The 70783-nt window shown below is 46.7% G+C and overlaps 4 protein-coding genes across 4 annotated transcripts in view; 1 reads left to right on the top strand and 3 right to left on the bottom strand.

Moving 5' to 3' along the window:
- Window positions 1–4927: 4927 nt before the first annotated feature.
- LOC122901067 (UL16-binding protein 1-like) lies at window positions 4928–7730 on the bottom strand. The gene is made up of 4 exons (XM_044240793.1): window positions 7589–7730; window positions 6227–6502; window positions 5722–5997; window positions 4928–5052 (listed from the first exon to the last, which is right to left on the bottom strand). The coding sequence occupies exons 1-4, from the start codon at window positions 7728–7730 to the stop codon at window positions 4928–4930; spliced, it is 819 nt and encodes a 272-aa protein (XP_044096728.1).
- Window positions 7731–16376: 8646 nt separating this feature from the next.
- LOC122900474 (low-density lipoprotein receptor-related protein 11-like) lies at window positions 16377–24837 on the bottom strand. Its single transcript, XM_044239550.1, has 6 exons — window positions 24814–24837; window positions 23166–23778; window positions 20208–20365; window positions 18588–18856; window positions 18079–18353; window positions 16377–17404 (listed from the first exon to the last, which is right to left on the bottom strand). The coding sequence occupies exons 1-4, from the start codon at window positions 24835–24837 to the stop codon at window positions 18788–18790; spliced, it is 864 nt and encodes a 287-aa protein (XP_044095485.1). The 3' UTR covers window positions 16377–17404; window positions 18079–18353; window positions 18588–18787.
- Window positions 24838–34253: 9416 nt separating this feature from the next.
- Window positions 34254–43275, bottom strand: RAET1E (retinoic acid early transcript 1E). The gene is given in 4 exon segments (XM_044238359.1): window positions 34254–34531; window positions 34711–34870; window positions 40069–40104; window positions 43237–43275. Coding segments are annotated over 4 exon segments (513 nt in total).
- Window positions 43276–68542: 25267 nt separating this feature from the next.
- The window catches only part of LOC122898230 (UL16-binding protein 3-like), a 5455-nt gene continuing 3214 nt past the window's right edge, over window positions 68543–70783 (top strand). Inside the window, exons 1-2 of the mRNA XM_044236235.1 lie at window positions 68543–68657; window positions 70649–70783. The exon at window positions 70649–70783 is cut by the window's right edge and continues 129 nt beyond it. Of these exons, the coding sequence (XP_044092170.1) occupies window positions 68543–68657; window positions 70649–70783 (250 nt within the window). The remainder of the gene's footprint in view (window positions 68658–70648) is intronic.

Raw genomic sequence — 70783 nt, 5'->3', positions numbered from 1 at the left:
CTGCTCAAGGCAGGGGCAGTTCAGCTGGCTGGGGCTCTGGGCTCTGCAGGAGGCTAGCTGCCAGGTGAGAGAACCAGGGCTGAGCCAGGTGTCCCAGGGACCCTGGAGCTCTGGCCTTCGAATTTTATCCTGGAGAGTCTCTCCCAGGGGCCCTCTGGTTAGCTGCCACCACCCAAGGAGAGCTGTGTGTTCTGCCTCCTCGAGGGAGAGCTGAGCGTGCTGCTGCCTGTGGGTGGTCCTGGGCTTTGCCCTGTCCCAGGAGCACATGGCTTTGACACCAGTGTTACTGGACCTAGCAATTCAGAGAAACTCGATGACTGTTCCATTTTTTTAATTTGAGAGAGAGAAGGAGAGAGAGAAAAATGGGGTAGAGGTGATGCAGGGTGGAAGGAGGGGGAGGGGTTGGACTCTGAGCACTGAGCCTGAGACAGGCAGAGGCCATGAGGGGGGCCTTGCCTCTCAGTATCCAGGGATCCTCACCTGAGCAGAAGGCAGATACTTATGGGACTGAGCCACCCAGGCGCCCCAATAATGGCTTCCAATAAAAAAAATCAGATTTTTGGGGCACCTGGGTAGCTCAGTGGGTTTAAGCCTCTGCCTCCAGCTCAGGTCGTGATCCCAGGGTACCAGGATCGAGCCCTGCATCAGGCTCTCTGCTCAAAAGGGTGCCTGCTTCCTCCTCTCTCTGCCTGCCTCTCTGCCTACTTGTGATCTCTGTCAGATAAATAAATAAAAATCTTTTAAAAAATCAGATTTTCTCATATCAGTCAGTAAACAAGATACCATATTTATTAAGCCACTGATTGACCGGAATGATGTAAATGTGAGAGGCAGGCGAGAATTCTACCACTGAACCACCAATGCTGTAAATGTGAGAGGAATTGGCCTCTAATTTTAGGCTAAATTTGATAAGTAAAAGTTTAATGAAAATTTTAAGCAACATGACATTAAAGATTTGTCGTAATACAAGATGGTGTGTTTTAGGAAATAGTTCTGGCAGGACTTAGTTAATCTTGGAATCATATGAATGTATAAAAAGTTTCCTCTTGAATTTTCTTGATAAGATTCAGTTTCCAATCAGTGGCTTTTTTTTCCCCTTTCATATGCTCTGGTTATATAATATAATATTTTAAGTTGGCTGGATAGAACTTGAATTTTTAATATATTAAACTAATAGATATTTGTGTTTCAAAAAAAGATAAAGAACAAATACCCATTTGGTAATATTAGCTATTGTCACTATGCTGCACATGAATCCCCAGAATTTAGGAGTCTCATACCTGCAAGTTTGTACCTTTTACCACTCTTTTCCATTCCCATTGTCCTTCAAAGTAGAGTTTTCTTGATTATTTGTGAGATTTTCAATCCTTTCATAGGCTTTTTGCCATGTACTGCAGCTTTGGAGAACCAGACTTGTTCCAATGTGTTTGTAGGAGCTCCTTATATATTCTGGATACAGATCCTTTGTCCATGATAAAATTTTTTTTTATTATTACTATTTTGTAGTTATGTTAGTCACCAAGTAGCACATCATTAGTTTTTGATGTAGTGCTCCATGATTCAGTGTATGCATTTAACACCCAGTACTCCATGTGATATGTGCCCTCCTTAATACCCACCAGCTCGCTCACCCAATTCCCCCACAAATTCCCCCTCTAAAACTCTTGTTTCTCAGAGTCCACAGTCTCCCATGGTTCATCTCCCCCTCCTATTCCCCCTCCACTTCATTTTCCCCTTCCTTCTCCTAATGTTCTTCATGTTATTCCTTATGCTCCACAAATAAGTGAAACCATATGATAATTGACTCTCTCTGCTTGACTTATTTCACTCAGCATCATCTCCTCCAGTCTCGTCCATGTTAGTGCAAAAGTTGGGCATTCATCCTTTCTGACAGCTGAGTAATATTCCCTTATATACATATATATGGACATCTTCTTTATCCATTCTTCGGTTGAAGGGCATCTCAACTTTTATTTTTTTTTAAAGATTTTATTTATTTGACAGACAGAGATCACAAGTAGGCAGAGAGGCAGGCAGAGAGAGAGAGAGAGGAAGGGAAGCAGGCTCCTGCTGAGCAGAGAGCCCGATGCGGGGCTCGATCCCAGGACCCTCAGACCATGACCTGAGCCGAAGGCAGAGGCTTAACCCACTGAGCCACCCAGGCACCCCGAGCATCTCAACTTTTAGTAGCAGATCTGTTTCCTTCTTGAAGACTCACTGTGCCTTGAAGGAGGTGAGTCAGAGGGGAAGAATCAAAGGAGAGTCACTATTGGAGATGTCTGGTCCAGGGAAATCCTAATCTCATTGCTTCATTTCCAGAATTTTTTCTGCATCCAGAGTGTCAGGATCATGTCTGACACTGACAGATGGCTACTTGAGAGGTGGTTTCAGAGAGACCGAATGCCATTTCTATCCACTGCGTCATACCGTAAACTTCTGAAATAATGTAACCTTTATTTATATTTTATTTAATACCTATTTAAAGAATAAATTACTAAAGGAAACATAAATGCAATCTTGTCCTATTCAATAGATCTGAGTGTCAAAGGAAAGAAGCCCTGAGATTCTCCACTTTCACACAGTATTCTTTTTTTAAAAAAAAATTTAATTTATTTGACGGAAAGAAATCACAAATAGGCAGAGAGGCAGGCAGAGAGAGAGAAAGGGAAGCAGGCCCCTGCTGAGCAGAGAGCCCGATGCAGGACTCGATCCCAGGACCCTGAGATCATGACCTGAGCCGAAGGGAGCAGCTTAACCCACTGAGCCACCCAGGCGCCCCTTCACACAGTATTCTTTCGGCAATGAGCAGCTCATGATATTGACGAGTGTCTGATTTCCAACACCAAAGGAGAACTTGGGAAATATTGTCTTTGTTCAGAATTATTGTTCAGGCACTTAGAGGGCCAAGTACAGGAATCCCAATAGTTAGCACCAGAGCATCCATGTTATGAAAAAGTGCAGAGCTGGATCATCCTGACTGAGAATGAAGGCAGGGAAATCTCCATCTCCACCATAATCACGATCTCCTGGAGGACTGAAGGATTCCGCCTTTGCCACATGGATCTTACGTCCCGTTGGTGGACATGGACAGCAGGTAGAAGCCACTCACCAGAAGGGAGAGCGAGTGCAGGAGAGCAGATCCTCAGGCCTTCTGTAGCAACTTCAGCCTCTAAAAGAGAAACAGGAGCTTGCTCCTGTGGCTGAGAAAATCTTGGGTCAGTCTTCTTGGGCTTCTCCCTCCCCAGTTACTGTCTGGTTCAAAGTCCAGCCCACACCGAGGGTCAAGTATCACCCGACACTAGCCGCACTCCCCAACCCTGGGACACCCAACCCCTGGGTCCAAGAGCCTGACCAAACTCTTCCCTCATTACCATAAAACAGTCATCCAGGCCCTACTACTGAACACCTAGGCTCAAGACTAAAGCCACCAACGATTCATCTGTTCCTATGACATAGATCCTGGTCACCCTCTGGCCATGTGAGAAGGCCTAAGAGAATGGCTGGGAGCCCTACCCAGAAAGGGACCTGGCTCCTGGCTCCTGTAGCCTTGGGAAGGTTACAAGCAAAGAACCATCTTCCCCTGTCTTCAACCTCTCCTCCCCTTGGTAGCTGAACACAAGGTCTGAGTATGACTGTTCTTGCCCTGCCACACCCTTTCCTGGTCCAGTCAGGTGACAGCATCTCATTCGAACAGCATCTCAGTGCCCCCTCCTGAGCCACTCTGAGGCACCTGTGCTCAAGGCAGGGGCAGATCAGCTGGCTGGGGCTCTGGGCTCTGCAGAAGGCTAGCTGCCAGGTGACAGCACCAGGCTGAGCCAGGTATCCCAGGGGACCCTGGAGCTCTGGCCTTCGAATCTCATCCTGGAGAGTCTCTCCCATGGGTCCTCTGTATAAGTTGCCACAACCCAAGCTGAGTTGTGTGGGAGCAAAGCCCTGCAAGCCAGTCTTTGGTTGGGTGGACAACGGCCTTCCCACCCCTCTTCTTTGGTTCAGACATGGGCCCCTCTCCTGGATGCAGCATGGAGAGGTCCCCCATCCCTAGGACACATCATGTGCAGCCACCTGCTGCTCTCCCGCAAACCAGAGTGTAGTCCATGTCCGGTGCTTCTACTGTCTGCACTCCACCCTCCCTCGGGCTCCTCCCCTGGTGAACAGCTGGTCTGAGCCAGGCCTGATTTTGTTCAGTCCCTTTTGCAAAAACAAGATGTAAAGTTTGGGGTCAGGGGAGCCCTGTGCTTTCCCACCAGCCTTAGCGAGGTGCGATCATAGCTCAAGGCTAAGCTTGCCCTGGTAACAGTTATCAAGCATGTGAGAACTTGGTCCCGGCTCCTTTTATGGGTCAACTTGATGGGCCAAGGTATGCCCCCCAATAGCTGGGAAAACATTCTTTGGGGGTCTGTCTAGAGAGTGTTTCTGGAAGACACGAGCATTTGAATCAGTAGACTGAGTAATGGAGACTGTCCTCATTGAATCCTCGAGGGCCTGAATGGAACAAACGGCGGAGGAAAGGTGACTTTGCTGTCAGTTTGGCTGGGCCATCCTTCTCCTGCCCTCAGCGTTGGTCATTAGCACTCTTGATGTTTGGTTCTTTGGACCAGGACCTAGACCTACACCACAGATGTCCTGATTCTAAGGCCTTTGGGTTTGCGCTGGAGGCCCACCACCAGCTTCCCTGTTTCTTCAGCTCACAGATCCCCTAGTCGTGAGCCAATCCCTTGTAATAATTATCTACCTCAACCTCTACACCAACAGCTCCTGATGAGTCTCTTTCTTGGGGGAAGCTAATATAGTCCAATGCGTCCGGTCTCATGTTCAGGTGAGAAGGTTCAGGTAAAAGGACGAGGGCTGGCCATTCGTATTTCTCTGTGCTCACCTCAGGCCATCTGCCTCTCACTTCTGACTCAGTTCTGCCCACAATACCTGTTACTCAAAGGACCATGCCTTGGACAACAAGGAGTATTGAGTGCGTGACGACCACATGGAGGATGGAAGTGAGCAGCCTGATGGCTGTGCCTTTGACCAGAGCTACAGGCGGGGCTGTGGCCGGTGCTCCTGAAATGGAAACACAGTAGTGAGAGCCCTGATTAGGGACCCCAAACTGGGGCCATGAGTCTTTAGGAGCTGCTGCCCCATGTAATCCTACAGCCCAGATGTCATCCTGCCACTATGTTTGTGGCAGCCGCTGTGACTGGTCCTGGGGATGGAAGTTTCATGGGGGGAGCAAGGCTTTCCGTATAAACAGTCACTCCTGCTGTGACAGAAGAAGAGGGGACACGTATGGATGGTGACAGAGACATCTTGTCAGGAGCTGACATTTCACCTGCATTGAAGGATTTCGAGAAAGAGACCAGGGGAGATGAAAAACACCAATGAGGCTCAGAAAAGGGAACAGTAAGAAGTAAATCTCGGGAAACAGAATGAGGCCTTCAGGTTGGGGCCAGGAAGAAATCCAGAGAGAGAACTAAAGGTGTGTGCAGTAGGGAGCGATGCCAGGAGGTGAGCAGGGAAAGGAAGGACACTAGGACATACTAGTGGGCCTTGTACTCCTAAGGACAACTCATCATGTATGCATCATTACACACACACACACACACACACACACACAACACACACACACACACACACACAAAATCACACACACACACTCTCACACACACACACTATGGCGGGGTCAGCCAATCTCTTCAAGAGAACCAGCGCTCCATCCCGTGTTCTAGTTACCTGTGGTCTCCTGCATCTCGTTGCTGTGCTCCCGCAGTTTCTGGAGCCATCTCTTACAGTCTCCGTTCGCGATCTTCATGAGGAGCTCGGTCAGCTCTCTGTCACTTTCCAACATGTCCTTAACCTGTTGGCCTCCAGGAGGAATCTCTATCCACTTTCTGTTCTCCGGGTCAAAGAGGTAGGTTAACTGCTCATTGAAGACAAACCGCCAGGATCCTCTGCTGTGTCCGTGGGCCCCACGCTCACACATGAGCCAGCCCTGCATGGTGAGAGAACCTGCCCCCACCCCCGCCAGGGGAAACACATCAGCCTCTGGTCTTGACCAATCAGCCTCTGGTGTTGACCAATCCTTTGCCCCACCTGCTGCACACTCTCCGCTCCCCTTCACCCTCCTGGTCCTGCTCTGGCCTCCTTGTCGGCCCTGGCTGCTGGGACCCACTTTGAAGTTTTACATGAACACCATAGCTCCCCAGCCCTGCCAAAGTGTTCTCCTTCTACCCTGGGCCTCTGGACTCACCGCTCTTAGTGAAAATCTCAGCTTTGATGTCCAGCAGTTTCTTTCTGAGCTCTTCCCCCAGGTCTTCCAGAGGTTCCATCTGTGTGTCCCAAAATGCTGTGTCCTTCAGCTTCATCCCCCAAGGACCAACGGGTATGACCCGCTTGCTTCCACAGGCATAGTAAAGATACTCATTTCCATTGACCTGGCCTTGAATCTCACACCACGGTTGTCCAGGCCTGGCCTGAGATGTGATGGAGAAATTGTAGGAAAGCAAGAGAGCATCTGGGAAGGAAAAACACAGGTGGAGTTTGGTGCTGGAAGAAAAAGAGCAGCAGGCACCCCGCTGCTATCTAGGTGACAGCAATAGAATGTGTGCAAGACAGAGCAAGGACTGTCCCTGCACGGAGGCTGACCCTAGTGTAGAGGCTGGCGCCCTTCCCCTTTTGGGATAGGATCAGGATACCTCTGCCTGGCAGGAAGCCACATATCCCCAGATGGGAATCTGCGCCTACCAGGCCAAACTCTGCATCAGTCACTCTACCCAGTGCAGGCACAGGCCAGCCTGGCCATAGCAGAGGCGGCCTGCATGTCACAGGACTGTCAGGACGCAGGCAAGAGTCCTGTAGGAAGATGAGGGGTGCGTGGGTGGGGGGTGGTGCTGCTGAGTATCTGGGGCAGGGTTGGGGGACAGTGAGGATAGAATCCAAAGTCAGAGAAGGGAGAGTTCAAGACCATGGGTCACAGGATTCCTTAGGACCCAGGAGATGGCCCTAATGGGCTCCAAGGATGAGTCCAGGTAAAGTGAAGAAAGGCCTGTCCCCTGTTGCACTAACTAAATCACTAAGAATTTCCTGAGCAGAGACTAGAGGAAGGGATCACAAGGCTCAGAGAAATGCACAAATCAGAATGATATAAATTAGAAGCAAAACAAACAAAAACTCCCCAAACAGGAAAACCCAAAAAGGTCCACAAAATATATCCAGGGGGAGCGCAGAAGGGCGGGGGTGGTGACTCCGTAGAGAAGTTGCTTCAGTGCCAAAGTCGGGGGGGTGTGCGGGGTCCAGGCCCTGTGCGATCGCCCTGTCCTGTACGCAGGCCGGGGCTCCAGGGCTGGGCTCCTGCTCTCCGAGGGGGCAGGCGGGAGCGGGGGCGACAGCGGACTCCCCGCCGCGGCCTCTCCCCCTCCGCCCCGCTCCATTGCCCAGAACCGGGCAGTCCGTGGTCGCCCAGGTCCCCTCTTTTCCGTCCCACAGGGCGACAAAGTCCCGGCGGACTCCGCGGAGCGGGAAAGGAGCCCGCGGCAGAGACCCGGCGGGAGGCGAGGGCGGCCTAAACCGGCGACAAGGGTCCCAAGATGCCGGGACTCACCTGTCCCTGCTCCGCGGCGTCTCGCGCCCACGAACCACGCGGCCGGCGCCGCCACGATCCCGCGCAGCAGCGGCAGGAGAAACAGCAGGAACAGGAGCCCCGAGCGCCCCGAGAGCGTGGTGGCGGCGGTCGTGAGCTCCATCGCGACCCCGAGCCGGGGGGTTCCAGGTGAGGCGCGGAGTGGCTTCGCCGGGAAGCAGAACGTGCTTGCTGCGGCCGGGCGGGCTGCGCGGGACGGCGCCTGTCTCCCGCCGAGGGGGACCGGACCTCTGTCCCGGAGAAGCTGCTCAGTGTCGCCCAACTTCCCCTTCTTATGCTTGCGGCAGAGGCGAGGGAACACGCGCCGACGGAGGCGGGAGAGGCAGAGGAAGCGGCCGGCCGAGGACTCAGCCAAAGGCGGAGCTGCCACCTGAGCGAACTCGCTGGGCGACGCTGCCAGGTGGAGGCAGCGACGGACTGAATCATCCCCCGCAACTGCAATCGCCTGGGTCTGGATCTCTGGGTGGGGGCGCGGATGGGCGGGGCCCGCGCCTGTGCCTATGGGTATGACAAGTTAACTGGTTTCTTTTTGGGCACTAGGTCATTTTTACCCCCTCTTTTCTAAGAATCAAGTTTGGTGAGATATAATTTATAGGCAATTCTCCCTTCTTTTTGAAAGCAGGTAGCTTCAAGTCCCTTATCTCTGCAAGTGTAGGAGAAGCATTTGGGCCTGTGGCCAACTTTTAACGCACATTCTCAGGCTCTGGAAGTAGAAGCAGAGGAATGCTGTTCTTCCAGCTGTGGAACCTCTTAGCAACCCGTAAATTCTACAGAGAATCCTATTTCCAAGCAGTGCTACCTTCAGGTTTGCAGAGGAGGAAAAAAAATGAGTGATTTTTTTTTTTTTTCAGTGACCACACTTCAACTCTGAGACAAAGTGAGTGTTGGAGCTCACTTTCTCTCACGATCATCTTCCTATTGTATAAATTGCATAAAATCATCCACATAATGCTAGACTTATTGTAAATACGATAGATAATAAAGTATCCCATCCCCTTCAGTCACTGAAAACACTTCTGTTAGTTCTGGGCTTTGAAAACTAAATAGCCACATTGTAAACAACAGCACGTGGAGGAACCGAACTCAGCTGACTGAATCAGGTGTGACCCCATGTGTGAGGGCTCTAACAGAAGCTGGATGAACTGCTCTAGCCTACATTTTATTTATTTATTCATGTAACATAGCTTTATCTACTTTTGCTTTCCTTTTACAGAGGAACTCAAGATATGTGGGTCTGTTGGTAAGCATGTCCTGTGTCAAACTGGAAAATGTACTATGAGAAGTCACGTGTTTCTAAAAATTGTGAAAAGAATTTAAAAATCTGCAAATCAGCTAGGAATGCTGGGATAAAAGTACACTACCATTTACGTCTCAATTTTCACTAGAAATTTAGTTTTTAAAGGGTTAACAATTCTAGTATAGAAGCTTAATGAATAATTTTAAATAGCTTAAAATACATTTAAGAATATACCTAAACTGTGTGAATTGTAGTAATACTTTGCTTGTTGAGGAGAAATCACTAATATTGTTTTCTTTTTCCTATTTTTTTAAAATTTAAATTCAATTAAGTGACATATAATGTATTCCTAGCCTCCAAGGTCGAGGCTAGTGGTTCACGTCTCACATAACACACAGTGCTGACTCCACCACGTGGCCTTCTTTCCCACAGTGTCCACCACCTAGTGTGTCCATCCCGTTGCCCCTCTCCCCTCCAGCAGCCCTCAGTTTGTTTTCTGTGATTAAGAGTCTCTTATGGTTTATCTCCCTCTCTGGTTTTGTCTTGTTTTATTTCTCCCTCCCTTCTACCATGATCCTCTGTTTTATTTCTTAAATTCCACATATGAGTAAGGCCATATGATACTTGTCTTCTCTGACTGACTTACTTCCCTTAGCAAAATAACCTCTAGTTCTGTGCTTGTTGTTGTAAAGGTCAAGATCCCATTTTTTGTTTTTAAAGATTTATTTATTTATTTATTTATTTGACAGACAGACATTACAAGTAGGCAGAGAAGCAGGCAGAGAGAGAGGAAGGGAAGCAGGCTCCCTGCTGAGCAGAGAGCCCAATGTGGGACTCGATCCCAGGACCCTGAGATCATGACCTGAGCTGAAGGCAGCGGCTTAACCCATTGAGCCACCCAGGCGCCCAAGATCCCATTTTTTTGATGGCTGAGTATATCATACCACATCTTCATTATCCATTCATCTGTCGATGGACATCTGCGCTCTTTCCATAATTTGGCTATTGTGGACATTGTTGCGACAAACACTGGGGTACAGTTGCTACAGTCTGTACAGACTGTACAGTTGTACAGTCACTACATTTGTATCTTTGGGGTAAATCCCCAGTAGTGCAACTGCTGGGTCATAGGGTAGCTCTATTTTCAACTTTTTGAGGAAACTCTATACTGTTTTCCCAAGAGGCTGTACCAGCTTGCATTCCCACCAACAATGTAAAAAAAACGGTTCCTCTTTCTCCACATTGTCACCAACATCTGTCCTTTCCTGACTTGTTAATTTTAGCCATTCTGACTGGTGTGAGGTGGTATCTCTAGGTAGTTTTGATTTGTATTTCCCTGAAGTTGAGTGATGTAAAGCATTTTTTCATGTGTCTGTTGGCCATTTGGATGTCTTCTTTGGAGACATGCCTGCTCATGTCTTCTGCTCATTTGTTGATTAGACTGTTTGTTCTTGGGTGTTGAGGTGGTAAGTTCTTTATAGATTTTGGATTCTGGACCTTTATCTGTCATTTACAATATCTTCTCCCATTCTGTAATGGTCTTTTGGTTTTGTTGACTGATCCTTTGCTATCCAAATGCTTTTTATGGGATGCCTGGGTGGCTTAGTTGGTTAAGTGTCTGCCTTCTGCTCAGATAATATTCTGAGGGTCCTGGGATCGAGGCCTATATGGGACTCCCTGCTCAACAGGGAGTATGTTATTCCCTCCCTCTCTGTCCCTCCCCCTACTTGTGCTCTCTCTCTGAAATAAATAAATACAATCTTTAAAACAACAATAACAACAAAACCTAGAACTTTTTTATTTGCCTTTGGTTCCCTTGCTTCTGGAGACATGTCTTATAAGATGTTGTTGCAGGCGAGCTCATAGAGCTTGCTGTCTGTGTTCTCCTCTAGGATTTTGATGGATTCCTGTCTTACATTTAGGTCTTTCATCCATTTTGAGGCTGTTTTGTGTAGGGTGTTAGAAAATGGTACAGTTTGGGGGCGCCTGGCTGGCTCAGTAGTTAAGCCTCTGCCTTCAGCTCAGGTCATGATCTCAGGGTCCTGGGATGGAGCCCTGCATCAGGCACTCTGCTCAATGGGAAGCCCGCTTCTTCCTTTCTTTTTGCCTGCCTCTCTGCCTACTTGTCATCTCTCTCTGTCAAATAAATAAAGAAAATCTTTAATAAAAAATAGAAAATGGTCCAGTTTCATTCTTCTGCATGTGGCTGTCCAATCCCAACACCATTTGTTGAAGAGATTGCCTTTTTTTTCCATTGGACATTCTATCCTGCTTTGTCAAGGATTAGTTGACCATAGAGTCAAGGGTTCATATCTGGGCTCTCTATGCTGTTCCATTGAACTATGTGTCTGTTTTTGTGCAGTACTATACTGTGTTGAGGATTACAGCTTTGTAATAGAGTCTGAAGTCCAGAATTGTGATGCCACCAGCTTTGATTTTCTTTGCCAACATTGCTTTGGCTATTTGGAGTCTTTCCTGGTTCCATACAAATTTTAGGATTACTTGTTCCATCTGTGTGAAAAAAGGTGATAGTATTGTCATAGGGACTGCACTGAATGTGTAGATTGCTCTGGGTAGCACAGACACTTAACAATATTTGTTCTTGCAACCCATGAGCATGGAACATTTTTCCAACTCTTTGAGTCTTCCTCAGTTTCTCTCATAAGTGTTCTGTAGTTTTGTATAGTTCTGTAGTTTACTTCTTTGATTAGATTTATTCCTACATATCTTAGGGTTTTGCGTGCAACTATAAATGGGATCACCTTTTTTATTTCTGCTTCTTTTGTCTCATTGTTAGTGTATAGAAATACAACTGATTTCTATGCCTTGATTTTATATCCTGCCAGTTTGCTGAATTTCTGTATGAGTGCTATCAATTTTCGGGTGGAATCTTTTGGGTTTTCCATATAGAGTATCATGTCATCTGTGAAGAGTAAGAGTTTGACTTTTTCTTTGTCAATTCAGATGGCACCTTATTTCTTTTCATTGTCAATTGCTGAGGCTACGAATTCTGGGACTATGTTGAACAACAGTGGTCAGAGTGGATATCCCTGCCTTGTTCCTGATCTTAGGGAAAAGTTCTCAGTTTTTGCACATTGAAAATGATATTCACTGTGAGCTTTCCATATATGTTTATGGTACTGAGGTATATTCCCTCTATCCCTACACTGTGATGAGTTTTCATCAAGAAAGGATGTTGTACCTTGTGAAATGCTTTTTCTGCATCTTTTGAGAGGATCGTATGGATCTTGTCCTTTATTTTATGAAGGTAGTGTGTCATGTTGCTTGGCGTGTGGACGTTGAACCACCCCTGTAGCCCAGGAATACCAACCACCTGGTCATGGTGAAAAATCCTTCTAATGTACTGCTGGATCCTATTGGCTGGTATCTCAGCTGTCATACTGATGTCCTCCAGTTTTGGTGATGTCCCCTGATGCTGACATTTTAGGATGTATTTCCCCCACACCAGGACATTCATTTGGGTCACCACAGGATCAACTCCTAGGAGGTCTCATGGTACCTGAGGGCCTCCTCATCCTTGGACTTTACTTTGTATTGTTCCAGGAATGTTCAATACGGCCAAAGAGATCGACATTTTCCATTTCCATTTCCTGGATGTGCTGAAGATGAGGGTTAGAGTGTTTTATTTGCCTTGTTAGGTATATTGGCTTAATCTGTAAATGTAGGTGAAGAGATTCAGGGGTAGGAGGCCACTGGGAGAGTATGTTGCCCATAAGTTCTTCTCTATATTTGAAAGCTTTGTTCATCTGGTATTTTGTCTTATATTTGTGTCATTAACTGACAAATGTTCAGATTATTTAGTCTTGAGTAGAGAGAAACAGAAATCTCCTAACACATTGCATATATTGTATCTCAGTTGGATATAATATGGCTAATTTTTTGCTATGACACATTGCACCACAGTAAACAATCCTACATCTCTATTGCTTTTTGGCCCCCATGTATTTCTGGCTTCAAATTAACACTGGCATTGCCATGCAGTGGGATGAACACACCAATTACTGTCTGGATAAGGTGAAGTATAGGGCAACAGAGTGATTCCATTTAAACTCCTACCAACACACAAGAGAATGCTTGTTATTCCATTTCCTGTCTACCATTTGCTATAGCTCTCTTTAAAATCTTGTCAGTTTGATGCATGTATAAAACAAGCCCATTGTTCTTCATGTTATTTTGATAACTTGGGATGTGTTCAGTGATTTCTGAGGCTGATTTATTGTCTGTGACTTGCTCTAAGCATTTGCACTGGTTTTAGGAGAGCCAGACATACACATATTTATTTGCAGGAGTTCTTTGTATATTCTGGATACCAATCCTTTGCCCATGAATGAATAAGTCAACTGTTAGAAGCAGATCTGTTTCTGCTGTGAAGACCACTGTGCTCTGAAGGAGGTGAGTCGGAAGGGAGGGATGACAAGAGAGACAGTGGTGGGGGATCCAGGAAACTCAGAAAGATTCTCAACTGCTTCATTTCCAGAACATTTGTTTGTATGTGGGCTGTCAGGATCATATCTGAGACTGACAGATGGCTGCTGGAAAGCGGATTTCTGAGTGATCCTTCAATTCTCTATCTCCACAACAGATCTAGCAGAATCACCACTTTTATTTACCCCATACAGTGGAGGAAGAACACAACTCCATGAGTTCTCTTGGGATATAAAAGAAATTCTGGGGCACTTGTGCAGCTCGGCCAGTTAAGTGTCTGCCTTCAGCTGAGGTCATGATCCCAGGGTCCTTGGATGGAGTCCCACAACAATTTCCTGCTCATTGGGGAGTCTGCTTTTCCTTCTCCCTCTGTCCCTCCCCCAGCTTGATATCCCTCTCCCTCTCTAATAAATAATATCTTTGAAAAAAAATAAAATTTCAAATTAAGTATATTGTATAATAAAGATAATATTTATTTAAATATACATATCTGGACATAATTTACTGGAGAAAACAGTCACAATATGTCATTCTCTTTAAAAGTCAATGAACCTGTTTCTCAGTACATAGAAAAAAAAATCACTGAGGTTCTAGAGCTTTAAAAAATATCTTTGTGGTGATACTGTCTGCAATGACATGGTCTTCTTAGAGAGAAGAATCTGATATTGCACAACCAAAGGACAAGAAGGAAAGTGTTCTCTTTGTAGAGATTCCACGTTCAAGTATTTAAACACTTTGGTGCAAGAATTCCATCACTTAGCACTGGGAGAAAACAGCATAGAATATGCCAGTGGAAAGTGCTGAACAGGAAAGGCACGAAATGCAAGAAGGGACATGGGAGGTTCCCTGTCCTGAGCCTGGTGGCTGGACTGAGGATCTGGATTTGTAAACTTGGAAGTGCTGCTGGTCTAATGATGAACAACAGCTCATCCAAAAGCAGCGGGCCTAGAGGCAGAGTTGCTGTGCTGGTCCCCACGCTGAGGGGCTTCTTGGTGGACTTGGCAGCCTAAGAACAGAACAGGTGTTTGTTTCTGTGGCTGAAGAAATCCTGGGTCCCCTGTCTTGGGGCTGCCCTTCACCAGCACTCCCCACCCCAGAGCCCAGCCCTCGCCCAGGGACACGCATTTCCCCCAGCCATGTCCCCAGCCCTGGGCCCAGACATGTTTACAAACCTCCTCCCTCCTGAACCAAATCACGGAGTCAGCCCCAGGCCCTGTTACCAGGGGTCTGGGCTCAGGACCAACGTGAGTAAAACCAATGTGCTCATGTGACTTGGGTTCCCAGGCTCCCTCTCATGGAAGATCCTAAAGGGACTGCTGGGGGATCTGACAGAAGACAGGGGCCTGCACTTGACTCTAACCTTGGGGACCCTGTGGCAAAAGTTCTTTTCCCTTCCCTCCTAGCCTCCTGCAGTCAGCACACAGAGCTCTTTTTTTTTTTTTTTTCAATTTATTTATTTTCAGAAAAACAGTATTCATTATTTTTTCACCACACCTAGTGCTCCATGCAAGCCGTGCCCTCTATAATACCCACCACCTGGTACCCCAACCTCCCACTCCCCCGCCACTTCAAACCCCTCAGATTGTTTTTCAGAGTCCATAGTCTCTCATGGTTCACCTCCCCTTCCAATTTACCCAAATTCCCTACTCCTCTCTAACACCCCTTGTCCTCCTGCTATTTGTTATGCTCCACAAATAAGTGAAGCCATATGATAATTGACTCTCTCTGCTTGACTTATTTCACTCAGCATAATCTCTTCCAGTCCCGTCCATGTTGCTACAAAAGTTGGGTATTCATCCTTTCTGATGGAGGCATAATACTCCATAGTGTATATGGACCACATCTTCCTTATCCATTCATCCGTTGAAGGGCATCTTGGTTCTTTCCATAGTTTGGCGACTGTGGCCATTGCTGCTATAAACATTGGGGTACAGATGGCCCTTCTTTTCATGACATCTGTGTCTTTGGGGTAAATACCCAGGAGTGCAATTGCAGGGTCATAGGGAAGCTCTATTTTTAATTTCTTGAGGAATCTCCACACTGTTCTCCAAAGCAGCTGCACCAACTTGCATTCCCACCAACAGTGTAAGAGGGTTCCCCTTTCTCCACATCCTCTCCAACACATGTTGTTTCCTGTTTTGTTAATTTTGGCCATTCTAACTGGTGTAAGGTGATATCTCAATGTGGTTTTAATTTGAATCTCCCAGAGGGCTAATGAAGATGAGCATTTTTTCATGTGTCTGATAGCCATTTGTATGTCTTGATTGGAGAAGTGTCTGTTCATATCTTCTGCCCATTTTTTGATGTGTTTGTCTGGAAGACCATTCCATGCTCTTGGATCGGAAGAATAAACATTATTAAAATGTCTATACTGCCTAGAGCAATCTATACTTTTAATGCCATTCCGATCAAAATTCCACCGGCATTCTTCAAAGAGCTGGAGCAAATAATCCTAAAATTTGTATGGAATCAGAAGAGACTCCGAATCGCTAAGGAAATGTTGAAAAACAAAAATAAAGCTGGCGGCGTCACCTTACCTGATTTCAAGCTTTATTACAAAGCTGTGATCACCAAGACAGCATGGTACTGGCATAAAAACAGACACATAGACCAGTGGAACAGAGTAGAGAGCCCAGATATGGACCCTCAACTCTATGGTCAATTAATCTTCGACAAAACAGGAAAAAATATATACAGTGGAAAAAAGACAGTCTCTTCAATAAATGGTGCTGGGAAAACTGGACAGCTATATGTAGAAGAATGAAACTCGACCATTCTCTTACACCGTACACAAAGATCAACTCAAAATGGATAAAAGACCTCAACGTGAGACAGAAATCCATCAGAATCTTAGAGGAGAACATAGGCAGAAATCTCTTCGATATCAGCCACAGCAACTTCTTTCAAGATACGTCTCCAAAGGCAAAGGAAACAAAAGCGAAAATAAACTTCTGGGACTTCATCAAAATCAAAAGCTTCTGCACAGCAAAGGAAACAGTCAAAAAAACAAAGAGGCAACCCACGGAATGGGAGAAGATATTTGCAAATGACAGTACAGACAAAAGGTTGATATTCAGGATCTATAATGAACTCCTCAAACTCAACCCACACGAAACAGACAAGCACACAGAGCTCTTAGTCTGATGATCCTTCCCCCATCCCATCCGTTCCTGGTCCGGCTCAGCTGGGAGCTCACCGGGGAGCTCAGTTAGCCCATCCCCCAGGTCGGCTCTGCTCAAAGCAGGGGCTGCTCAGGGGCTCAGGATCTGAGGTGTGCAGGAAGCTGGCTGCCAGGGACGGCACCAGCCTCAGCCAGGGTCCCCACTGTTGCACGGAGAACTGGTCTCCTTCTAGTCCCATCATGCACGGTCTCTACTGCCCACATGCTGCCTCACATGCGAAGACCCAAGCCATGACTGGGGGAACACGGCACTACTGTCCAGCCCTTTGAGTTGGTTTGCAGAGGCTTTCCCCTCCCTCTTCCTGGGATGAGACCCTGGCCCCCTGTCCTTGTAACTGCCTGTATGGAGTCCCCTTCTCCTTGAGCTGTCCCATGGAGCTGCCATGCTGCTCTGTCTCAAAGAGGAGTACGGCCCATGCTGTGTGTCCCTGCTGTCCCCACACCACCCACCCTGGACCCAAATTGACTTTCTCCAATAGAGAACCCGGTCAGGGCCAGGCCTGACTTCCCCCAATCCCTTTAGCACCAACAGGCCTTAAGCAGTGGTCTGGGCCCCTCCCTTTTCCCAGTGGGTTTATCAGTGACTGAGGCCATATCAGAGCTCAGGGTTGAGCTTGTCCCAGCTGTTCTCAACACGTGATATGAGATCTCATTCATCTAGTCCCACTGCCCTCTGTGAAGCTTCAGGCAGTGGGCAGGGGTGAGCCTGGGAATCCACAGTGCCCTGTGCTCACACCAGGCCATCTGCCACTCCCTTCCCTCTCAATCTGCTCTCACTACCTGTGGATCTAATGGTCTCCGACAAGGATGCCCATTATGACTGCACAGCTGAGCAGCAGGGGAAAGATCCAGGTGCAGGGTCCGATGGCCGTGGCCTTGCCTGGGGCTGTATCTTGTCATGTGGCTGGTGGCACTGAAATGAAAATGCAAGGATAAGAGCCTCAGTTGGGACCACAAACCAGGGGAAGCTTCCTCAGCTCCTGCAGGTGCAACCTACCAGGCAGACGGTGTCTATCACTGTCCTTGAGGGAGCTGCTGTGACCAGTCCTGACGTTGGGAAGGGAGAAGGGGATGCGCCCTGTCCCCTAGGGGGCTCCTCCCGCCAAAAGGGGAAGCAGGGTCTGCAATGTAAGCAGTCGCTCCTGCTGTGACAGACAGGAGGTGATGCAGGATAAGGATGGTGACAGCGACCACCTCTGAGGAGCTGACAGTCCAAGTGGCACTGAAGGATCTCTGACAATACACCAGGTCAAATGAAAAAGACAGTAATTCTCAGATAAAGGAACATAAGACCATCTCTGGAAACAGACTGATGCTCCCCTGTTTGGGGCCAGCAAAAAATCTAAGAAAAACCCGAACACAAAGGTGTATGCAGCGAAGAAGTGATTCCAGTAGGTAGAAGGGAAAGGAAGAATTCTAGAACATTCCTATAGCCATTATTTTGCCAAGAAGAATTTCCCATGGATGGATCAACTTCTCTCTCTTCTCAGACACACACACACACACACACACACACACACACACACACACACACTTTGGGGTAGGTAGTCATTTCAGGAGAATCAGCAACTCAGTCTTCTGAGTTACCTCTGGTCTCATGCGTTTCATCGCAGTGCTCCCATACTTGCTGGAGCCAGCTCTAACAGTCTCCGTTTGACGTCTGCACAAATGGCTTGGTCAGCTCTCCGTCATTGTCCAACGTGCCCTTGAACTGTTGGCCTCCAGGAGGAGCCACTGTCCACTTTCTGTCCTCCAGGTCAAAGAGGTGGATTAACTGCCCATTGAAGGCAAACCACCAGGATCCTCTGGTGTGTCCATCGGCCCTGCCGGGGACATCAGGCTGCCCTGCATGGTGAGAGAATCTGCCCCCACCCCAACAGCGGAAACAGGTCAGCCTCTGGTCTTGACCAATCCTTTGCCCCACCCACTGTGCACTCCTCGTCTCCCCTTCCGCCCTCCTGGTCCTGCTCTTGCCTCCTTGTCTGGCCTGTCTTCTGGGCCGCATGTGTGGGACCCAGTCTGAAGTTTTACAAGAACACAATAATTCCCCAGTCCTGCCAACGTGTTCTCCTTCTGCCCTGGGCCTTGAGACTTACCACTCTTCATCAAAATCTCTGCTTTGATGTCCAGTACTTTCTTTCTGAGCTCTTCCCCCAGGTCTTTCAGAGGTTCCCTCTGTGTCCCCCAAAATGCTGTGTTCTTCAGCTTCATCCCCAGAGGACCAACAGTTTTGATTTTTTTCTTGCTCCCACAATCATACAAAAGAAACTTGTTTCCAGTGATCTGGCTTTGAATCTCACACCATGATGGTCCAGGCCTGGGCTGAGATGTGATGGAGAAATTGTAGGAAAGCGAGAGAGCAGCTCTGAAAGGAAAACAGTAGAAGCAGAGGTTGGGCTAGAAGAAAAAAAACAGCAGGCACCCCTCTGCCATCGAGGTGACAGCAGTGTAATCCCTATAGGACTGAGCTGGCAGAATAAGGACCATCCTTGCACAGCCCCTCCCCGCAGCAGTAGAGGCTGGAACTCTTCCCTTGCTGGGATAGGATCAGGATGTCTCTGCCTGGCAGGAGGCCCCATAGCCATTGAAATGTCCCCTGTGTCTAGCAGGCTGATACCCAGCATCTCAGTCTTTCACAGAACAGACATAGCAGGAAATGCCAAATACGAAACTAAACAGACATCCTCCAACTGTGCTCATGGACAGGTCTGGAGAACTATTTATATCAAAGATCTTGAGCTCATATACACAGAGAATAGATGGGCAGTTGGAGGAGGCAGGGTGTGAGGCGTGGGTGAAACTGGTGAAGTGGGTCAAAGGTACAAACTCCCAGTCATAAAATAAATATGTCATGGGATGTACTGTACAGCACGGTGACTATTGTTAATAACACTGTACTGTATAATTGAAGGTCACTGAGAGTAAATCTTCACAAAAAAGTTTTCAAAGCCTTCCTCAAATGAAAAAGAAAAATGTTCTGATCCCAAGAAACATGTTACTCTGTGAGGTAACAGATGTTAACGAGGCTTATTGTAGTGATCATCTCACAACATGTATAGATAGATATCCAGTCATTATGTTGTTCCTCTGGAACGAATAGAATGTGTTTTATATCTCAACTAAAAACAAAAAAATCAATCCAGCAAGACTCCTGGAGATAGGCCGCCAAGGGGAGAGTGACTCTTTCCCCTCTGTAGAAACTCCAGATCAGCCCACATAAGCCTGAGGACAATCAGTGGGGAGCGCCTAAACAGGCACACTTCCCCTCACTTGCTGACTCAGTTACCTCACGCAGGCCTCATTGCTGGGTGAGGTGGTTGCTTTCTGAAGCGAGTGAAGAGTTTGTTGATTCTATTGTTATTTTCCTTTTTCTATTCTTTCATATTTTTAACATTTTCTACCTGCACCTTGAGCTAAGAAAAGAAATAAAAAATTTAAAAAGTAATCTGAGTCATTAAAACAAAGCCCGAGTCTTTTCCCCTGAGGTGTTTTGCCACAAAAAGCAGCAAGAACAAGAGTAAGCTTCAAAAGAAAGGATCAGAATCACAGTTTACTCGGTCGGAAAGTAAATTCATATAACAAACCATCACTCTTGTGCGTTCTTCTTACACCTCCTCCGCCAGCTTATAGATATTTTGGGAAAAGGAGTAGAAAAACATTCTGAGAGATCTCCTCATGGAAATATTTGCGGTCGTTACAATGACATCATGAAGTACCTTCATGTCCACTGACGGGTAACCCTGCAGCAGTGTCCACTCATACTGGACGATGGCGTGGTCATCCGTGCTCTCGCCGTCATCCAAAACCGCTCCGTCTGTAGGTGGTGACAAGATCGCATCCTGCCCGGCCTTGCTAAGTGGGGGGTTATCCTTTTCTGTGAAAGAAAATCAATAGTTCACAAGAAAGATGATCCCCTATTTTTTTAATAATTTATTTAAAGAAGTATCTTCTTGGCTAGAATAGATGCAGTCCAGTGAACAACTACTAAGAGAATGGATAACAACTAAAAGTCATTTTCTTTCTCGTTTCCATTAGATTCTCTTTACATAATGAACAATAAAATAGCGACACAGTAGGAATATGGACTTTAACTATAACAGGTGGAGAAGAGGCAGTGTAAAGTATCAGTTGGTGGCAGTAGCTAGAACAAGGTGGTGGGTACAAGACCCAGTACTAGGCTATCCAATCTGGAGTACTTTTATTCTCCAACTTAGAAATTTTCCAGAATATAATTTTTCATCTTGGAACATAGAAAACATTCACAGATTCTAACAACTAACTGTTATTTATTTTTTGATTCCTTTTTAAAAATATCTATGTATTTACTTGACATAGAGAAAGAGAGAGAGAGAGAGCGAGCAAAAGCAGGGGAAGCGGCAGGCAGAGGGAGAGGGAGAAGCAGGCTCCCCGGGAGCAGGCACCCTGGACAACTGATTTTTATAACAGAAACTGGCACAGAGTTTCTGTATGGCAGCAAAAGAAGTATGTATTTACCTTCGATCTGGAATGGTACTAAATAATTCAAGGCTAACTTGAAGTAGTGTCCGCTAACCACTAATCTTTAACTGATCGCTGCTTTAGTGCTGATGGATAGGAGAAGCTGCATACAGAAAACATATCTAAGAGCAGAGTTGTGAATATTTTATTGATTTAGGCTTATTAGTAAACTTTCCCAAATGTGCTTATATCTTAAAGAAATTTAGTAACAGAACCGGGGGAAAAATCTATAGGTTCTTGTAATATAGCCTATTTTGCATCCACTATTTCCTCTCTCCTCCAGCACTGAAGCTCTGCACAGATTCTGGCCGGGATTTGTTCTTCCAAAATTTCTCTGAATGACGTTGCTGAGACACTGCTCTCTTCCTCCAGAGCCCCAGCTGCTTCCCAAGCAAACATCTAAGGGCCAACCCAGATATCCCAGCACCTGAGGCCGGCAGCAATCCTATTTGTTTCTCCCTAGGCAACAAATGTGTCACTGTGGACACACTACAGCTAAAATGACTTCTCTGAGATTCTAATCTGATTGGGTCATTTCCTGCTTAAGAAAGACCCTTCAACAAATCACCATGACCATTCAGATGTTTAGATACTTGCTTGTGCAGCCCTATCTTCTCATCCACTGATCCTCCCAAAACCCAGACACAGAGTTTTTCTCTAAGGGGCCAGCAGCTCTTAGAGTTGTGGCTTTTCTGAGTCAGAATGCTGTTGGTAGCCTCAAAAAGAGATGGCTTTTTTATGAGCCCATTTACAGGGAATAAGCACACTTGCTACTGCCCACGGTGACATTTGTCTACTGAGAAGATGAGTCCCATTCGTTGCTGGTGTTGTCTTTGTTTTCCTTTTTGTTTTTTAATATTTTATTTATTTATTTATTTGATAGAGACGGACACAGTGAGAGAGGGAACACAAGCAGGGGGAGTAAGAGAGGGAGAAGCAGGCTTCCCACTGAGCAGGGTGCCTAAGCAGGGATCATGCCCTGAGCTAAAGACAGACACTTACTGACTAAGCCACCCAGGCTCCTTGGTGTTGTTGTGTGTGTGTGTGTGTGTGTGTGTGTGTGTTTAAGATTTCTTTATATGAGAGAGAGAGAGAGAGAGAGGAGAGATTGGTTGGGGGAGGGGCAGAGGGAGAGGAAAGAGAGTCTTCAAGCAGACAGGGCACTGAGAGCAGAGCTGGATGGCGCTGGACATAGGTCATGACCCTGAGATCACCACCGGAGCTGAAATTAAGTCAGATGCCTAACTGACTACACCACCAAGGCACTCCAAGACAAGTCCCATCTTTAGAGTCATTTATTTAAAACAATGAGGACTCATAACTCAGATTTAAATATGCCACAGAAGCAAACTTTTTTTTTTTTTTTAAGGAAACGTGCCTTCAACTTCCTCTTTTCAATTTAAGTCAAATCTCTTCCTATCCCTTTTTACAAAAAGGACCATAGCTCATGGGAATCAGTTGGAACCACTTCAAAATTTCTGACACCAAATTTCCCTTCTCATTTTTGTACGATGAAAGCCACTGCACATGGAATCATGAGTCTTGAGAGCCAAGCTAAGAATGGGGTGTGCCATGAGCAGTCTGGCATCTAAATTTAGCTCCTGCCAGTACTCGACAGAAACCACGACTTATAAAAATCCGAGCCTAGGGGCGCCTTAGATGGCTCAGAGGTTGAGCCTCTGCCTTTGGCTCAAGTCATGATCTCAGGGTCCTAGGATGGAGCCCCGCATTGGGGCTCAGCGGGGAGACGGCTTCCCCTTCTCTCTCTCTGCCTGCCTCTCTGCCTACTTGTGATCTCTTCTTGTCAAATAAATAAATACAATCTTTAACTTAAAAAAATCTGAGCCTAAAGTAAACTTATTTTTTTCATAGAGCTTTTCTCCTCTTTTAAATCGAATTTCTGTGAATCCTCTCAGATTAGCCTCAGGCTAGAAAATCCAGAAGCAGGTCATGAAGCCCTCTCTGCCCACCCTTCTGGGTTTCTCAGAAGCCATCTATAAAACCGGAGTCAAAGCCACTCCTCTGGATGGCCCCGAACTAAAATCCCTTGGAACGAGGATGCTTCATCTCTCACTTGGCTCTACTGCCCAAGTGGTCTCCCAGGGGCCGCCACCCAGCAGGTGCCAGGGCAGCAGGACCCGGAGGTCTGGCCCGGCCTCCTCCCGCGGAGTGCTCACCCGTGAGCGGCGAGACTCCCCAGTCTCCCCGCCGCCGGTAAGGACGCGGCAGAGGCTGCAGCTGCTGTAGCCGCGGGGCAGCTCGAACTTGCAGACGCGGCGGCCGGGGGCGGTTCAGTTGAAGAGGCAGCAGCCAAGCGCGGCGTGGGGCGCGGACCGCAGGGCAGCTCCGCCACCGCCACCGAGCAGCGCGGCTCGGAGCAGCAGCCGCCGCGCACGGCCGCCAGTCCCGCACGGTTGTCGGCGCGCTCAGGAAGCTGGCGCCGGCTGCCGGGGAGTCCTTGGTGCGGCTGATGGCCTGTAGCCGCCTCCGCCCCGGCCCGGGCAGCCCTCCTCCGGGAGCCAGTTGCCCGCGCTCAGCTCCCGCTCCCGCTCCTCCTGCGGCCGCCCCTGCTGCAGCAGCCGGCGGAACTCCTGCAGCAGCGGCTCCACTCCCGAGAGCTGCGCCTGCAGCTCGGACGGCGGCGCGGACGGCGGGACGGCCCCACGGCCGCTCAGCAGCCGCGGGCAGAGCAGCTGCAGCCCGCGCAGCGCAGGGTTCCTCGGTGGCCGCCCGCGCCCGCGCTTTCCCGAGCGGCGAGGGCCATGGCGGCCGGCAGCTGAGGCAGCGGGCCTAGGAGGAGCCGCAGAGCGCGAGGAAGGCGGGCGAGCGCGGGACCCTGTGCCGCTCCGGTGTGGCCGCCGCGGCCGCTACGCCCCGGGGCCTCACAGCGCGGCCACCTCGAGCCCCGGTTGCGCCCCCGGAGCCGCGGGCGCGCGGTCGCGGGCGGGAACCGCAGCCACGAGAGGCACAACCGGCCCCGCCTGGCACCGCCGTTCGTGCTTAGGGAGGCTTCCGGGAAGGCCCGCGCCTCTCCGCCGGGACCCGGGCGCCCTAAGACGCGGCCACACTGCCTCTGCGAAGATCAGCACCTAGACTGGGACTAGTGTCCGTGGCAGGGGCTGAGGCGCGGGAAGCCGCCTAGCCCAGGAAGCCCCTCCGCCCGCATTCGGCCCCGCCTCCCGCCGGCCCCGCCTCCCGCCGGCCCCGCCTCCCGCCGGCCCCGCCTCCCGCCGGCCCCGCCTCCCGCCGGCCCCGCCCCTCTCGCGTGCTTTCTGCTCCCCGCTGGCATTGACCACTTGAGCGCACCGCCCTCTGCAGATTCCTTCAAGGGGGGAGCGCGCAGGAGGGATACCTGCTGTGTGGGATTCTAGGGGTGTTGTGTGTACTGAGCGTGCATGGGCGACCGCGGCTCTCCGAGTCTGGACGGGGGATTGTGCCTAAACCCACTCGGCTTTATTGACACGCGAGATCTGCTTGGGGGAGTTCAGATCTTTGTGACCTCAGGGTCTGCTTTAGAAAAGGGACTTGAGTGGCGGAACCAGTTCAGACCGTCTTTGGCCCTTCACTTCCAACGTCCCCGTCACGTTCGGGTCCCCAGATGCATTTGGGTAGCACAAGGCGGGCAACGCTGCTGAGAAATATAAAAATCAAGTAGTCACGTGCAGTCGTATTTCCACAGACATAACCGGAAATCCGAACACATCCAGTTATGAGGACCTGATGATCTCTATATGGCGTGTAGAGAGGCCTTCAGCTTGGATCATGTAAGATCTAGTGAAGATGCATTTTATTTAATTAAATTTAGCAGATAACCTTTTCCTTTACGGAGATACGCTTGACATATAACATGTTAGCTTCAGGTGTACATAGTGATTCAACACTTGTATATATCGTTCACGGATCCCCACACATCTGTCACCATACACGGTTACAAAACTGAGCACAGTGTTCTGTTCTATTTTTAAAGATTTATTTATTTGAGAGAGAGAGAGAGCACCAGCGGGAGGGGCAAAGGAAGATGGAGGGAGAATCTCAAGCTGACTGAGTCTAGCTTGGACAAAAATCTCAGCGCCCACGCAGGTGGATCCCATGACCTGGAGATCTCACCTCAGCGCAAAGATAGAGTGAGTGGCTAAACCCACTGCGCAACCTGGGGGCCCCAGAGCACTAGTGTTTTAACTGGCATAATAAGGTTTATCAAAATCCCATCCCATGAAGACCACACCTGAGTTGTAACTGACTGTCAGCGGCTTCTACATCTGTTTTTCAGAGTTTCTATCCATTCGTTTTTCTCCTGATTATGGATCACAATTTCTTGCTTTTTTGGCATGTCCAGAAGTTTTTTTGATTGGATGCATGAACATTGTGATTTCCACATGGTTCAGTGTCCTTTTTAGAGAGAAAGAGAAAATAATTGGATAGAAAAATAGTTTCTGAATATACATATGGTTTTAGAGCTTATATTTAGGAACCCATTGCTTTCAGATCTAGAGCAGAGAAGGAGATAGAACTAAAAGGTGAAGATACAAAAGAAGAAAAAAGAAAAAAATCGATTATTTCTTGCTATTCCATGAAAAGGAAAATTGATAGAGTTCATGAAGTTGTGTACATGCATGAGTCTGAAGCTGAACTATTAACCTCTTAATCCTACAGGGAGTGGTCCACTTTGGGTTACAGGTTCTTCCACCTCAGAGTTATTCACCCCATGCAACTGAAACCACTTAACGATGTCCTTGACAGCATAAGGATTCCTTTCACCTTAGACCTCAGAGAGCTCCAGTAGGCTTATGATAAGGAGAAACTGTCATGGTGATAAAAATGGACACTGAAGGTATAAAAATGGACCCTGAAGGTAGCATTCAAATCTTCTAAATATGAGCTGTGATAAAATAATTATTCATATGAAAAATAGACATATATGATAATAGGCTATAGCATTAATTAACAACTGTAATGATTTCAAAGTTTGCCAAGCACTTTTAGGTACATGATTTCATATGGTCTTCACAGAGATCTTAAGATGAACACAGGACGCTTGCTCGTCCTATTGGGACAGTGGAAGAGAGGTCAGTACAGAATGAGACTCAGCTCATGTGCTCCACGGGGGAGATAATGAGGACAGTGGGAGGGACAGCGTTCCTCAGGAGCATTCATTTCCAATCCTGCAAGCACTGCTAAAGATGCCCCCTCTCTCACTTCACTACAGGGTCCTTTGGGGAAAAGTGGAAATGACTTAATGTGCTTACCATTAACAGTGGTTATTTCTGGGGTGTGAGATGGAGCAGTGGAGGGGGATAGGCACTTTTTTACTTTATAAGACTTCATATCAGTTGAAGTTTTTTAAATGAGGTTGTCATAAAGCATTTTACATTAAAAAAAAAGCGGTCCCTTTCTTCTTCTGCAGTCATAATAGAACAAAGGATATGGATTTAGCCTATGAAGTCAGATGAAAAATCCAGAAAAAGGGACGCCTGGGTGACTCAGTCGGTTAAGCCATGACCTTAGGCTTGGGTCATGATCCCAGAGTCCTGGGATCAAGTCCCACATCAGGCTCCTTGCTCAGAGGGGAGCCTGATTCTCTCTCTGCCTCTGCCTGCCACTTTGCCTGCTTGTGCTCTCTCTCTCTGACAAATAAATAAAGAAAAGAAAAAAAAAAAAGAAATATCCAGAAAAGAAAGATAAAAAGTAACAATGTGCTTTGGTCATCAGATAATAGGCAGCAGAGCACCCAGGAAGGGATACTAAGGAAGGGATCCTTCCGACTGTCCTGGCTTCCTGTCCAGGGAGGGATTCCAAATTGCAGGGCTGGGAGGGGAACCCAAAGGGAGCCTGGCAGTCTCTCTGAGCAGAGAAAATGGAATTGAGAATTTGGAGAGGGTGGCCAGGTGGCTAGAATCCACAGAGCAGAGTACCAGAGGGGAGAGAATCACACAGAAAGAATTCTGGAGATGTGCAGGGGCCCCCTCCCCCACCCCAAGCCTTCCCCAGAGTACTGGTCAGGTACATGCATATGATGAAACCATCCAAAGCCAAAGAAAGAACCACTGGAAAGAAGCAGACAGAACAATTTCCCAGCTGCACAGGCCTGGGAATAGCCGATGTTCTGGGCAGCCTGAGTGGAGAAACCTGTAATTCCAGGGTGTGGGGGTAGGGGCGTGGATGTCAGGGGGAAGGATTACAAAGAAGTTCAAGGACACTTGAGCTAGCAGGGGATAGACAGATGTTCATGCCTTGACTGTGGTGATGGTCTCACTGGAGCGTATGTGAAGCCCCATCAGACCGTATACTTGAAGTACATATAGCTTATGGTCTTCAATCACACTTTAATAAAACTCTGAGAAAACAGGTGTCTTTCCATGGTGTATTAGGAGGGAGGTTTGGGCTGATTATGGTTTGTGATAGAGCAAATAAATCATGTATCTCCAACTTCTGGTTTTTCTCCTTTCATTTTTATCTGAAGCAAAGTATCATTGCTTTGAAAACGTAAACATCAACACCTTATCGATGAATGAAGCATTTGTATGTGAGGACACATATGTCGAAAACTACAAAAACTAGGGCTTACAGAAATGAAGGAGGTTCCCCAGGATTAGAAGGCGTGTGACCCTTCTGAAGCCTGACTCTCATACAGCCTATCAGCCGGACAGTCATTATACTGCGATTCCTCCTTGCCCACCACTTTCGGAGTCTACTCTGCCCACCTCCCTGGAAGGGGCAGCCCCAGCTTCCGGAAGCCCTGCGCATGTTGGCTCAGGGAACCAGTAAGGAGCACCAGGGCCAAGCGGAGTCCCTCAGATACTCTCTCCCAGGAACATCCAGTACACAATCGAGAAACATGGAGTCAGTGAGAACAGCATAGCTGGAAAGCCAGGTGAGCTCCAGGGCTCCGTGGAAGGGGAGGATAGAGCCGAGAAACGGGTCAGCAGAGGAGGACAAAGGGAGCAGTTGGGAGGGGCAAGGGAACAGTAAGCACACAGCCCCAGACAGGAACAGAGTGAAGGCAGGAGCTGCCTGACAACTTTAAAGGCCCCAATGGCTTCCCTGAGAGCCTCCTTGCTTGGCCTTAAACTTAAACGTGCTTTTCTCTCCTGCAGGCTGAAAGGTCCCCCAATAGTGGGTCCGTGATCAAAGGAGCGAGACTGATACAAAGTGAAGGTCAAGCAAAGCTTTATTTCACGCTAAGCATCCAGAATCAAACCGACCGTCAAACCAACTGGTCGGGGCCACCTCTTACAGAGAGGGGACCCCTCCCAGCCTCACAGACTAACTTTTATAGAGCAGAGGCCATGCGGTTGAGCCTGGCCACGCACAGATGGCCAATGAGATTGCAACACACAGAGAATGCTGCACAGTCATGCTAGGTCACACGCGGGTGGCCAATTGAATTACAGTTCACCCCATAGTAGCTATTTGAACTAGCCAATCAGCTTGGTCAGAATTGGCCCCCAAAAGGCACCCAAAGGCAGGGCCCACACTCCTTGGTAGCTAGGGAGACAGTATGCATGCCCCACTGATTGGATGTTTCCACCTGGCCTGACCCGCCCTTGTATTTGGGCTTTGATACCTGGGACTGGTTTCCCAGACTTGCTTTTAAGAAAGTTCCCCTGGGGGGAGGGGGTAGTGTCAGTTTAAGTTTTACTGCATAAACTACAAAATTACTGTTTAACCAGATGGAGCTGCTCTGGCTAAATAGGCCCTTACATAGGCAAGTGATCCAGGTCTGGCCTGATTAAATCTCTGGGAGGTTCCATGTAAAAGAGCCATTGTGCATAAACCTGCGAGATGACTCAGAGGTGGGGCAGATGAGCTGCTGGGCCTGAAGGAAGGCCTAAACCCAAAGTCCAAGAGCTTGGAGCACCCCGGCAGCTGGTCTCCCAGGGAATACTTCTCCCTTCTAGGACCAAGCAGTCTTGGATGTCCACCTCTGCACCCATGACTCCTGCTTCGCTCAGTCTGGCCTTTTCTGCCCTCTTTGTGCAAAGCCCGAGTTTACCTCACCTCAATTCCAGGAAGGCACAGAAACTGAGTCAGCGACAGTTGGTCCCGGGAGGGAGGTTCTGTTAAGTCTGGTTTGGCCCTTTGTCCCCCCTCCCCCCTCTCCCCCCCCCGTCCCCACAGGGACCATGACTGAGATGCAGAGAACATGAAGGCGAAACATGGCTTCTGGCCCTGCCAACCCTCCCCCACCGAGGACGGAGTGAGACAAAGGCAGTGGTAAGGAGCTGAGGAAATTCCTGGAAAGTTGTCTAATCACTGAGTAAGTGAATGCCCAGTGTTTGCTTGGACACTTCTTTTGATTTTTATTTTAAACTTGAGAGACACTTATAAGAAGTGTTGTGTTAGGGACTGCCAAGAACTGTTTTGAGTTCTGTGCAAATGCTGACTTCTTGACTTACAGCAACCTTACGCCGCATATGCCGGGACTGTCCCCAAGTTATAGTGGGTGGGAATATCCTACTTCACATAGCAAAGCCAGTCCATTTCTGGGCAACTCTATTATTGTCATTAGAAATATTTTTCCTGGGGCACCTGGGTGGCTCAGTGGCTTAAAGCATCTGCCTTCAGCTCAGGTCATGATCTCAGGGTCCTGGGATCAAACCCCACATTGGGCTTTCTGCTCAGCGGGGAACCTGCTTCCCCCGCTCCCTCTGCCTGCCTCTCTGCCTATTTGCGATCTCTGTCTGTCAAATTAAAAAAAAAAAAAGAAAAAAGAAATGTTTTTCCTTATATTCAGTTCTAATCCCTTTGTACTTGTCCTAGTTCATTCTCTGGGGTCTCTCAGAGCAATCTCTACCTTCTGCCAAGTGGCAGTCCTTCAGATATTTAAAAACCGGCTCATCTCTCATGCAACTTAACCTGCTTAATATAGCACAGTCTCAAGTTCTAGGACAGCAACACCTAGGCCAATACTTGCTGGTTGTGTGGCGTTGGGGCAAGCACCTACTCTCTTTAAAGTCCAGGCTGTTTACCTAGAATACAGAAACAATTACCTAACCTTACCTCCCACACTGTGGTGAAGTGGGTAGGTAGGCCATTGGCCTCAAGGAATGGTGGGCAGGGTGTTGGGGTGGGAGGGTCTGAGGGGTGTGATGGGGAAGGGACAGGGACAGTGGGTGGGAACTGCCTGGCTCCCAGAGGGAAACCACCAGCAAAGCCCTCTATTGCTCACTCCCTCACCCTCCCTTTTGCACAAGTTCACTTGCCTGTCAGCTCCACCCTTGTCTCTGGTTTACCAAGACTTCCCAGGCTGTTATTTGCAATCATCTTTTGAGAACTTAGGGATGCCTGTGCCTTTAGTTTTTGTATGTCCTGTGTGTCTATTTGCTAGACAAAGTTCCACTAAAAAGGTTTTGCATTCAATTCCACTGATGGAGGAAAAAAGGGCGTCCCGGCCCCAACAAGCAATTCTCCAGACAGTAGCCAGGTAGCTTACAATTTAATTCCATTCTGACACGGATTATGTGGAAATGGCATTAGATCCCACAGTGCAAGGGGTCAATCCTACAAGGCTTCCTGCGTCAACATCCTTCAGATGCCAACTGCGAGTCCAGATTGTCACCCGTGCTCCTGACGGACCAATGATCCCTCAGATTAAGTGGGTTAAGCCTCTGGCTTCAGCTCAGGTGGCCTGCATCAGGCTCTCTGCTCATCAGGGAGCCTGCTCCTGCCCCACTCTCTGCCTGTTTGTGATCTCTGTCTGTCAAATAAATAAATAAAATCTTCTTTTTTTTTTTTTTTTAAAGTTCTTTTTGGGGGCCCTGAGCCCTGTGTGGCTCAGTTGGTTGGGTGACTGTCTTTGGCTCAGGTCATGATCCCGCGGTCCCTGGATCAGGTCCCGCATCTGGCTTCCAGCTCCACGGGGGTTTGCTTCCTCCTCTGACCTTCTCCCCTCTCATGCTCTCTTTTACTTGCTCTCTCACTCAAATAAATAAATAAAATCTTTTAAAAGTATAAAAAATAAAAAATTTTTTTTAAAAAAAGAGAAGACTGAATATTAGTGTTCTTTTGAACAGCTCATAGAGCTGAATCATCTCTTACAGCAGTAACATTGCTCCTTGTTGAACCATAGATGGAGTGGGTTATTTTTGTCATCAAAATCGTATCTTTGGAAGGGCCTGGGTGGCTCTGTCGGTCAAGCGTCTGCCTTTGGCTTGGGTCATGATCTCAGGGCTTGGGATTGAGCCCCATGTCAGGCTCCCTGCTTCAGTGCAGAGTTTGTTTCTCTGTCTGCCCCTCCCTCTGCTCCCGTGCCCGTCTCTGTCTCTGTCTCTCTCTCTCTCTCTCTCTCACACACACACACACACACTCTCAAATAAACAAATACAATCTTAAAAAAAAAAAAGAAAGAATCTTAACTTTGGACTCCACAGAGAGCCCCAGGAACTTTGACTTTAACCCCAGAGCTGCCAACTTTTCTAAATTGCTACACTTCGGTTTGTGAGGTCTGGGTGAACCTGGGGAGGACATTATGAGGATGATGACACCGATGGCAAGAAGAAATAAATTTGGAAGGTTAGATCAGTGATATAGGTAGAGGACTAGTTAGTGGGCTCTGATGCTGTCTGGCATGTTATCACATTCTCTCTGTCCATCTGAGTCTCTGTTTTTCACTGTGTATATATCTGATTCTATTCAGAAAAAAATGTATAATGTATTTATAATTTAATTCACCATTTAGGATATTCATGACAAGAAAACTACCAGCCTGTCAAGACATTAACGAAAACTGAAATATCTACTTAAAATTTAAAAAAAATTTTTTTTTGTTGAAATGTAATATTCTTATATGGTAAAGTGTATAAATTTTTTAATTGTCAGCTTGATGTTTTATTAAAAACTGTGTCTGCATAATCACCTGTCAGATAAGCTTATAGATCATTTCCCGATCAGGGTCCACTATTCTGACTTCTATTATCGAGGATCAGTTTTGTTGATTTTGAAATTTACATAAATAGAAAGACAGAGTATATATTCTTCTGTGTCTGACATTTTCCTCTGAATTTCCTATCTGTGGGAATCATTCATGTTTTGTGTAGCAGTTCCCTCCTTTTTGATTTCTCCATAGTGCTTCATTTGTAAATATGTCACATTATTATTTATCCTTGCAACTAAGCCAAGTGCTATAGGGCACATTAATATGTAAACAGATAAGTTAATTCCCACATGTCACTTTGCCATGTGACCTTGTACCATTGTGTTATGACATTTAGTCAGTTGGCAGGGCAGACCTGTGGTTTCCGCACAGCAATAATTTATCTGCACAAGAAAGTGTATGTGAACACATAAACATTTCTCATTAAGCCAAAATTAATATATCCCTAGCTCATTTTCTTCTCAACTGAATTAAAAAAAAAAAATGCCAGCAACCTCTCCAGGTCCACCTGACATGGGCAACATCTGATGGAAAGAGCTTCAGAGTAAAGCGAACAGGCCTAAATGATCATGAGCAAATAGCTTCCTTTTGCCAATTCTTCAAAATGATCAAGTCAACGCATTGCAGGGTCCCTTCAAGGGCCATGGGAGAAGGAGGCTGAGTAAAAGAAGGGTTCTTTTTTTGTCATTTTTTTGTTTTTGTTTTTGTTTTCAGATTTTGTGTACTTATTTGGCAGAGAGGGAGACAGGGAACACAAGCGGGGGGGTAGAGTGGGAGAGGAAGCAGCAGGCTCACTGAGCAGGGAGCCCCATGCGGGGCTCGGTCCCAGGGCCCTGGGATCATGACCACATTGGAAAGCAAACTCTTAAAGAGTGAGCCACACGGACGCCCCTAAAGGAAGGATTCTGAAGCTGAAGACTTATCAGCTTCTCAGTAACCCCACCCATGGTAAAAGATCATGTATTGGATTGGCAGTCAGATCAGTGTCAGTTTTTGCCAGCTAGGGTTGGTCTAACGCTGTAACTATTTCCTAGTCCAGAGAAGAGACCCCTGATTATAGAACAATTATTGCGACATTACAAAGATTGTTGAGGACATCATACTATCCTCACAGAGCAAACAATTTTTTCATCAAAAAACTGGGGGAATCCTAGGATAGAGTGCAACAAGACAATACACTATCCAGGAAGTGGATCTGAAACCCCGCCCCACTGTAGGACTAGACACAGTTTCGCCCCTCCCCTCACTGCACTATTGTGCCACCTGGAGCAGCCTCCATCTGCCCCCATGTCAGAGTAACCCCAGCTCTAGCATGGGGTGTGGGGCTCAACTCTAAGAAAGGGCATCATTTCTGCGTGGAGATGGATCAGTGGACAAGAGCTTGGGTGAGACCCATGGTGCACCTCTCCCAAGTCTTTACTAGACTTCGTCCTCTCCCACAGCCAGAGACAGCCTGCTGCACACTTACTTCATTTCATAAAGATGCCAAAGAAGATCTAGACTGAGCTGATGAAGATTGCTAAAACAATCCTTGGAGTTTCCAGGATGGACGAAGACTTGGGTTCTGAGACATTTACTGATGGTGCTAAAACGAACAAAAAGTGAAAGTCCTGTTCAACCTAAGAAAACACCATCCTGATGATCGCCAGAGGGGATCCTTGCAGGTTAAGGGGCTTAAGAATCCACTTATCCTAATGAGAACTGCATAATGTATAAAATTGGTGAATCATTATATTATATATGTGAAATTAATATATTCTGGATGTTAATTATGATTCAATAAAAATAATAAAATACCTTCCTGAGCACCTACTTGCCCCAGGCAGCCCATGTCACCTCCAAATTTATTGATTCATGATGTGGCAGCTGCTCTCTCCGATCCTGGGGTCTATGGAGGAATGTGGGGCTCTTCCCTGTCCTCATGGAGCTCATATTTCTACTGAGGGGACATTGATGTCCATCTGATTATCGCAGAGTGTGAGATATACACTGTGGACAGAGCTTTCTGAGGATGACAGAACTGGGGGTGCTTCATTCTGTCTGGGGGAGGTGGGGAGGGCTTCCTCAGATGTGGCTTTTGTGCTGCTTAAAGGAGAAGTAAAACAGAGGAAGAAGAGAAGGCTGTAAGCACCATGTAGCTGGTAGACTCGGGGACCACCTAGAAGTTCCGGGTGACTGGATCATTGGTTATAGGGGAAGGGGGCCCCTGCTTGGAGGGAGGGGAATGGAAAGGAGTGTGATAGGAGGGCCTATGGCGGTCACTGCCTCTCCAGTCCACCAAGAGCTCAGTTAGTTGACTAATCCATCAAATCAATTGCACACTCGTACTCCTATCCACACAGAGAAGGAAGGCATTTGACCTTTAAAGAGAGCAACCACCTCACCCTGCTCATTAACCTGGGGGTTCCAGCACTTTCTCCCAGTGTTCTAAGAATGCCCCGAGCCAGTGATTGCAGTCTCCCATGGAGATCCTCCTGAAATAGTCAGACAGTCCCTTGTCCTCCCACTTCTCCTTGATGCCTCTGGCTCCAGGGTTTACGACTGTCCAGGTCACGCTCATCACATCAAAGAGGAGGGCCGCCTGTCCATTGATGTTGAAGCGCCAAGATGCAGCGGGGCACCGTTCTGTTTCATGTTGACAACACAGCTGGTTGTCCAGGGAGGGAGGACCTGATATCCACACACAAAGTCATCTGCTTGGACTCTTAACACCAGGATCTCCTATGAGGTCCAGAGTGTCTCTGAGGTAGACCCAGTGTTGAGTTCTTGTACAGGAGCCCCTTCCCTTCACATGCTCCTTGTCTCTCTTGCTGACTGTCTCCCTCGCCCCAGCCCCTTCCCCTACTCACCCCTGGCCATGCTGTTCTCCAGTTTTATGTCAGGCAGGATCATCCTGAGCTCTTATCCCACCTCTTCCAGTGTCTCTGTCAGTTCTGTCCATGCTTTGGTGGCATTCGCCTTCTGCCCCAGGAGACCCAAAGGTCTGAAATGGTTGCTGTCACTGTCATACTGAAGGAAGGGCTTTTTGTCCACTGAGCCCTGCACTTCATAGCAGTGGTGTCCAGGTCTGGATTGAGATGTGACAGTGAGGTCAAGGCAGAGAGAGTGAGAATCTGTGAAAGAAAAAGCCTGCTGGGGCCCCAAGACTCCCTCTGAAAGGCTTACTGCAGAGGGAGAGGAAAGGTGTCTCCATCCCAGCCCCATCCACTTCTGGATCCTTAGTCCCCACCTTTTACTGTCTGAGCTTAAGGAAAATACTTTGGTGTTACCTACCATAGACCCCTCAGGGATGCATACTATTACCAGGAGGATACATCTGACAAATACTTTTAGTGACATCTGTCAAGTTCTTAGGTAGAAAAACTACAAAACAGTCTGTCCTCCTGGGACTTAAAATCTAGCTCACCTGACAGGACTTTCGATAGAAAGGAAAAAAAAAATAAAAAGACAGTATAGGACACATGCCAAACTCCTGATGGCTCCTGGAGGTAACCAGGAGAGGCTTCCTGGAATAGAAGGTGGGAACTGGCAGGAGAGGGGGAGCTTCCCCATGGAGCACCGTACAAGGAGAGTGCCTTAGCATGGGGTTCTGGTCCTTCAGAGCACATGGACAGGTTGGCACTTGCCTGAAATGTGGGGAAGCCCTTTTCTCCTGTCAACCCAGCTAGGTCCCCAGGTCCCAGGACACTCACGGCTCACTGTCTTCCGGGCTTGTACCAGCAGCGGCAATAACAAAAGAAAAGCTGCAGTGTAAGATACCGGCAACATTCCTGAGGAGCGGCACCCTTGCACAGCACGCTACAGGACGTGGGTGTGGGGCCCTTTTCACTGTTGTCATACAAGATGGCTGACAGTCCTGCAGGAATCTGACAGAAGCAAGTGGTGCTGAGGGAGAGTTTTGTACCTGTTCAAGATAAGATTACTCATTTAAGACAAGACAGAGAGAAGACATCACAAAGCAAATTTCACTTGAAAAAAATCCCTCTCCACTCTCCTCAAAACCACTTCCAGTCTAAGTGGGACTGTTGGCAGTGAAGTGAGTTCTTTTCCCCTCCCCCACTCCTCCATGCTGCCACCAACTTCCTATCTTCCCACACTGGCTCTTCTTCCCTCCCTGATCTTCCCATTTCCTCCTCCATCTTCCCACATTTTCTCCACTCTCCCCTTTCCCACCCCCTTCTATGTCTACTGGATCTCTTCCCTCATATCTGATTGAGATTCACACTCACCAAGTGCACACAGGTTAATCAAAGGACCTGGGGACACAGGGCACCAGGTCTGTCATCAAAGACAGGTTGACAATCGTGAGTCCAGCAATGCTGTTGGAGCCAACACTTGTGGACCCAAGAAAAGCCAAGTATTTTATCATTAGAGAAAGTCTTGGGGTTCTGGTGTTTGAGTTGTGCAAATTAGACTAAGAACAAAGAAAGCTTTGGTGTCACTGTGACATTTCTCATGTCATTTTTTTCTCTTGAAAGTGCCTCTAAAGACTTAATGCTTTTCAGCGCATTCCCCCCCCCTCACTTTTACAGCTACCCCCCAGCCCCATTCCATCCAACCATCTTAGCAAGCTCAGGCTGCTATAACAGGATAGCACATGTCAGGCAGCTGAGAAAGCAAGTGTCTATTTCTTACAGTTCCTGAGGCTGGGGAGTTCAAGATCAAAACATTAGCAGATCCTCTGTCCAGTGAGGACCCCTTCCTAGCTTGAAGAAGGCAGTTTTCTCCTTGTGTCTTCAACCTGGTGGATTGTAGCAGGAAACAACAAGCACTTCCTTTTCTTTTTATAGCCAGCAGTGAGGGGCAGCTTCCTATCCTAATTACTTCGAATGACTCACCTAATACCTTTATGTTAAGGATTTCAACAAGAATTTGAATTTCGGAGGATAAAAATGTCAAAATGTCAAATACTACCTGTCCCTCCCACAGTTAGGTTTTTCACTGTATGCCTGGTATTCTGCTGGTTATTTAAAATGCAAGTCACACCCATTTGGTGATATCTTCTGAGTCTGGCTCGAGGGCTCTCCTGATGCCCAGTAAGTGGGCTGCATCACTGACCTTCCTTTAACTAGATCAAATGTTTTAGAATCAGCCATCAGTTTTCAACTACCTACCTGGAGGCTACTAATCAGGAAGTCAGGGGCAGCTCTCAGGAGCTATCAGGAATGTCAGGGACCTGCCTGGTTGCACTCCACAAGGACCCAGATCAAACCAGTCAGACCCAAGATGGCGGGTGCCAGGACAAGGAACCCCTGACCAAACAAGAAGAAAAAGCAGGAAAGCCTGTATCACCATACCAAGTAATAAATATTCCACCCCTAGTTAACAACTGTCAATAATGAGAGAAACCCAACCCCTGTGCATTCTCTCTCTCTTACTCTCTCTCCCGCTCTCACATTTTGAGAGAATCTCTTTAATAAACTTTTCTGCTTGTGTCATTCATCCACTGTGTTGAATGTCTGTCCTTGAATTATTCTCAAGACAAGACCAAGAACCTTCAGTGACTCCTTGGGATGGTCTGGGTCGAGGTCCCTGAGGCACAGGGTCTCCCCAAGTCACCTGACAACAAACAAACTTGAAAGAAAGTAACCATTGACTATGTGCAGGGCTTTCTCTCTGGGAAAGGGGGCTTATTTGCCCAGACGACTCAGGGTCAGTGTGTCTGAAGGGGTCTGGAATTACATCTAACATTCCCGACTAGTAAAATTGGATAAACTCTGTCTGAGAACACGTTTCCACCCCGGCCTGGCAGAAGGACCACAGATTCCTGTTGGAGCATGTTCCGTGTATGGTATGCTACTTGTGGGCAGGAAGGGTGACTCACGCAGCTGCTAGAACACCCAGAGGGTTGGGCTCATGGACAGGCTATGTGTGACTTTGTCCATCTTAGCTTATAAAGGGGCCGGCATTTTCCACAGTCACTGAGTGAGTCTGAAGTCCCAAAACTAAGCCTAAGCTCTAGCCAGTACCTTAAATCCATACGAAGACAGAAAATAGCAATGATCAAAGTAGCTACATAGTAAACATGACAGACACTACACATTTACTCATATTTGTAATTAATTGGTTTTTTTTTAAGATTTTATTTATTTGTCATAGAGAGAGAGCACAAGAAGGGGGAGCAGCAGGCAGAGGGAGAAGAAGACTCCACATTGAGCAGTGAGCCTGATGCAGGGCTCAATCCCAGGACCCTGGGATCATGATCTGAGCTAAAGGAGACACTTAACCAACTGAGCCACCCAGACATTCCTGCAATTGTTTATTTCCTGTTGATTTTCAGAAAAATTGAGTCATAATTGATGTATAACACTGTATCAATTTCAGGCTTACAACATAATGATTTGATGTCTGTATATTTGCTGTCTGATTTAAAAGACAATTGCATAAGCACCAGTGATAATCCCCTTTGGCTTAAGAGGTATGTGTATTTAAACTGTATAAAGAGGACATCAGTATAACAATGATGGCACAAAGAGGGAGAGGAAATCAAAGGATAATGGAGCAAGGCTGGTGTTACTCTGAACTAGACTGGTTTAGGTAGACCTATTAACTCTAATCCCCAGGGCAACTACGTAAGAAAAAAAAATTGTAGATGAATATAGGAAATGAAACAGTAAATGAATGAAAATGGTTAAGAGGCAAGTGGTTTATTGGATGTAGACCCTGAGGAATATGAAGGATGAGGGAATTAAACCATCCAAGGAAACACCATTGAGGGCTATGCAGGTTTGGATACCACGTTCAGAAGAGAAACTCTAAAAGAGAAGAGAAGCAGGAGGAGCAGATCCCCACCCGTGGCTGTCCAGCAACATTCCCTACCTGCTCCTCATCCATACTAGTATCCACATGTCACCCTTGAACCTCCGCAGTCCCAGACACACGGGTTGACCCTGCACCCATGGACCCCTTGCCTCACACCGTCACCCATGCTGACTCCATCGGCCTCATCTGCTGCCAGGGTTCTGGTTTCTCCACATCCTCTCCAGCATTTGTCAGTGTCTTGTCTCGATGCCAGCCATGCTACGAGATGTGAAGTGGTATCTCTCTGTGGTTTGGGTTTGTATTTCCTTGGTGGCTAAGCATAGTAAGGAATTTTCATGTCCCTATTGTCCATTTATACACTTCTTTGGAGAAATGCATACTCCAATCCAGTGTTACCAGATAGACGATTTGCAATTACTTTCTCTCCTTCTGTAGGTTGTCTTTTATACTTTCTTGATGGTCTCTTTGAAGCACACGTGTTTTAAATTTTGAGGAAGTTGATTTCATCTTTTGCTGCTGTTGTTACTTTTGCTATTGGTGCATTTATATATATATTTTTTATAGATTTTTATTTATTTATTGGACAGAGAGAAAGATCACAAGTAGGCAGAGAGGCAGGCAGAGAGAGAGGAGGAAGCAGGCTCCTCGCTGAGCAGAGAGCCCGATGCGGGGCTCGATCCCAGCACCCTGGGATCATGACCTGAGCCGAAGGCAGAGGCTTAACCCACTGAGCCACCCAGGCACCCTGCTATTGGTGCATTTAAGAAGATCTTTCCAAAAAAGCTCACAAAGATTTATTCCTATGTTTTCTTCTAATGCATTCATAGGTTTATCCCTTATACATATATCCAATTTGGGTTATTTTTTTGTGTATGGTGTGAAGGGTGGTAGAATATAGCACCCTCACATTTCCTGCTTTGACATATTGTTTATTTTGAGAAACAGCTAATGCAGAGGGAAGCTGTCTCTGAATTCCCTTCCCAACCCCCACCCCCATTTGTCTGAAGACAGATACTTGGAAAGGAACTCACATGTCCACAGTCTCCTGGTAACCAGGATTTACTCATCACAGGAGTGGAGACTAGAAGTCCACAACACACCCAGACAGCTTTGTCACAAACTATTATACCTCTTATTTATTCTTCTGAGGGTTCATTCATCTTTTCTAAAAAATCAGCTACTCTCTCCTAAAAGGACCATATCCCTGCTCCCCATTTCTCTTTTAAATATGCCACTTAATCCTTGCTTTTTAGCCCCTTCCAGGAGTCACTAATTTTTCCCTGACTATCTCCCCTGTGTACATTCGGTATATATTTTAATAATAATATATATTTTATATAAATTGTATATATTATATATGTATATGTGTATTTTTTTAAATAAACTTCAGTTTGTTGAGGGGCTGAGGGAGAGAATCTTAAGCAGGGTACCCACATCCCTGAGACCATGACCTGAGCCAAAATCAAGAGAAGGAAGCTCAACTGACAGATTCACCCAGGTGTCTCACCTTGATTCTTAATCTCTGTAGCATCTCCTGAATCTGGAAAGAAATGAAAAGGATGTAATCTCCAACAGGCAGGGAGCCACCTTCTTGTCTACCGCCTTCTTGTCTTAACAGTATCTGGTGTTCTCCTAATGATTCTTTCATAATTATATTTGGCAAGTGATGATTGCTGAGATTACTCAATTCACAGACCTAAGGCAGATGATGGAGGTGTGGATGGGAGTGTTGAAAAGGCAAACAGAAGATGAAAATCCTTTTCTAGACTTGAGTACTACAACGAAGTTGCTCCCAGATCCTTCTGTTTTCAGTTTAATGAAAACACTTTGTTCTTTCCAAATTTACTGATCCTCTGTCATGAATAGTCACTAACCATTTTCTGAGACACACAAGTGGACAAGGGATGGACCCCTTAGGAAGGAGCTCACGAATCAACAAAGGAGACAGACACATAGCCCAATTAGGACACAATGGGACACTTTCTGGGCTCAGAGCTTTCAAAGCTCGGAAAGGGGGTGATGCATTCTGTCTAGAAGAGGTGGAACGTCTTCATAGGAGGTGATTTTTGAGTGAGTCTTCAAGGATTATTAGAACTTGACCACGTAGTGCATATGGAGAAAGAGAATTCTAGGCAGGGGATGAGCATGAACAAAAGACCAGAGGCGTAACTGTGCCGGTTGATTTCAGGAATTCCAGGTGACCTATCTGTCAGTTATTGGGGTAGGGGATCTGCCTGCAGTGGGGGTATTGGATGGTGGGGCCTTGGGGAAGTGACTAGGCCAGGAGGACAGGCCATGAACAGGCCCCGAGTTCCCTGGATCCTTCTACAATGTGAAGGCACAGTGAGAAGACAGCTGTCTACCAACCAAGCAGCAGACCCTCACCAGACACCTGCCAGAGCCTTGATCCTGACTGCCCAGATGTCAGAACTGTGGGAAAACATTTTCTGTTGTTTATAAGCCACCCAGTCTCTGGCAGTTCATCACAGCAGCCCCATGGGACCAAGATAAGGAAGAAGGGAGTTAGAATCCTAGTGTCTGTGATACTAGGTACCATGCTTCTGGAAGGCAGGACTGGTGCAGAGGAGAAAGGCATCTTTTCCCAAGATGTTCACACAGTGTATATACTGATGCACACTAGATCTAACAACATGTGGGGAAGGCACAGGCTATGTTGGGAGAATAGGGTCAATGCAGGGAAGGTCCCCACAGTACCTGCTCCTGTCTAGTAACCTAGTCGAAAAAATTAAGCCCGAACCAGAAAGTACACACATATTTTTCCATAAATACCCTGGAGTTGACTGGTTTCTGGCCAGGAAGAGCCTTTCAGGAGAGCTGGGAGGCCAGCCCTGAAGTGCCTGGAGGATGAATGGGTGTGGGTGGGGTGTGTGGGCTGTTTTGCCTCTGATTTTCCCAGAGCTTGTCTGTGGGCAGATGTCTGGACTTAGTGTGAATAAACCTCCACAGGGTGCAGCTAGCTGGGAAAGTCATCCACCAGCGCTGGCCCAGGGCCTAGAATCCTCTCCCTGGCCCACCCACCGCTATTGCTGCTCCAGGAGGGTGCTCAGGGATAAACATGACCTTTAGTGTCTAAGGGTGGGGCCTGGCAGTCAGCCAGCCCCCTTCCCCAGAACCCTGTCACCCTTTCTCCCACAGGCAGTGCTGAGGACTAACAGGAGGCAGGAGACCTGAGCAATCCTGGGGAGGAGGAGTAAAGTGGAAAGGGAGAAGGGTTGGGGAGCAGGGCGGGGGCATAGGAAGGAGATGGGGACTGAAACAGGAAGTCTCCCCAAGAAAGTGGGCAAACAGCAACGGGTTGGGTGGGCGTGGAGAGGGGCGAAGGCCGGAGGGCTGAGTCCCCACTGTGGTTCAGCCTGGCACCTGTCAGCTGTCCTGCCTCACTTCCAGCAGCCATTTTCCGTCTTCCTTCCCCTGCCTCCTTGCATTCCCTTCCTCACTTCTAATTTTAGACCCCAACCCTACATTTTACACTTCAGAAAGAGAGAAAGAGAGAGAGAGAGCAAGGGAGAGCACGTGTGTGTGTGTGGGGGGGGGTCAGAGGCAGAGGGAGAAGGAGGGTCCGCCTGGAGCTCCAGGTGGGACTGAACCCAGGACCCTGGGATCGTGACCTGCTGAGCCACCCAGGTGCCCCAGCCCCCCTCTACTTTCTTGTAGGGCAGGAGATGGACCCCCCTTCTGCCCTTTGGAGGGTAAGAGGATTGAAGAGACTATCACTGCTCAGGCAACAGGCAGACTCTCTGAGGAGCAGACACTAGCAGGGCAGACAAACCAGTTCAGTCACCGGGCATGGGTGGGACCAACTCTGTGGGGTGAGCGCTGCCGAACTCCCGGGCACCACGTGGCAACGGCTCCCTCAGCCTTTGTTGGGTAGAGTTTTTTGGAAATCAAGGCAAATCACTCTCCCCCTCCTCCTCCCTCCCAACACACACCCACAAAGAAACCAGAAAAAAATCAAAGGAAAGGGACACCCAGTTTCTCCGCCATCCTTCCCCTTTATTGGCTCCATTATAATTTCACTGTGAAGCTATCCCACTTTGTTGATGATCAAGGGCAGGGTGAGTCAGAGGGAGACCACCCAACACCCCATGCCTCTTTAGTAGACTTCTTTATACACTAATTGTCGTCTGTAATGACCCTGCCCTTTGCACATCCGAGTTCCCTTTCCACACTTAGACCTCCGCTATCGACACGCATGCACCCCTACCTCCTGCATTTCACACTATCACCACCCTCCACCCTGACTGTGTGGCCCCACACAGCCTGCACCCCAAAGCCCCACAAATAAACATGTCCCCCTACATAGCCTTCCTGTTTCTTACTCACCCTCCTTCGGCACACACACAAATCACCCCTCACAATGCCTTCGGTACAGAAGGTCTTCTCATGCCCCCTCTACCACGTACCCTTTCTCCCCTACTCTCCAGCCTGCTTGCCTCACACACCCAGTCCACACCCCCTACAAACACACACTTGTTCCCCCCTCCCCACATACCTTTGCTTCCTCACACTCGGTACACATATACACACTCCTTCTACACAAAGTCCTGCCCTGCCTGCTGCAAAATTCTTCCACACAAAAGATTCCAACTTACTTCCACTGCCGTCTCCAGGAACTGTTCTCTCACAGGCATTCCTCTGACACACACTTCCTGGTACACACACGGTCCTGCCCAAGTCCTTCCCACTCCCCACGTGGCGGACATCTACCACACCTTCCCCTTCCATCCCATGCTGGACCTGTCCAGAGATGCAGAGACAGTTTTTCAAGACACTCTGGGAAACACTACAGGCACATACACACGCACCCACACATGCACACACAAAACTTGACAAAGTTTTCTCACATAAATTGGTAGTTGTCTCTCACACTCACTCACATGAACCTTAAAAGTCAAAAACCAGTTATTTTATTAGCAAAACAAGTTTATTCAGGAATAGCAGAGGAATTGCAATTTGAGACAATCAAACTGTGGCAAACCATAGGCAAGTCTGAAGAGAGAAAGGAAAGGTCAGCTTTGATGAGGGTTTAGGAGTATTGGGGGGAGGGTTGTTTTCAACAAAGTTCATTGGAGAAGAGCAAGAGTTTGGGGTTGTGGAGATTTCTTTTTGGTGCCAAGTGGAGGTAAGTGTGTTGTTGCTAGGGTAGGGGGAGATGTTTCTTTTTTTGTTTTTTTCTTTAAGCTTTATTTATTTATTTGACAGAGAGCACAAGCAGTGGGAGCATCAGGCAGAGGGAGAGGGTGAAGCAGGCAGCCCAACTCCTAAGAGTCATAAGAAACTCAATCTTACAAAACAAACCAAGGGTTGCTTGGAGGTAGCGGGGGCGGGGAGGGATAGGTTAATGTGTAAGCCTGATGATTCACAGAACTGTACCCCTGGGGCAAATAACACATTATATGTTAATAAAAATAATTAGAAAACAATTAGAAAAAAGAAAGAATGATCTTTCTGCCCTCTCTAGGTATGCACCCTGCAAGCAATGACTTGTGTATGAGAGTGCCCCTACAGGGCTTCTGCCTCCATTTTTAAAAAATTATTTGTATAATTTTTACAGGTCTCAGAATCATCAGGCTTATACACTTCATAGCACTGACCATAGCACATACCCTCCCCAATGTCCATAACCCCACCACCCTCTCCACCCCCTTCCCCCCAGCAATCCTCAGTCTGTTTTGTAAGATTGAGAGTCTCTTCTGGTTTGTCTCCCTCCGGATCCCTTTTTGTTTCATTTATTCCTTGCTACCCCCCCAACCCCCTACTCTGCCTCTCAAATTCCATTTTAAGTGAGATTGTTTTTGTTTTTCTTTTTGTTTCTTTTCACACCCAAGAGACTCCCCTGGTGATCCCTCACTCTCCTTACTCTCACTCTTCCTCAGTCACAAGTAAATTAGTGTCACTGCCACAATACATTTTCCTCTCTCCATCCAGCATATCCCTCCCCACACACACACCCTGTGATTCAGAGGATGTCCACGCACCTCCCCCATGCTTCTTTAGTAGCCTTCTTTATAGACTGGTTGTCATCTCTAATGACCCTGCCCACCAGAGACAGTATCCCTCTGAGTCATCCTGGCCTTGATCAGCAACAACGTAGGATGGCTTCATACACCCTGACCAGTTCTGCCCAAGATACTGGGCCCTTCAGTAGCCTCAGATTACACTCAGGTCTTCAGGGAGGTTCTTCAGGGTCTTCAGGAGGCCAGGAGCTCTGCCCCAGGCCTGAGTTGAAAATCATTAGGTGTTTATTTAGAACCTACCTGGATGACTGCTACTTTCGATGTTCCCACCCTATTTCTCAAGCTGCTGCCCAGGCCATTCTCTTACGGTCAGGACAGCCTTGACTGTCACCAGAGGTTGAGAAGGACCACACCCTCCCCAACTGCCTCCTTTCAGGGATTGAACTCTTTGAATTCCAGGTCACATCTCTCCAGCCCTAACATTAGATGTCTCTTCCCAATGACGAGATCTGTAGGGTGCTACAGCTGCCCCACCCAAGTCAGAGCACATGCTTCTGGCCTCCCTGAAGAACCTAAAGAACTTGCTCACATGCTGACATTCTCACCACCCACCTGTGACAGGGCCCTGATGGATGCAGATGGCAGTCTGACTCAGACCAGATTTTCTTTGCCCCCTCCTACACAAAAGTGCAGAGTACCTGTTCAACACACTGCCTAGCTCTAAATCAGAAGGGGCACCAAGCATTGGTGTAGATTAATGCCCATGGACAGTATGGACTCAACACTTGGAGCTTGTTTTACTTAAGTGAAGGCCATATGAAGTAGGAGGGCTTAGTCCACTTTTCTCAGCCCTATGGGGAGAGGGTTCAGCAGAGTGTGAAAAGGGTGCATGTAGCATGGGCACCTGGGTGGCTCAGTGGGTTAAAACTCTGCCTTCAGCTTAGGTCATGATCCCAGGTCCTAGGATCAAGTCCCGATTCGGGCTCTCTGCTCGGCAGGGAGCCTGCTTCTCCGTCTCTCTCTGCCTGCCTCTCTGCCTACTTGTGATCTCTGTCAAATAAACAAGTAAAATCTTAAAAAAAAAAAAAAAGGTGCATGTAACAGATAGAGACAGAGATGGGTACCGAACCATGATGTAAACAGGGGCGACTTCAATATAAAACACGGACTGTAAAAGGAGATGCCATATGGTAACCCAGGATCTCAGGGAAGGGGGGAGCTGAGGAAGGACATACTTAGAAGCCCCTCTACTGTTCACTCCCTCCCCCTTCCTTTTTCATGTGTTCCTTTACTTGTCAGTCCACTGTTTTCCCCACGTGGCCCAGGAATTCCCCAGGTTGTTGTTTACAGTCATCTTTTAAGACCTTCGTGATATCCAGGGGCACCTGGGTGGCTCAGTCAGTTGAGCATCTGACTCTTGATTTCAGCTCCGGTCATGATCTCAGGGTCGTAATACTGAGCCCCATGTCAGTCTCCACACTGAACCTGGAGCCTGCTTGAGATTCTCTCTCCCTATCCCTTGGCCCCTCCCCCTACTTGTACTCATGGTCACGCATGCTCTCTCTTAAAAAAAAAAAAAGACCTTAGTGATATACATTAATTATTTCATCTTTAATCAACATAGAATCAATTTCTGTATTGTGTGTTAGAGATTCCCTGTGAGTTACGTGGAGAACGAGTTGTCCCGGTGCCATATGACGGTTAGCCTGTTTTTCACCCATATTTCTTGCCCCTTCTATCAGATATCAAGTGTCTGCACATACTTGGATCTTCTTGGCTCCCTTTTCTGAAACTAATCTTTTGCCTTCTTTCCTGGATGCCAATCCCCTCTGATACTGGGAATGCAGCCTAAACCCCAAACTTGGTTGGGGAAGTTAATCCCTTTTCTGTCACTTTCTATTAAAAATGACCACAAACTGGATGGCTGAAAACAACAAAAATTTATTCTTTTACAGTTATGGAGGTAGAAGTCTTGAAGACAAGGTGTCAGTCGGCAATGCTCTCTCTGAAGGCTCTAGCGGCGATCCTTCCTTGCCCCTTTCTAACTTTTGGTGGTTGCCAGAAGTCCTTGGCACTGTGTGGCTCCAAGGTCTGCCTCTGTCCTGACATGGCCTTGTTCTTGTGTATTATTGTCCGCATATGGCTTTCTCTTCTTTATGTGTCCAAGTTTCTCTCTTCTTAAAAGGGCTCAGCCATAGGATTAGGGTCAACCCATATTCAGTATCACTTCATCTTTTTTTTTTTTTTTTTTTAAAGATTTTATTTATTTATTTGAGAGAGAGAGACAGTGAGAGAGAGCATGAGCGAGGAGAAGGTCAGAGAGTGAAGCAGATTCCCCATGGAGCTGGGAGCCCGATGTGGGACTCGATCCCGGGACTCCAGGATCACGCCCTGAGCCGAAGGCAGTCGTCCAACCAACTGAGCCACCCAGGCGTCCCAGTATCACTTCATCTTAATTGGATTCCATTTCCAAACATCCTAACCCCAAATAAGGTCTCATAATGATAAGGGTGGACACAATTCAGGTCACTGCATCCATACAATACTACCAATTGGTAGTATTCTATACAACTATGACCTAGAAATAAAAGAATTTTAATAAATATCCAGGTGATTCTCATCTGAAAGAGATAGCACATATATTTATAATTTAGTTCAATGCATCATTGAGTGTATTCCTGAGAGGAAATCTTCTGGTTTGTCTAGACAGTAATGAAACTGAAACCTCTACTTAAATATTTTTATTTATTTATTTTTAAAGATTTTATTTATTTATTTGAGAGAGACAGAGAGAGAGAGTACAAGCAGGGTGGGGGAAGAGGGGCAAAGGGAGAGAGAGAGAAGCAGACTCCCACTGAGCAGGGCGCCCAGTGTGGGGGATCCCAGGACCCCAAGATCATGACCTGAGCTGAAGGGAGATGGTTAACCAGTTGAGCAACCCAGGCACCACCCTCCCCCTCACTTATATTCTTTAAAAAACTTTTTTGTTGTTGAAATGTAAAACACCTCCACAGTAAGTATGCTAACCTTTAATGGTCAGTTTGATGTATTTTTATTTATTATTATTATTTATTTATGTATTTATTTTTTGTGAATAAAGCAATAGAAGTTTATTAAGTAAACATATAGAAAAAACTCTCAAGAGTGAGAGGGTTCCTGACAGGTTTATTTAGCTTGATTTATTTTTAAAAATGAAATTCACCTTGGGGCACCTAGATGGTTGAGTTGGTCAGGCATCTGACTTTGGCTCAGATCATGATATCAGGCTCCAGGGATCGAGGCCCACGTCCAGGTCCTCACTCAGTGGGGAGTCTGCTTGTCCCTCTCCTTCTGCCCCTCACCCAGTTTGTACTCTCTTTTTCCCTCTCAGATAAATAATAATAAAAAATGGAATCCACCTGTACCATCACCTATCAGATTGAGAGAACATTACCAATCAGAATTCACTATTCTTGATTTCTATTACCAAAGGTCAGTCTTGTCTGTTTTTGGAACTTCATAAATGGAATCATAGACTAGATATTCTTTAGTGTCTGGCATTTTCCTTTCAATATTTTGTTTATGAATTACTCATGATTTTTTAGCAGATTATTCTTTATTTCTATTTAATGATTCCTTTGTAAATCCATCACACTTTATCCTTTCTTCCATGTGGGGTGACAGAGAAAATATCTATTGTTTATTTTTTTTAATGATTTTATTTATTTATTTAACAGACAGAGATCACAGGTAGGCAGAGAGGCAGGCAGAGAGAGAGGAGGAAGCAGGCTCCCTGCTGAGCAGAGACCCCCGATGTGGGGCTTGATCTCAGGACCCTGAAACCATGACCCAAGCTGAAGGCAGAGACTTTAACCCACTGAGCCACCCAGGCACCCAGGCACCCCCAATATCAATTGATTAAACATGGACATTGAATGCCATGTTAATCCAACCTGTAGTCTTGTGTTCCATGTCATGATATCAGTCCATCAGCACAGTTGACTAATTTCTGTTTGTGTAAGAGTTGACTAGGTCTATAAGGGAAAACTGTTTTTCTATACTCACAATACTTCTGACACCATTTATGTTTATTTCCCACACTAAACAATTCTCCAGCTCTCTGGAGCTACCAACTGGGTGTCCTACAATTTAATTCAATTCTGATGCTTACTACCCAGAGTCATTGCAGATCATACAGGATAAGCCTCACTCTCCAAATCTGCTTAAATATACTTGCAGGGAGTGGGTCCGCATATTACCCAGTTAGGACTCACTTGGGCACAAATCAAGAGTTCCCGTGATTGCCACCTTGATAATTTGCTATAGAGTTTTATAGAATTTAGGCAAACACTTTATTATCACTGATTTGCTGTAAAGGATATTTTAAATACAAATGTAATATAAATTGACCAACCAGATGAAAAGGCGCATAGATCTGCAAGGGTCCTGAGTTCAAAAACTGTCTCTGTGGAGTTTGGGGTATACAATCCTCTTGGCACATGGATATGTTTGCCAATCTTGAAGCTTTCCAAACTGCTTCCATGAGGGTTTTTATGGAGGTTTTATTATGTAGGTATGGTTGAGTAAATCATTGACCATTGGTAATTAGCTCAATCTCCAACCCTTCTTCCCTCTCATGAGGGGTGTGTGCGTGTGTGTGTGTGTGTGTACGCATATGTGCGTTCGTGTTTGGTCTGAGTTCTACCTTTTAATCACATGACTCCTCTGGTGACTATCTCCCATTCTCCAAGGTCAGCTCATTAACATAAGCTCAGGTGTGGTGCAAGGTACTTATAATGAGTAACAAAAGACACTCCTCTCATACCTACCACACAGGAAGTTACAAGGATTTTAGACTCTGTGCCAAGGGAGGTGTTGTTGACTCAGTTGGTAGAGCACATAACTCTTGATCTCAGGATTGAGTTCAAGCTGCATGTTGGGGGTAGAGTTTACTTAAAAAAATTTTTTTAAAATAATAAATACAGTCTTCCTAAAAGAATCTTTTAAAAAAGTGATTTGTTTATTGATTGATTTTAAAGAGAGAGAGAGAACACACAAGCAAAGGCCCAGAGGGAGAATCTAAAGCAGACTTTCTGCTGAGCACAGAGCCTGATGCAGGGGTTGATCTCACAACCCTGAGATCATGACTTGAGCCAAAATCAAGAGCTGGATGCTTAATGGACTGAGCCATCCAGGTGCCACCCCAACAATAATCTTAAAAAGAAAAAGAAGAAATTCTGTCAGGAATTAGGACTAAGACCACATATACCTACTTTCCTTCCCTCCTTCCTTCTTCCTTTTTTTTTTCATAGTTTTTCACAGTTCATAGTTCTGGAGGCTGGAAGTCTAAGATCAAGATCTTGGTAGGGCTGGTTTCTTCTGAGGTCTCTCTCCTTGGCTTATAGTTGTACAGCTTCTCCCTGTGTCTTCATAGAACCTTCCATGTGACATTTTTGGTCTATGTCTTCTTCTTATAAGGACACCAATGAAGGGCACCTGGGTGACACAGTCATATTGAACAGGTGACTCTTGGTTTGGGTTCAGGTGGTGAACTCGGGGTCCTGGAATTGAGCCCCGTACAGACTCTCTCTTTCAAACAGACAAACAAATCTAAAAAAAAAAAAAAAAAAAAAAAAAAAGACACCGATCAGATTGGATTAGGAGTATACCCTAATGGCCTCATTTTAATATAATTATCTTTTCAAAGGCCTTGTCTCTAAATACAGTCACATTCTGAGATACTGGTGAAGTTAGGGCTTTACATGTGAATGTGAAGGAACACAATTCTGGCCACAAAAACCTAGCAATAACTTAAGTTGTATAAGAAAGTGACCATTATTACATAAAATATCTCACTAACTGAAATAAATATATTCATCCTTTCCCTCTTAACTGAATCCAAAATTTGCCAGCAGCCAGTCCAGCTCCATCTGACATGGCAGGCGGGATGTCTGACAGAAGGAGCATCAGAGTGAAACCTGACAGGCCTTAGTGATTGTGATAAAATAGCTTACTTTTGCCAATTTTTCAAAATGACGAAGGCAACATATTGCAAGGGCCCCTTGCAGGCTTATGGAAAGAGGAAGCAGAGTAAAGGAAATGAAGCTGAAGCCTCATTAGCTTCTTAGCAAAACCCACCTGTGGTAGGAGATCTGTGGCAGCCAGATTGTCACCAATGTCTGTTCTCACCACTGGAGGGTTGGTTTAACATCATCACCTTTTGATGGTCTAGATAGACCTGCCAGATAATGGAACAGCTGTGACATTACAAAAATTAGTGAACTACATCGAGCTATCCTCAGAGAGCATCAAAGGCCTAGGGGAACCTTGGATTAGATTGTGACAAGATAACACCTGGTCCCCACACGTAGATCCAAGACCTCACCCCACATTAGGAGTAGACACTTGGTTTGCCCCTCCCCTCACTGCACTATTGTGCTGCCTGGACCAGCCTCCACCATCCCCACATCAGAGTAACCCTAGACCCAATGAGGGGTGGGGGGCTCAACACTGAAAGTATGTCATTTCTGTGTAGACATGCATCAGGGACAGGGACTTGGGTGAGACTCATGGCTCACCTCTCCAAGTCCTTAGCAGACAGCATTCTCCCCCACAGCCAGAGGCCAGCCTGCTACACACTTTCCTGATTTGCTAAGGATGCAGATGTAAATTAGGATTAAGCTGATGAAGATTGTTGGATGATCCATGCAGTTTCCAGGAGGGATGAAGGCTGGTCGGCATCTGGGACATTTATTGATGGTGCTAAAACAAACAAAAAGTGGAAACCTTCTCCAACAAACAACAACAAAAAAACCCTGATGCTATCAGACAGGATGCTTATTGAGGGGGAGTTGGTGAAACAGGTAAAGGGGCTTAAGAACCCACTTGATGACCACTGACTAATGTATAGAATTGTTGAATCATCATATTGTCATGTGAAATTAACACATTTCGCATGTTAATTGTATTTCAATAAAAATAATAAAATACTTTCCTGAGCACCCACTTTCCCCAGGCAACCCATGTCACCCCCCAAATTTATTGATTCATAATGTGGCAGCCACTCTATCAGATCCCAACCTCCCCGCCTCCCTAATCTCACATTCTCCCCCACCTTCTCTCCACCTGATTTCCACACTCTAATTCATACACAGGTTTAACCCCTACACAGTTCAAGCCCCACACTGGACTTAGCCTAAGGTCAAAGTTCAGCCTGTAATCCCTTGGCCACAGAGCAATTTCCTAGCTGAGTGGCTTCATGTCTAATTCTCATAGTATCAGATGAGTAAAATGCTTCCAAGGGAAATAACATCCAGCTGTTCTAATTCATCTTTTATACATTTCTGTGTCTCGGGAAACTAGGGCTTTTTATAGAAACTCTGGCAAATCTGGGGCAGTTTTATTTTACTATAAGTTCATATATCATTAAGTTCTTGGTAGTCTTTCTTTTTTAAAAATGTGTTCTATTTATTTATTTATTTTAAAGATTTTATTTATTTATTTGACAGAGAGAGATCACAAGTAAGCAGAGAGGCAGGCAGAGAGAGAGAGGGGACAGGCTCCCTGCTGAGCAGAGCGCCTGATGTGGGACCCTGGGATCATGACCTGAGCTGAAGGCAGAGGCTTAACCCACTGAGCCACCCAGGTGCCCCTATTTATTTATTTTTAATATGTTTTTTACATAGGCTCCACACCCAGCATGGGGCTTGAACTCACCACCCTGAGATCAAGAGTCCGATGCTCCACCAACTGAGCCAGCCAGGTGCCCCAATTGCTAATCTTGCAGAAGTGGGACCAGCCTGCTGTGGGGAAACTCTGGAGGTCACAGAAAGGTATGGGGCCACAGTATGCATAGTCATGCTTATCTGTCCTATGCCACCTGCTTGGCAATGTGGGTAGAGAAAGAAAAGCATGGTTTGAAAAGTATAGACTGAGCTTAGCCAGTCTAGGCTCAGTCTAGGGATATTATTTTAAACATTACATGATTCTCTTCACCCTTCTCCTCACAGCCTAAAGGTATGTGAATAGTTTTCTATTGCTGTGTGACAGACGACCACCAACTCAACTGCTTTAATGGCACTCAGTCATTAGCTCACAGATCTGTAGGTTAGAAGTCTAGCATGTTGAGGTGGGTTTCTCTGCTTGGGGTCCCATGAGGCTGTGATTAAGGTGTTGGTCAGGTCCCAGGTGATCCTTAAAAAAAAGAGTTGAAGGGTGCCTTGGTGGCTCAGTGTGTTGGACATCTGCCTTCGGTTCAGGTCATGATCTCAGGGTAACGGGGTGGAGCCCTTCATTGGGCTTTCTCCTCAGCAGGGAGTCTGCTTCTCCCTCTCCCTCTACCCTTGCTAGTGAGCTCTCTCTTGCTCACTCACCCTCTCTCTAAAAAAATAAAAAATAAACAAAAGAAAAGAGTTGAATAAGAGAAGATTGCCCCTTCAGATGCTCCAAGAAGCCAAATTTGTGGCTTTCTTCACAAAACCATGTGAAGGTATTCAGTAGGCCTCCGGGGTTAGAAAAGCTCCCAGGCAGATCAGCCCCTATCAGAAAGCTCTAGTGTAGGGGTGCCTGGGTGGCTCAGTCATTAAGCATCTGTCTTCAGTTCAATTCATGATCCCGGGGTCCTGGGATGGAGCCCCTCATTGGGCTCCCTGCTTGGTGGGGAACACAATTTTTCCCTTAGAGCACCCCATCTTGTGTTCTGTGTCTCATAGTTTCCCCCCCCCCATCAAATAAATAAATAAAATGTTTTAAAAAGGAGGGGGGCGGTGCCTGGGTGGCTCAGGAGTTCGATGTCTGCCCTCAGTTCAGTTCATGATATCAGGGTCTGGGATGGAGGCCACATCAGGCTCCCTGCTAGACAGGAGACTTGCTTCTCCCACTCCCACTCCCCCTGCTTGTGTTCCCTCTCTCACGGTCTCTCTCAAATACATAAAGAAAATCTTAAAAAGAAAATACTATTGTAGAAAAACTGCAGTTCAGTAGGAACATGCAGCCTGCTTACAGGGGTCGATTTGTTCTTGTCCAGTTAAAGGGGGAGGCCAGCCCTGCAGAGCCTCAGGGGTGTTTCGGTGGAAGCATCCAGTGGCAGCAAGGAGGTCAGTTTTCTCACAGGTGTCGTCCTGAGAGAGCTTCAAGTAGCCTGATCCGGCTGCTGATTTGGTGTGCCCTTGACAAGTGTCTCCCCTTGATTTCTTCATCTGTCAGGCTGAGTCTTAGGAAGTATTGACTCTCAATCTTAGGAGAGGAGATTGAAAGTCAACACCACACCCAAACTTTGTCCCAAACCCTCACACCTCCCATGTGTTCTTCTAAGGGCCTGTTCGTCTTTCCTAAAAATCATGTCCTCAGTCTCCCCTAAGAGACCTGTATCTCTGCTCCTCTTTCTCTATTAAGATGGTATTTAAGACAACTCTGACAGGGGTCTAGGCCAAGAACTCAGAAAGGAAGAGAAAATTATTTTTCCTCCCCTGCAATAAGAATATTAAAAAAACAAAAACAAAAACAAAAACTTTCTTTCCCAAGCTAGGGGATGATCTGGCTTGTGCTGTGGTGGCCACGAGAATGTGGCCCTCAGGTCTTCAACTACAGGGCACTCACTTGACCACGGGCCCCGCTCTGAAGCCCATTGCTGTGGATGTACCAAGGTCACTCTCCCTAGGACTGCTCCCAGACAGACAGGGAACTAATACAGGCCTCTTCCTGGGAGACACGAGACTCCTCTGACGGCCCACTTCTCCTTACGGACTCTCCTGAGACCTTGTGGAACTTTCCTTAGACTAGATGGCAGTACAGGATGCCACCACACAAAGGTTGCCCCTCCTGCACTTGGGGTTTGAATTGCTTTGATCTGAATGGTCTCCAGGATGCCCCAGACCTCCCCCATTTTTCTCACAGGGGTTTCCCCCATTGAAATCCCTGCATGTTAATCCTATCTAGGTTTCTGCTTCTCAGGACTGACCATCAGATGGATTAATTGCCTGAAAATTTATGTCATTATATTTCAAGTTCTGATAACAAATCGCACATTCCCTTTAACACATGAAAAGTGATAACTTTGTTACTTGGTCATTGGGGCCCTTAAATTCTTCAGCAGATTCAGCTTTTTGAATTGGTTTTCATTCTATGTAAGTGATCTGGACAATGCTGTAAAATGACATGGTTTGGTTGGTCATAGATCTTGAAAACAGAAATTGCATCAAAATGTTATTCATTTGTCAAATCTTGAAAAAGTTTCCCATCTTCGGGGTAATTCTGAAGCTTTGTTTCAGTTGGAATCCATAAGAAGATAGAAAGCATCAACTCTGATCTGAAAGGTGTAGGTATGTAAAACTATTAATAAACCAAAGTTCAAGTTTCTTTGGTAGACCAGTTCTTGAGTAAATTTCTCAGTCCCCGTGGAAGATGATCCTGAGCTTCCTGTTTCTAAAGAGCACCACAACGTCTGGGAAGGGGACACTGTTTGTGTCATCACAGCTAAATAGTTCTTCACAGTCCTTTACCTAAAGGCGCACAAGTTCTCATGTGTACCAGGGACCCACCTGAAGGGCCAGCCTGATCTTTTGATGTAATATATTAGGATGTGGATTTACAACACCAAATAAGAAGTAACTTTGCAAAACCAAAATCATATCGAAAACTAATCAAGTCTCCAGATCTAACAGCTGGTTTATAGAAAATATTGTCAGCAGAACAATAGAAACAGGCACAGGGATTCAAGCAGCCAAGTCCAAGATATGAAAATTCTATAAGACCATCTTGTTTCTTCAACACATTAAGTAGAAGGAGAAAAATAAGAAGGCGTAAAACGAAACCAAGCTGTCCAGATGTGAACTGAGTCATGAGCGTGGAACGGAGCAAAAAGAGTGAGCACCGCTGAGGGAAACAGGTGGGGGCCGGATGGGGAGAAAGGATCCTTTTAAGTCCCCCAGGCTCTGTGACACCACAAGGAACACTGAGAACGGTTGGGCTGCGAGAGGGAGGAGCCTCCTTTCTCCATCTCTCCATCCTCAGCTCCTGATCCTCAACCTGATCCCCCTCCAACTGTCTGAGGTTTAGGGACAATGGCAAATTCTCCAGACTATGGAGTGTGTCCACTGCTGCCAGGTGAATTCATTTGACAAGCATTTCTGGGGCTCAAAATATTGTGAGCAGAGCATGGGGCTAGGTAGAGGGTGAACTGCAAGAGCACAAGACAGTTTCTGCCCTCCAGGGCCGTACAGTCTAGCCAGACCCACAGGATGGTTAACAGAAAGCGAACAGGCAATGCTTCGGGGCATGTGGTCAATGAATACGGGACATGTCCTGGTCGGAGGCCTTCGTGAAGATGTCAGGACTTAGCAGCAGGAGGGGTGAAGAGTGGGAGGATTTGAAGGAGGAGTCCTAAATGAAGGCTTTGCTTTCCAGAATGCCCAGAGAGTAAAGGGAACAGTGTGAGGAAGGATTGCCACTTTGGGGGGATAAGAGTTGAAAGTAGAGAGTGGGCTGGGCTCTCCAGGACCTGAGTGGGAACAGCTTGCCTCGTCACCGCCCTGGGAATCCATAAGCCTCACTAAAACACATATGGAAGACAGACAGACAGACCACGCCTGAACAAAGAAAGAGGCAAAGCCCTACACATCCGGTTCCCAAGATTTGGAAAAGGATGAAAAGGACCTGAATGTCTTTCTTCATCAAGACAGAAACGTTCCCAGTAGGACCGACGGGACATAGCAGAGCATGATCATGATGAATTCAGTGAGAGAGAAGAGACTGTGCGCTCCAAGAACCATCCCACACCCATGTTTGCAAGCAAGAGCAATAGCAAGGATGTCATCCAGGGACACCCGGGTGGCTCAGTAGGTTAAGCATCTGACTGTGGGTGTCAGCTCAGGTCTGGATCTCAGAGTTGTGAGCTGCAGCCCTTCATTAGGGGCATACCAAAAAAAGAAAAAAAAAAGTCTTAAAAAAAAGAATGTGTATCACGGAGGAGTCAGAGACAGGCATTGTGTGACCCCAGGCCCGAAGCCATTCCCTCCTCCTGACCTTAGAGGTCTTGTTCCTCGTTGGGGGATGGGACCCACAGCAGCAGAAGCAGGAGGGAAAGAGGGGATTCCGGGCTGGGGACTCACCCCAGTCATGCACTGGCGTAGCACAGCTTGTGTGGACTTCCGTGGTGACGCCAAGGACTGGGAATTTAACAGTTCCGGATGGCAATGGCCCTCCCCCGAGATGGTCACATGCAGCCCCTTAAGCTGTTTCTGGGCAGCTTGGGACTCCAGGGTTGTCCGTTGGCCTACAGGATCCAAGGGCCCCAGCATTTCTCTGCAGGGTTCTCAACAGCCAAGGAGGCAAATGCAGATTGAAAAGTGAGCAGAAACACAACATTCAGCCTTGCTCACCCACTGTTTTCTCTTACTTTCACTGTCCAGGGGCAAAGTCTTTCCCCAATTTGTCATTTAACAGACCCAACTTGGCTTTCCATTTTAGTAATTGCACATAGGGCTATCCCGCTCTTCAGTACTTTGGTTCACTCACAGGTGAATCATGGATCTCCTTCCCTGTCCCACACACGTCTCTCTCTTTTTTTTTTTTTTTTAAACAGTTGCATAAAATGTCCAATGGTCTACACTCAACACTTGGAAAATACTTTCATTCTTTTTTTTTAAAGATTTTATTTATTTATTTGATGGAAAGAGATCACAAACAGGCAGAAAGGCAGGCAGAGAGAGAGGAAGGGAAGCAAGCTCACCATTCCACAGACAGCCCGATGCAGGGCTCAATCCCAGAACCCCAGGATCATGACCTGAGCCAAAGGCAGAGGCTTTAACACACTGAGCAAGCCAAGCACCCCAGGAAAATACTTTCTTAAGGAGACTGGGTCCCTTTCTCCCTGACTTCATCAGTCTAATTCATTGGAGAAAACCCTGGTATGTCATGAATCCAGTCTATGTCATGAATAACTGCTCACCTATGCATTTAATCAGGTTCCTGCTCTGGGTCCTCTGTCAGCAGGGATGAAATACTCACTGAGGTCGGTTCCTGTAATCTGTGGCTCAGATGAGGAACTGAACTTGGCACAGAGCCTGAGGCCGCATTGAATGAGGAGATGAGGTCAGCAAGGGCTGCCAGTTTTCCTTGCCTCCCCAGCTCCCCGTCCTCAGCCCTGTCACACTGCCTAGTAGACACTTATTCAATACATTATATTCAGTAAATGTCCCTTTTCTGGTCTTTATGAAAAAGGTATTAGTCCAACATCATCAATAGATGCTAAAATCATGGGCTGAAAAGTTTTTGGGGAATAGGATATTTACATAGAAAATAAATTTCAACCCACATCCAAAAAAGAAGATTTATTCACTTATTTTAGAGAGAGAGAACACATGCTAGCCTGAGTGAGTAGGGAGAGGGTCAGAGGGAGAGGGAGAGAAGCAGACTCCCCAGTGAGCACAGAGCCTGACTCAGGGGGCTCCATCCCACAATCCTGAGATCAGGACCTGAGCCAAGACCACGAGTCAGACACTTAATGGACAGAGCTACCCACGGCCCCTCCACCCACATGTTTAACATGCAAATATCACACAACCAAACTCAGGTTTTATCACCATCATCATTACCATTTTTGTGAGTCTTTGTATCTGTTGGCATTCTGGAGACTGGCTTGGGACTAACTCATCTGGCTTCCTTTTACCCTGGTTGAACAAAACCTCCACCTCCTTATGCGTGTGGCTGTGAGGTTGCCACAGTCTGTATTTTAAGCTCTCAGTCCAATGGTGGCCATGACCAAGACCTCCTTAATGTTCTAGTTTCCAGCTGGACTAAATTTAAAATAATCTCCTTCCTGGCTCCAGGCTCCTGATCTCCCTTGTCTTAGAATATTTTATTTATTTTTATTCTTTCCTTTTACCTTTTAAGTAGGCCCATGGCCAGTGGGGAGTCCAACACAGGGCTTGAATTCATGACCCTGAGATCAAATCCTGAGCTGCTATCAGGAGGCAGATCTTTAGTTTTACCAGGATCCCCTAAATTTTTTTTAAAACTTGTAATTGTAAATTCTTTCTCCTCTTAACAGCCTTATAACACATGACTATCTTTCTTCAGGCCCCGGGAGCCATCTTTTTCAAATGTGAACATCAAAGGAGATAGGGTCCTCACCTCCCAGTCTCTGCAGGAGGGAAGGAACTTTTGTTTTATAAGAAGGCCATCAACTGGGAGGCTTAAGCAACAGAAACATTTTCTACTTCCTCCTTTTTTTTTTTTTTGAAAGAAGTTTATTTGTTGAAAAGTTTTAGTACCCGATTGATCTAAAAATCCTCTATTCTAAACCCCTATGAGCACTGCAAATGATGGACTCCTGAATCTAGTGGGCATCTAAGCAAAGGTGAGTTCTAGCAGGGGTGTCTACAAGTTGATTAATGCACTTTCAGTTGGTGGACGAGCAGCATTGGAGTATATGTATTTCTGTGGCTCCCTCTTCTGGCTGGATACACATGGGTCCAGCCCCATCCAGCAGAGTTGAACAGAAGTGATACATCTGGTGATTTCCCTTAATGTTTGCACACAAGCAGCAAGGGCTACACATGTTTTAGGATTGGGCCTCCCCTGAAGCCACCTTCCTTCATCTTTTTGAACTGAAACCATCAAATACTTGAGGTCTACATTGCCATTGTGTGGGGCCAAGTCTAGTACAATTAGCTAATATATCAGAACTACTTGAAAACAAAAAGGAAGGCTAAAAGACACAATCAGTTGTTAATTCAATAATGATCATGCAAATTTTTATCTGAAGATAATTTTGAAATTAGCTCTCTATCTTAGCCTCAATCTTAAGAAGAGATAATATTATGTTTAAATCAACTTTTTTCAGTCATCCACGAGTCTACGTTTGTATGTCAATGCTGTCTACCTGCGCATTTTTGTAACTGCATTTTCATTGGTCTGTGCATAGAAATTCCAAGAAATAGATAACCCTCATTTATGGAAACTAAAAATTACATACATCTGAGTAGGCTCTTTATATGATCAAATCAGCTCTTCCTAGATAGAGTCATTCTGTATGACACAGCTGAATCTACCAGGCTAGAATACCATTGTTTGTCTCAAAAACCATTTTAAGGAACAGGAAAATGCTAGTCTCTGCAAAGATCAAAACAAACATTTTCTCCCCATTCTAGAGAATGGACATCCATGATCAAGATGCAGGCAGGATGATTCTCCTAAAACGTCTCTCCAGGGCTCCCACATGGAGTCCTTCCTGCTGTGTCCTCACATGGCCTTTCCTCTGTGTGCACCCACTTCTGATGACCCTTACCCTTCTCAGAAGGCACCAGTCCAACTGGATCAGGACCCCCCCGTATGACCTCATTCATCCTCACCTACCCTTTACAGACCCTTTCTCCAAATACAGTTACCCTGGGGGTTAGGGCTTCAAACTATGATTTTTCAGGGGACATGGTGGAGTCTGTAACAGCGACTAAGTTTGACGGGAGCCACTAATTACAGAGTGGTCTAATTACAGAGAAGTACCTTTAAAAGCTCAGGAAATAATTCCATGTGCTCAACTCAGCCTGTTGCTCAACCTCCAGGACTTTCCCGCTAGCTTCCTCACCTCTTAAACCCCGCCCCCCCGCTCCTTGTTTCAGTGGAGCAAAGTTCAGGCTGAGTACAGGCTTCCCTCCCCTATTACAGCAGCCTTCAATAAAGTCTTCCTGGTCTGTTCAATGGTGTCTCATGCACTTTTGCTTTCACAATTGGTATGTACAGATGTAGTCAGGTTCTCTTTCCTACTAACATCCATGATAAGTTTCTGCATACCTTCCTTCTAAAAGTTATCCTGTTTGTTATGGGTGTCTGTGCTTTATTTAGCAGAAATTACCTTGTTCTTTCAGAGCTCTTAGGGAATTATATTGTGTTGGTGCCAGAATAATTTTAGTATGTTCCCCCCCAACATTTGTAAGATAATTTCAAAAACATACAGGAAAATTGCTAGAATTTTAGAGTGAACACCAGTATACTGATCCCCCAAGATGCTACAGTTAACATTGCACTATACATGCTTTATCAAAGATTATTCACCTGGTCATTCTGCCCTTCTTCCTTCAAGGTATCCTATTTTCTACATCTCAAAGTGGAAAACATTACAAAGTTGTCCCAAATGCTTCAGCCTGCACGTCCATAACTAAAGTTCTTGTCTGCCTCTGAATGTGACCAAAAGGAATTAGTGAGTCTCATGCTAACCAGGTTGTCATAAATCGTTAATATCAACGAGGAACTACAACATACTCATCCTAAGAAAATATTAGCTAATGCTAATCTATTGCTTTCCGAGTTTACTGAGATCCTTCTAATTTGATATTCAGAGTGTTACTGTGTAGATGTAATCCCCTCCTGTTGACTTTTGAAATTACGGGAGGGAGGTTGTGTGGAGCGAGGCCAGACGTCTGTGCCCCACAGAGAAGGGGAAGGGTAAGCCACTGGAGACCAGCACATCAACACACTTGCACTACATACCCAGGCCTCCCAGTGTGACCTACTTGTTGATTGCCACTCTCGTGCTCATCTTTGTACTGACCCTGGCTCATCCCTTTGTCTAGATTATTTTTTCTGCCTGAACAAGTGGTAAAATTCTTGTAGGGCTCAGATAATGTCACCTGAGTTTTCTCAACCATTTCTGATGAACTAATTTCCTCTCTTCTAAGTTCTATGAGTTCTGGCAACTGTTAGAATACCAACCAGTGTTCTAGGTGTGTGGACATCTAGCTGGCTCTCACCCTGGGCTCATTAGTTCTCTTAGCTCTCTTCCTAAGAGGAAACAGAACATTCTTGTTGCTTAACTCTCTAGGAGAAGATCTTAAACATTCTAGATATTCAGTGAGTGTTTACAGAATTGATGTATGGAATTACACTGGACATACCAGGTACTGAGGATAGCCTCTCCTTGGTGTTAAGGAGTTGACAGAAGCCTTCACTGGATGTCTCTCAAACCTACAATCCATGGCCCTAACCACGTCTCTGTTCTCCTGAGCACCCACTCCCCTGCCCGCCCTTTCTAACTGATCTCCTCTTGATCTGTAACTAACCAGGTATACAAGAGCTCCCACTCTTTCCTCTGAAATTTCATGTCTTGGACAACCTTGGCTCTGAAGGGGAGAGAAGAACCCTGGTATTTCACTTTTCTTTGAAGTCCCTACTGGCAGCTTCCACAGATGTGATGAGGCTCCTGTGACAGTTTCTTCAAAGCTCTTCAGGCTTTCCCTGACTCTTATATCAATGTGCTCCCAGCGTCCACCTACTTTCCATTTGCAAAGCCACCCACACAGTTTGTTCCACTTCCAAGTACAAAAATCTGTGAATTATGATATTGAATTGCACTGAGACTATGAATTGTGGCATTCTCTAACTCTGATAATAGGGGAAGGTCTGAGGTGTGCAGAGACTGGGGAGAGCCTAGCCTAAGAGCCTAAGCCCTTAGGTCATTCAATAAGTGCAGGTTTCTCTCCTGAAGACCTGAGGATCATGTGAAGACCAGAGAGTTCAGCTCAGCTCAGCTCAATAATAATCAAAACAATGAGCAGACAGGCTCCTGGGTGGCTCAGTGGATTAAAATCTACCTTTGACTCAGGTTATCCTGGAGTCCTGAGATTGAGTCCGGCTTTGGGCTCCATGCTCAACAAGGATTCTGCGTCTCCCTCTGCCCTTCACCCTACTTGTGCGCTCTCTCTCCCATTAATAAATGAAAGCTTAAAAAAATGGGCAGTCAACATGGGGGCTTAAGGGGGTAGGAAAAGAATAAATGAAACAAGATGGGACTGGGAGGGAGACAAACCATAAGTGACTCTTAATCTCACAAAACAAATTGAGGGTTGCTATGGGGCAGGGGGGTTGGGAGAAGGGGGGTGGGGTTATGGACATTGGGGAGGGTATGTGCTTTGGTGAGTGCTGTGAAGTGTGTAAACCTGGCGATTCACAGACCTGTACCCCTGGGGATAAAAATATATGTTTATAAAAAATAAAAAATTTAAAAAAAAATTCCATACCAAAAAAAAAAAACAAAACACCAGGCAGTCATTGTTTCACTTTGTTTCTCTGCTGGACCACAGAGAGCTGTGTCTTAGCTAGGACCCTGGCCATTGCCAGCTCTGACACTGAATATTGAAGGCACTCTCTCATTATCCCCTGTATTATCCTACTGGTTCCGGGTACTTGGAAAAAATATTTCCTTATGTTTTCCTCAATCCCAGTGCCACCCAAATGACTCGTTTTGGAGGTATTCCTTCTGGATTCTGACTCCCACTCCTGTTGTGTACTGTCCCCCTCTGTCCACAGGGGCAGCCCTGTGAAGACAAGGATGACCCAAGTAAAGGAATGGTGACAGCCTACCTACAAAATGCCTCTCAGTGATTCTGGCCTCCTGGTACTCATGCCCTGTGTAATCCCCAGCCACAATGAACAGGGATGATGGTTGCAACGCTCAGGATAGAATGCAAATACTAGAACATGACTTTCAAATCCATATCACAAAAGACATTGATGTTTCCACCTTTCTCTCTACGTTCTCTCACTCTAGGGAAAGCCACCTGGCGTGACTTTTTTTTTTTTTAAGATTTTATTTATTTGAGAGAGACAGCAAGAGAGAGAATGAGAAAGCACTAGCAGGGGGAGGGGCAGAGGGAGAAGGAGAAGCAGACTCCATGCTGAGCAGAGAGCCTGACACAGGGCTCTTGGGAACTTGGCCTGAGCCTATGGCAGATGGTTAACTGACTGAGGCACCCAAGGGCCCCCAAATGTCATTTTCTTCAAGTAGCCTTATAGGAAATGCCTTGTCATGAGAAGCTGAGGTCTCCTGCCAACAGCCATAGAAGGGATCCAGCTTAGAAGCACCACCTAACCTATATGCCCTATAGCCCCCCTGTAGCCCCAGTCAAACCCTCTGATGAGAGTGACCTCAGTTAACACTTGACTGCAGCCTCATGGGGAACACTGAGCCAAAGCCTGCCTGTGGTCCTGCTCCTGAATTCTTGACCCACAGAAATTGTGGGAGATAATAAATGGTTATTGCTGTTCTAAGCCACTAACTTTTGGGGAAATAACAACGCATATTAAGAAATGTAATATAATATAATAGAAGTAATAAAAGGAAATAATTTTTCCATGTACCCTGAACTAGTAGGATAGTATAGGGATCAATAGAGAGTGCCGCCAATAGAACGATCTGGCATTTCCCAGGGTCCCTGCTGAGAGACAGCTAGCTCCCTGTTGTCCAAGAGAGAAAGAGAAAGTGAAAAAATTTCTGCCCATTGTATTGATTACTACTGAGCTGAGTTGAACTCTCTGGTCTTCACATGATCCTTGGGTCTTCAGGAGAGAATCCTCTCTTTTTCTAAGGACCTAGGGAAACTCCACTTGGGGCTAGGTTCAACCGAGTCTCTGCACACCTCAGACCTTCCCCTACATTCAGAGTTAGGGAATGTCTAAATTCACAGTTTCAGTGCAATTCCATATCACAAGCCTCTCCTCATGGCAATCAGTATATTTGGCTTATATATTTTTTTCCAAAACAAACAAACAAACAAACACCTTAAAATGAATACATTTACTTTGTTTTAGTAGGATGTACTCAGTTCTCCATAACCTAAAGGAACTAATATTTCTACTGAGGGAGGCTGACATACCACTTGTTTGACCACACTGGTCAGAGACATTAATACATAAAAGAAGCCATGCTTGATTCTCTCTAGGAGAGAAGTGAAGACTTCATGAGAGATAAATCCTGAGGGAATATAATATTTATCCTGGTGGGATAATGGGGAGTGTGATCTCTGGGGAAAGAATGAAGACAAAATAAAGAGCTTACAGACATCTCTGAGTCAAAAATCTTGAATGAGATCAGGATGACTGGACCATGAATCATTGTGGAAGAAGATCTTACAGCAAAGGGAGGTGTCAGGAGACCAGGTAGGAAATATCTGGAGTCATAGATGCTGCACAGAGAAAATCCACAAGACATCCCACCAATAATCCATCTGTACATCCACGTATCCATCCATCCATGCATTCATCCATCCATCCATCCATCCTGTACTTCCTAACATATATTTTCTCTCTCCCTACCCCACGTACAAAAGGGATAGTTCATAGAATTCTTAGTATTCTAGGTCCAGACCCAGAGAATGTTCCGTGATAAATCCAAGGTGGTGTATGGGCTGCTCTGCCATCGGCATACATTCCAGTAGATTTAAAGGTGCCTGAAGTATCAAAGGTAAATAGGGATGTTATTAGTTTCTACAGATTTTTTTTTCATTTTTCGTATTGGAATAGGTTTTATTTAGCTTAAAAGTTTTTCAGTTAAATTTATAGTTTGAGATAACTATACAATGAATTCATAGACAGCTCTTACAAATAATATAGAGATGTCCCAGGTATTCTTTTTCTCATTTCTCCCAAGGGAAACAAATTACAAATACTGTGGTGCAATATCACACCCAGGATATTGACATGGCTACAATGCACATCTTATTCCAAGTAAAGAGGACACTGGAAACTTAGGGAAGCCTCTAGGAGTAAGGCACAGTACGCGTCTTAGGATGTGGAGTAAGTAACCTGCCATCACCTACATATAACTACACTCTTTTTGAAAAACCAGTCTTGGCCTGCCTGGGGCCTTAATGGGGACTGAACACTGACCTTGGGCTGCCGAGTCCCCAGGTGACCCGATCTGCCCCTCATGAGCTTTCTGGCCCATCGTCTGAGGGTGGTAAGCACAGCAGCCCTCTATCACCAGATGGAAGCGGTAGGTACATGATCTGGCCTGATCAGGCCCCGGGGCACAAGCAAGTTCCCTGAAGAAGTTGCCTGAATGCTTGTGGTCCCCACTTCTACCCCACAGCCTCCTTCTCCCAGTCTGTACCTAGGCCTTATGGGAAGCTCCCAACAGAGGAAGAGAGGACTGGTGACTAGCTTCCAGATTCTTCTGTAGGATCGTTAGGTCCTGCCTGAAAGGAACAGCTGCAGCATTATAGCCCTTCTCCAGACTATTCCCAAAAGACAGTGTATAAGGAAATGTTCTCAGTGGGCACAACGCTGAGCGGTACCCCAGGTGGCACACTTTGCTGGGGAAGGAGAAATGCACACCTGTGCAAGTAGATGCCCATTTCAATGGTTTGGCTGGATGGCCAGGGACTTGGAAAATCCAACTGGAAACTTGTGACAGAAATTTGGGGGAGAGGAATGTGGATAGAATTCTCTGAGAATAGAAGGATATTTGTGTCCCACAGGAATGCTCCCCAAAGGGTGACCTCAGAAGAGGAGGATTTTTAGGAATCAAGTTGCTAGGATAACCATTCTGGGGCTATCAGTCAGCCTGTGTCCCCAGGACAATCCGCATTGTCCAGTGGGCTCAGAACAAAGGGGCAGGAATGGATGTCAGGCACGGGCTTAGCAGCACAGTCCCGTTGCTGCTAGGACCACGGAAGCTGAGTGGGCCATGCCCACTGCTGAGTGCCCAGCTTGCCAGCCACAGAGACCAACAGGGTGCCCTGATATGGCACAGTTCCCCAGGGTGACCAGCCTGCTGGCAGGTTCATAACCCTGGGCCACTTTCATAATAGTAAGGCCCAGCATTCCTCTTTTTTGAAACAGATACTTACCACAGATAATAATTTATCCTCTTTTCCTGCAATGATTTTGCCAAAACTACCATCCGTGGACCTGCATAATTCTTTTCCCCACTCTCACAGTCTTCCCTACCCTACTGCTCTGATCAAGGAACTTGTTTCACAAGAAAAGAAATGTGGCAATGGACCCATTGCTCATGGACTTGCTGGCCTTCCCATGCCCCCCATCCTTCAGAAGCAGCTGGTAGACAGTCGCAGTGCTAGCTAGGTGGTAATGTGTTGCAGGGGTGAGGCCAAGTCTTCCAGAATGAAGGCTGTATATGCTCCGAGTCCAGCTCCTCTCCCTGGGATTAAACCCTGGATCCTCTCCTCTTAGTTCCTGGATGGACCCCTCCTCCAGTTGGCATCTCACTGGGAGTCTGTGCTGTTCTCACCCAAATGGGAGTAATGTCAGCCACAGGTGTGACTGCCCTCTGCCCTCCCCCCACCCTCCTGACCTGGGAAATAATCTGTGTGGAGTCAGACTGACTTTTCTAAAACTCTCCAGCTTGGAGAAGTCTTAAGCCTTGCTTCCCACCAGACACTCTCTCCCTGTCCTGTCCTCTGGCTCCCATCTCCTGGCAGTTTTTTTTTCAAGTTGAAAAAATCTTTTCCATCTTCCTTTTGCCCAGAGGCCAAAGTCACTGAAAAAAGAAAACAAAACAAACAAACAAACAAACAAACACCCAAGGCACAAGCAAGGCTGGGGAAGACTGATGACTGGGCAGGAGCCATCAACAGAGTTTTTAAACTTCTCCTATATGGTTCCCCCCCACCCCTCCACTCCTGCCACAGTCTTAACACCATCCCCTCTCCCCTCCCTGTTTCTCCCTAACTGGTCCCAGCAGGAGTGTGGTAGACACTTTCCTCAGCAATTTGAGGAGGCTGTGAGGAAACCTGGCCACACCCACTCTGGGACCCCAGCCAGCATCAAACCACCTGCTTACTCCTGCCAGGCCATATTTCCTGAAATATTGCAATTTTCTCTCCTGCCCTTCTTTCCTCCTTCACCCCATTCTCCTCCCAACCTCTCTTTTCTGTCTTCATTCCCACTTTCCAAATCATCCTTCTTGTGGTCAGAAAGTATAAACTTCCAGTTATAAAATAAACAAGTCATGAGATATAATGTATAATATGGTACATAAATATAGTTAATATACAAATATTGACTCATGTACACCTCAAAATAATTTGTTATATGTCATTAATATCTCAATAAGAAACTCTAGAAGTAAAGAAAAAAGGGATGATTCTTTTTTTGGTGGTGTAAGCGTGGGATGATAGAGTCTATGATTTTTGTTATGGGCTGAATTGTGGTCCCCCCAAAGTTATGCTGAAGTCCTAACTTCTGGTCTTGGGAAGTTGGTTTTATATGGACATAGGGCCTTTGCAGTTGTATCCATATGAATATGAGATCGTTAGGGTGAAACACCATCCAGTAGGACTGTTGTCCTAGTAAGAAGGGACCAGAGACAAACATGGAGGAAGTCACGTGGATACACAGAGGCAGAGAAGGAAGTTGGCCCTGTGACAACAGAGACAGACATTAGAGGTCAGCCGACTAGAGCCAATGAATGCCAAGCATGGCAGGAAATGCCCAGAAGCCAGGAGACAGAACATGGCTCTGAGGATGCCTTGCTCTCAATGTTCCAGCCTTCAGAACGGGAAGGGAAGAAAATCCTGTTTTGTACTATTTTTTCTTTTTGAATTTATTTTTTTATTGAGATATAATTGATTTACAGCATTATGTTAGTTTCAGATATACAAGATAGTGATTGGATATTTGTATTTATTATGAAATGATCAGCACAGTAAGTCTCGTTTCGAGATCCACTCTCTCAGTGCCTTTGAAATATACAACACAAAATCTTTAACTACAGGGAACATGCTGTACCCTATATCCACATGACTCTTTAAAAAAGATTTTATTTATTTATTTGACAGAGAGAAAGAGATCACAAGTAGGCAGAGCAACAGGCAGAGAGAGAGGGGGAGGCAGGCTCCTGCTGACTCTAGGACCCTGAGATCATGACCTGACCCAAAGGCAGAGACTTACCCCACTGAGCCACACAGGCGCCCCCGCATAACTTTTTAAGTTCATAACTGGAAGCTTATACCTGTTGGCCACGAGAAGGGAAGATGGTGATATCAGGTGGAAATGAAGATGGGAAAGATAGGGTGGTCAGGACCATGGGTGAAAAGGAGCAGAGCGGCAGCACCGGAAAGGGCTGTTATATTCTAGGAAATACGGCAGGAGGGGGCGGGTCCGGGGCGGAGTCAAGCCCCAAGTGGAAATTTAAGGCAGGAACTGCAAATCTGGGCGCAGTAGAGCTGCGATGAGCTTTCCGGGGCGAACGGGGTGGACTGGGGCCTCCAGCGTCCGTCTCGGCCTCCTGTTCTGGTTTTTCCTGCCGGTCTGTGCTCCAGCAGGCCGCAGCCGTGAGTTCAGAGGTAGAACCCGGGGGCGGGAGCGGGGTGTTGGGGAGTGAGCGGTAAGACCGGGGAGCGGAACCGGCGTCTGTGGAGCGTTTTTGGGTTTTCGTCTTCAGACACGGTCTCCTCAGTTATTCCCTGCGGGCCGCCTTCTGCCTGGACGGTGTATGTGGGCGGTGGTCGCCTGGGCCTGGAGAGGGACCGAAAACAGAGGCAGCTTCTGGGCACCTGGCGGGCTCAGTGGGTTAAGCGCGGGACTCTTGATTTGGGCTCAGGTCCTGCTCTCAGGGTCCCTAGATGGAGCCTTACCTGGGGCTCTGTGCTCAGTTTGAGCTCTGTGGGAGATTCACTCTCTCCCTCTCCCTCTGCCCCTTCCCTTCACACTTTCTAAAGTAAATCAATGAATATTTTAAAAACGGGGTGGGGAGGAAGCGGAGCAGCGGTGGGGGTGAGGGAGAGGAAGCTGAGGGTTAGTGAAAAACCTCAAAAGTTAGGCCAGGCAATGGCTGGGGGAGCACAGCGAAGGGAGAGAGGGCCCCGCTGGAGATCTGTGGTCCTCCCCAGCCCCTGGAGCCTCCCCTCGGAGCCCTGGGGAACCTGAGTCCCCTTGCCCCTACTCTGGACAGGACCGGAGGCTTTCCCAGGGAGGGGACCTCCACAGGACCCCGTACCTCAAAGCCACTCCCAAGGTTCTCCTGGTATGAGTCACCTCATACCCCACCATAGTCAACCAGTCCAAGTGGGATGGACTTACCTGCACGCTTGGGCAGCGGATAACCCTTCTCCCCTCCCCTTGGGACTCCAGGAGCTCCTTCACCAGCACATCCCGCTCAGGGTGCACAGCTCTGATGTCCTCTGGCCAGAGACCTCTTCACTCCGTTCCCAGGAGCATACTTGCCCCCAGCCTCTTTTACAGGGTGTGACTTTCCCTCCTGTGTCATTGCCTCCCTGGAGCAATAGAGCTCTCTTCCTGATATTCAGATCAGAATGTCACAAAGCGCACAGAGCCCCTTTTCTCACAGGGCTCTGTGGTGTGGATTCTAAGGGTCCTGGGGCCCAAGGAGCAGGTCCAGCGGCACCTTCATCCATGGATTGTTTGTGGCTGCTTGTCCGCTACAACAGCACATTGAGTGGTTACAATAGAGTCCTATGCAATATTCAGTAGACACAGAAAGTCTTTGCACCAGGCTGGCATTTCAATGAAAATCGAATAGGGTTAATCACATCCTTGCACCCTGAGAGAGGCTTTGAGGTTGTTACTCATCTCTGTCCTTGCACCTAGGATAGGATACTTTTGTATTTATTTATTTTCTTTGTAAGGAGCCCTCCAGACATGTCCATGAGCGTAGTAGCAGGACATGTTTTTAGTTTTGTGTTTGGCATTTCTTGCTCTATCTGTTCTGTCATATGCACTTCTCTGAGCTTCTGTCTGCCTTGGCAATGCCTGCTACTCTAGTCTGTGACGTGTGGACCACCCTTTCCAGGCTTCCAAGACCCATCCTAAGGGCAGGTTATCAGCATCTCCAGGGCCTTGCTCTGATCCATGATCCCAAACTTTCCCTCACCTGACTTTGGATTCTGTCCTCACCCTGTCCCCACCCGGCCCCAGCTCCTCAGGAGCAGCCCCCTCCGTGCCCCTCATCTTCCTACAGGACACTGGCCTGCGTCCTGACAGTCCTCTGACATGTAGACCTCTTCTTGCCATAGCCAGTCTGGCCTGTGCCTGCAGTGGGTAGAGACCAAGTGAGGCTGGGTGTCAGCCTGGTGGGCGTGGGATCCTATCTGGGGCTGGGTGACTTCCTGCCAAGCAGAGACATCCTGATCCAATCCCAACGGGGGAAGAGCGCCAGCCTCCAAGGCTACTGGGAACCATATTACAGGGACAGTCCTTATTCTGCCAGGTCAGCCCTCTGGGGGGTGGGGGGGATTACTGTCACCTGGATGGCAGCGGGGTGCCTGCTGCTCTTTTTCTTCCAGCATCAACCTCCACCTGTGTTTTTCCTTCCCAGGTCCTCTTTCGCTTAACCAAAATTTCTCCATCACATCTCAGGCCAGGACTGGACAACCGTGGTGTGAGATTCAAGGCCAGGTCAATGGAAACAAGTTTCTTTATTATGTCTGTGGGAACAAGCAGGTCATACCCA

This window comes from Neovison vison, chromosome 1 (genome assembly GCF_020171115.1).
Source record: "Neovison vison isolate M4711 chromosome 1, ASM_NN_V1, whole genome shotgun sequence".
NCBI classification, from domain to species: Eukaryota; Metazoa; Chordata; class Mammalia; order Carnivora; family Mustelidae; genus Neogale; species Neogale vison.
The sequence above is the reverse complement of the archived record's forward strand: the minus strand, read 5'-3'. Positions and strand labels throughout refer to the sequence as shown.

Coding starts and splice junctions, on each gene's coding strand:
- LOC122900474 (XM_044239550.1), bottom strand. CDS start 24,837: ATGTTATATGTCAAGCGTATCTCC. Junction 23,779..24,813: donor TATATGTCAAGCGTATCTCC/GTAAAGGAAAAG, acceptor GGCTCCTCCTAG/GCCCGCTGCCTCAGCTGCCG. Junction 20,366..23,165: donor GGGAGTCTCGCCGCTCACGG/GTGAGCACTCCG, acceptor TTTCTTTCACAG/AAAAGGATAACCCCCCACTT.
- LOC122901067 (XM_044240793.1), bottom strand. CDS start 7,730: ATGGAGCTCACGACCGCCGCCACCACGCTCTCGGGGCGCTCGGGGCTC. Junction 5,998..6,226: donor TAAGAGCGGTGAGTCCAGAG/GCCCAGGGTAGA, acceptor GGGTGGGGGCAG/GTTCTCTCACCATGCAGGGC. Junction 5,053..5,721: donor CGAGATGCAGGAGACCACAG/GTAACTAGAACA, acceptor TTTCCATTTCAG/GAGCACCGGCCACAGCCCCG.